The sequence below is a fragment of the Miniopterus natalensis genome, chromosome 5 (genome assembly GCF_054644295.1).
Source record: "Miniopterus natalensis isolate mMinNat1 chromosome 5, mMinNat1.hap1, whole genome shotgun sequence".
Classification (NCBI taxonomy): Eukaryota; Metazoa; Chordata; class Mammalia; order Chiroptera; family Miniopteridae; genus Miniopterus; species Miniopterus natalensis.
Window position 1 is genome coordinate 40,263,532 of NC_142085.1, and position 72,089 is coordinate 40,335,620.

Genomic DNA, 72,089 nt, shown 5'->3' on the forward strand with positions numbered 1-72,089 from the left:
TCTGATCTTATAATTCTCCTGATCAAAATTTTTCACTATCTGTTTATCATCAATATCAGTAATTCTTAACCGGTATCACCGTTAATCTTCCCAAAAACACAGATGCCCAGGTTCCGCACATAAATTCCAACGCAGTGGATGCTAGGGCCAGGGAAACTGTATTCTTAAAGCTCATAGGTGAGTCATCCAGGTGCTAGCCCACTGACTTGCCAGTTTAGTTCTAAGTTCCTTAGCATGGAAAATATGGGCCTTTAAGATCTGGAGCCTACTTCATACAGACTCATCTCCTGCTACTCATTTTCTCCCCATATTTTACAAGTTATTACTATGTACAGCTTCTGAACTAGCCATGACTCTTTGTACACGTTCTTCCAACTTTCAGGGACTGTCTAGGTCCACTTAGGAAACCCCCATTCCTGTCTAAGAGTTAACTCAAAGCTCATGTGTTTTAGGCACCCCTTCTGTATACCTACCTCAACTGTAGCAATTACATCATCACACTGTAATAACTGAATAGTTCTGGGCCAAACTTTTAACCTCACAACAACCCTGTGAAGTCCCATTATTATTCCCATTTTACAGGTGAGGAAACTGAAGCATGGAAAGTTTGTCATTGCCCAGGATCAACTATATAATTAATGGCAAATCCACAAGCAAATTGAACTAGTCAGACTCCGCAGTCTGACTCCAGATTATCATGAAAGACTACCTCCCTCCTGCCCAGGCGGTTCTCACGGAGAAATATGCGCTACGCTTGAAAAGATTCTTGGAGAAGAAAGTAAGATCTCATCACTAATGCTGTAGCACAGATTGAATTTAAAATTCACAGTGTTTTATCATGCCAGCATTTGCATACCAAAGTTAAGACAGAGGCATTTACATCTAGTTGACTTTGTTAACCTCCTTGGAGTCTTGGAGGTCACAACTTGAGAGAAAGGTCTTCAGAAAAAGATTGCCCCAGAGGGAAGGAGTCTGGTTGGGACCAGGAGGCAAGCATATAAATCCTTATACAGAAGGGCTCACTGCAACCAATGAAAGCCTGATGGTAAAGCAGAATCACCATTATTATTTATCAACGCCAGTTAGACCTGCATAATCATTGGCTATCAAGTTTAAGTAGAGAATACTAAACTTACTAAATGTTTTCTTGTGCTTCCCAAAGTCAGTTGAACAGATAAAGCTCTTTAGGTGTAGCCTCCATTGTGACTAGTGTTCCAAGGGACACATTTGGAAAATTCTGCTCAGTGGAATACAGCACGTTTTGGCCAATGGACCAAAAAAAAAAAAAAAAAAAAAAAAGAACTGGAGCAATAAAGAGGTCTTAGCTCCCTATGCTGCTCATCCAGGGGGCCCTGCTGCTCCAGACAGCTGGAGCTCATGAGAGAAGGCAGTTCCTCACTGGCCATCACTCATACCACAGGCAGAACAGAAATGCCTCCTTCGAGATGTAAAATCATCACTACTTTTAATTTAGCATTTATTACAGATACGACACTATGATAAGCACTTTACATACCTTAAATTTTTAAAAGTATGAGCATCTGTATCATGTGTAGATGTGTGAAAGAAAATTTTGAGAAATACAACACTTGCTGGTAACTAATACAGCTTCAAGAAGACCCTTTAAGTTGAATTAGTTGATTAGAACTTGGAGGGAGGGAATAAGGGATTCATATGTTCTTCTTAATAGAATTGTTGCAAACATGCTGCCCAAGAAAGGAACTTGCTATCTTCATTTTTATCTTTCTTCTTTTAGTAATTTCAGATTTCAAATCAAAGATAATCATTTTGCCGCTGAATTCTCTATGGCCCTCTTTCGAGACGGAAATCTTGATTAGTAAAGCTCAGATAGTTATGGTCCTTGGGGGAAACAGGTGACTAAAAACAGGGAAAATGAAAGATGGTACCTTTAAGAAATGAACAAAGAAGGAAGCTAGGTTCCCAACCACAAGAAGCAAACCGAAGGAAATAACTGCTTCAGAATATTAATACCATCACTGCAAACTGGTTTTAATATAAGCAATTAATCAACTTTTGTCATTTTTTGTGATACATTCTGAACATTCTATGTGAGGCCCGTCCTTCACCAAACTACTTCAAGTTTAAAAGCCTGAGGCTTTTAAAACTTGCCTGATGACATTGGCAAGGCCCTTTTTATAGACTAATTAACATGCCAAGAATTTCAAACCAACAAAAGATACTGTGGCACCATTTTTCAGTTTTCAAGAACTTTTTCACCCACGCTTCAAGCACCTGTTACACTTTGACCCTCTCTGCTCAAATAACGTTCCACACATTGGAGTGACCGGCTTTAAATTTCACCCTGAATGCCATCCCTCCTAGGACCAGCAATGAGTGGGAACAAAGACAGCATATTATGTAAGCTTCCTTATGTGTAACCTCTCCTTCTAAAGCCTTTTTGGTGGGATTATCAGAAGATAAATCTAACTGAGATTAAATTAAATCTAAGCCAGGGGTGGGAAACGCCCAGCCCGAGGGCTGTAGGAGGCCTGAGAAATCATTTGGTCTGGCCCTGCCAAACAGAACTATAAGCTTAAAAATTAGCCTGCTATATTTAGTCAAACATTTAATTGAATTTACTGAAATTCAAGTCCTGCCTGCGGTTGCCTTGGCAGGGCCAGACCAAATGATTTTCTGGGCAGAAAAAGGTTCCCCACCCCTGCAGTAAGCAAAGGGCCACCACACTGGATCAGAAGAAATGTAATAGATCTTAGTATGGTTTCCTTTGACACTCCAAGTCCCCAACAAGAACATATGCTGCTAGTCACACTGTCCACACAAGGTTTTGAGGGATCCAGAACTCTTAGTTCTGACTTTAAAATGTCACTGCTACTAAAATGCTGCCTTTTCTATTATAGTTTAAATCACCAATATACCAATACAGAAGAACCTGTACTCGCAAGCTGTAACTTCGGTTCAAAGCGAGGCTTACAAACAACAGACTTATTTATTGAACCTAACTTAGCAGCAGGACAGATTTTCACCCAGGGGGAGAAATTTTTAATTCAATTTATTAGTGAATTTTGACCCAATATATTTACTAACTCCGCCAGGGAAAAGAGGCTGTCTCCCCTGTCCTCTGAGAGCTGGCCGAGAGCCAACACCTCATCCCAGCGACGGGGAAACAGGATCAGGGCCTCGCTGGCTGCCCACTTTCGATTTCCTCGCAGTCAAGCAGGGCAGACAGAAGGGGTGAAGATTATCGAATTAATCTCAGAGAAAGTGAAGCTAACTACCAGCTCTTTCTCCCTTGCTTCTCAAAGAATTCCATTACCCCTTCTTTGCCCAGAGACAGTCTTCCTTTCCTCGCCCACGGTGCCCCACGTTCTCCGTGGAGCCCTCCTGTGCTCCCTGAAGGGCATACCCAGGGCCTCACCTCCTTCACACAAACTACTAAATTAGCATTCCCACTGCCCCTGCGGTGTCCCCAGGCAGATCTCCCAAGGCAACTTGTGTCAAACGGGAAATTCGGGGTCCTCTGTACAAATGAATTCTAAAATCCTTCCTTCCTTCACAGTAACCTCAGAGAGATTTAGCTTTTCATAAAGAGGAAAACATCAACCTTTCTGCTATCACTGATGTGCTCTAAGTGTGACTACCTTTACTGTATATCTCATCTGTAAACTCTGAATGAAAGGCAAAATTTCAGTCTTAACACAGGCTTTCACATGAAATGGATTGAGTTTTCTCCAAGAGACTAACTTAAAAATGAACAGTGTGAACATGAACAAATATTTGAAATGAGAAAACTAAATGATGAATAAATATGGGAAAATAGGTTCAACTTCATTAATAATCAAAGGCATGAGAACAAAGCATAAATATTTTTGCTTATCTAACTAGAAAACATTTTTTTAAACTGTATGTTCAGTGACAGCGTTGACTAGAATGTGGGGAAAATTGCTCATCCTACGTACACTACTGGTGGGAATAGATTGATAAAAGCAATTTTCCAGATACAAATTTGGGGATATGTATTACCAGTGGGAACTACACATACTTTCTGATTCAGAGGCCTCCTCCCCCAGGTCCCGAGCCCCCTGAACTTGGCCTTGTCTGGAGTGTGGTATTGCTGTCATTAACCATTCTCTGCAGCCACCACTGCAGCCCAAGGTAGAGAGAAAAATTTATCTGAGATTCACATGCCTCTGAATATGCATGACCACAATTCCTACCCACATGTGTACACAGGATGTGAAGAAAATATAACAACAGCAGCAAATCTGCATCAATACAGTTTGGTGAGTGGATTGTTGTATCCACCTCACAGAAGCAGAAGGGTCCCTGCTGAAAATTTTATTGGGATGTTGAGCCTGATGATGCCACACACAGACCAAGAGGATTTCCAGGAAATGTGGAAGAAGGAATACAACTGCCCACATATTTAATTAACTTGCATTGTCCTTGGCTTGGTAATCTGTGGAGGGCAAAACTGAACAGAATTAAAGAACCCTTTGTCCAAACAAAAGAATTCCAGAGTCTTAGATTGTTAGACTTAGATTGTTAACCAGATGCTCAAATCTAGATGTGAGATGAACAGACATGATCAACATGGACATCAAAACATGTAAAGAGAAAAAAAAAGAGAAAAAGTTAGTTTTGTTCATTAAGGCAAGAATACTTCACCAAAATCACCAAAAATGCTGATGAATTTGCCTGAAAATGTGTAAGAAAATCAGCTTACCATGCTCTATGAAAAAAAACCTGTTGAGATTTTGATTGGAACTGCATGGAAGCTACAGATCACTTGGAGAATTGATATCTCTACAATACTGAATCTTCTTACCCATGAACAGTTTATCTCTTCATTCAGGCTTTCACTTAACGTCCCACTTATAGTTTTCATTATATACTTAGTATATATGTCATTTTACAGTTTTTCTTAGAGATCTTGCATATCTTTTATTTAATTTATTCCTGAATACTGGACATTTCTGATACTTTCCAAGTATTTGTTGCTGGTATAAAGAAATGCAGTTGAGTTTTGTACATCTCCACCTGCCTAGCTCAACTCCTCTACTATTTCTAATAAATTATCTGCAGAGTCTTTTTGATTTTCTACAAAAATGATCACATCATCAGCTAATAAAGATAGTTTTCTTTTTTAATACAATGTAACCACAAAAAAAGCATATAATCTCTCAAAAAAGGTACAAGCAACTGGTAACACTGGTTGCTAACCTAGGGCATTAAACAACCTTCTATGCTTCGTGTTCCTTTTGAACTTTGAACCATTTTATAAATCAACTATTGCAAATAACTAAAATAATTTTTTTCAAAAACAATACAACTTTTAAGGTGGCTAAAATATGACAATAGCTGGGCACGTCACAGGCCCTCTGGACCTGAGTTTCCATGTGCAAATGCCTTTGACTGGATTAGATCTGAGGCTGTGACCCAGTTAAATCAGCCTGCAGACAGGTATGTTTGACCCTTACGAGGGGTTTTAGTTTTTGTTTATCTAGTTGCCAACATTTAAAAACATATTTCAGTCACAAGTTTAGGTTTCCAACTTTCTTATAAAATCTGGCAATCCCAGAGTTAAATATTGGCATCTTCCTCACAGGCAAAGTGTGGCTCTCCAGTTTGCCAGGGTCCCACTCAATGGGATTCAGTCACTTCCATTCTCACCTGTCTGGGTTGCTGTGGCATCTGGCTTTGCAACTCCTTAAGGAGTTGTCCCTGATCCTTTCCTGTTATGGCATATTACTATATGTACTCTGAGAAACCACAGACTTAAAATGTGTGTGTGTGTTTTAGTTAGCTGGTAAGGTAGATACCATTTTATTTAAGGGAACAACAGCTATTTGGTAAATGACTGTTTTTCAAAAAAGAAGAAAATTATGAAGATTTTATTAATAAAGTATGTAGTAAGATGGAAAATTTACTTACAATTCAGATTTATAAAAAAGTACCTAGGCCTATTATTTTATCTATAACTAATCTGATTTTGTTCGTGAGTGCCATCCACTGAGTTGCAGGGAGGGGACAAATTGTCTGGTCCCATTCAATAATTTCTAACAACTTAAAATGTGTCCATAAGGAACTCACCCTTGACAGATAATTCAGGAAAATGAAGGGTCTTTCAGAGTTCTTTCTTTCTCCATTTCAAAATGATGTCTGGGTATATGGGCAAGGGAGTGTGCCTCAGATAATCTTGTGGCCTTTGTCAGGAAGGGAGAACTGGCCCCTGCCTACATACTTGAACTGTGAATTCCTTATAGAGGCTGCTATGGTGTGACTGGTCTGTTTTCTGTTGCTCATGTCAAGGACTAGCCTATTCATCTTCTCTTGGCTCTCAGCTAAGCCAAAGCTCTATGAATCTCCCCTGCTGAATCAGCCCTATCTTGGCTCTCACCAGCATGTCATTTCTCAAGTCTGGCCATGATTTACATTAGTCCCTTGTCCAAGGGTCACTCCACAACCTTTACAAATTCAATTCACCTTGATATGGGAGCTGCCTCTGGATGACTCTTCAGTCAGACTCTTGGCTACTCTGAGATCCCAACCCTACACAGGGGAACCAGGAAACAATAAACCTGAACGCCAAGGTCTCCCTCTACTGGGATGACAAGTTTTGCTCTGGTCTGCATGCTTAGTGTGCTGCTGAGCAGGTGGTTGTTAACAGAGATGAAGAAAACATATGCATTTTTAAAGAGGGACTATATCATCGGGGAAGGGGGGAAGGTACAAGGTAGAGGGGTCAATGGGGAAAAATAAAAGATGACATCTATAATACTTTCAACAATAAAGATAAATTTTTTTAAAAAGAGACTATATCATGATTGTATACTGGTCTCTCCAATTCAATTCCAATCTGTACATTTGTACTTAATCTCACTAGTCTGATAATTGTCTCTCTTTCTCCCATGCCAAAATTCTCACTTCTCAATAACACCATACTATATGCAAAAAATAAGCACATCAGACTCAAAATAAAAATACAAAATCACTACCAACAATATGCTTATTGAAAACAGTTTTTACATTTTAAGTTCTTCTTGTCCTTAGGTTATAGTCTTCTATGATGTATAATCAAATTACTGAGTTTTATAGTTACTTGAATTAGTTTCTATTATGCCACCAACTCTATAAACAGGTTCATTTGCTTTCAATTTTTGAGAATGCTTTTCTAATATTTTCTTTTAGAATTATGTAAAATATTGACATGATTCCAAATCCAAATTTACAAACTAAAGTTTAATCAGAGAAGTCTAGTTTTTCCCCCTTTACCTCCACTCTGTTTCTTGCCAACTTGTCTCCTTTTTTAGTTTTTTGTCTTCCCATTTTTAATATATGCACATCCTAAAGACATTCTTAAATAAAAGGGAGCATACTATTTTGTGTGTACTTTAGACTGAACATTTTAAATACACTTGTACTTGGAATTTTAGGTCAGGAAGTCACTTTACAGATTATATAGTTAAACCTCTAAACCTAAAAAGGAAACTGATGATTTAAAAAGATTAAATCTGCTTAGCCCATCTGGCTTAGTGGTTAAAGTGCCGGCCCTCGGACTGATGGGTCCCGGGTTCAATTCCAGCCCAGGGCATGTACCTCGGTTGCAGGCTCAATCCCTGGCCCTAGTCAATGGGCGAGCAGGAGGCAACCAGGAGGCAACCAGTCAATGTGTCTCTCTCACATTGATGTCTCTCTCTCTCTCCCTCGCTGTCCCTCCCTCCCTCTCCCCCTTCCACTCTCTGAAAAGCAATGGAAAAAATATCCTCTGGAGAGATTAAAAAAAGAAAAACACATAAAAAGGTTAAATCATTTGCCAAAGACATACAGCTAATTGTTAGAGCTGTCTCTTGACTCTCTTCCTTGTGCAGTTTATTCTCAATGGATGGTTACAATTATTGGAAAAAAATTTCTTAAACAAATAAACACCTGGATTCAACCAAATGATTCATTTTTTTCTCTTGTTTTGTATTTGGCTCAGCTCAAATTCTAGCCCTTTAGTCAATATAAGAGGACCAATTCACTCCATTTTTTTTTCTTCTTAGAATCACCAGCACCTTCCAAAAAATGTGGCTGCCAAATGTTTTATGCCTTAACAGCTGTAACAGTTGGCATAGCCCCTACATCCTTTCTTCGGCTTTTTCTGATCAACAATTTATTATCATGATTTTCTCTACTTAGCCTTAGCACTTTCCACCTAATAGCCTAAAGAGGAAACTACATTTCTGTTCTAGATTATTTGGTAGCCTCTGCAAGAAGGGGTTAGGCAGATTGTGGAGCCCTGTGACTAGCTTTATACTCCTAGAAAATACAGTCTCTTGGCCTTTGCTAGCTTAGAGCACAGACTGGTAAACACTGCCACCTGTTTTGTACTGCCTATGAACTATGAATGATTTTTACATTTTTAAATACTTATAAAAATAGAAATGTTTGTTGGAACACAGCCATGCTCATTCATTTCTGTATTGCCCATGGCTGCTTTTGCTCTGGGACAGCAGAACTGAGTAGTTGCAACAGAAACCACATGATCTGCCTCAAATATTTGCAAACACTTTGCCAAGCTCTGCTTTACAGGATTCCTCTTCCTGTCCCTTCTGTTACTTGGCAATCTATATACAATCAATTCTCTTTGCCAACTCACTCTCAGGATCAATCTCTTCTATGTATCAACTTCTTAAAAAACCTGAGACTACAAAATTTTGCAGAACCCAAGTGAAAGTTTTCAAAGCTTTATTCAGTTCAACTGTCATGTGTCCATATTCTTTGTTTTGACCCATTACAACATCGTCCATCACCATATCAGTATACTTTTACTGATTCGACAAATATTAATTGAGCACTTACTATGTGCTCATTGTGTAACTAAGGACTCCAGGTTTCCTTTTTCTGCCCAGGAATTGTCTGCCTCATAATTCTTCTGTTACCACCTATCAGGAGATCATAATTTCAGAGCTGCCTCCCTGCTGCTCTTCCAAATAGATAGGGCCTGAATGGACCGCCCACAGCTAAACTCCCCACCATTGTGTATATAACTGTCATGGCTGATAGCTAGCTGCAAATTCATCTGAAAACTGAAAGAAAATGCTTCTTTTCATTTGTTACACCCAATTCAGTGTTATACCCACACTGAAACTGCCTGGGCTCCAGCATCATAGCTTCCAGTATTAAGGTCCTTAATTATCACCCATTTCCACAAAGACATGTCCGTCCCAGTGACAATGATGATTGAGTCAGATATGTTTCCAGGATCAACCAGTCCTTATGCACCTTTATTCCTAAGGGTGAGTTTTCTCTGTGGGGCTTTGGAGTCCTTTCTGTAATCTGGCTTCAGTGGACCCTTTCTTCAGTCCACCAGATATGTTTTAATAACTTTAAATCTCAAGGGCAAGGGATTAGATTGCTTTATCCTGTGTACATTTAGAGATAATTGTGAGATACTCCTTAATCCTACCCATCAACAGAATGTGAATAAATCTTCAGGCACTTTCCAAGCCACAACATTCCCGAAGAACAGGTGGGGCTTTGCTCAACCAAGATGACTTGTTCAAGGAGCAGAATGAAAGGATGCTATATGCCAAAGTTATATAATTATTACCTTAAAGGCAAAATTCTTACAATCCCTAAGAGGGAGCTCTTCATTAAAAAAATCTTAAAGTCTATTTTCCCTGGATGCCATACTTTATAGTTAAGTGTACACTCACACTTAATATGTAGTTAATAATTAGAAGACTGTTTTAATAGAAAAAACATAAGGCATAAGAAAAAACAAAGATACCTTTTACTTAAGCATAAATGTCTAAATAGGAACACAATTCAATTGAATCTGATAGCAATTTTCAGTTTCTTTTCAATAGGAACCTAGCATAGACCCTTAACCACACATAGATTCTCAAACTTTAACATATAAAGATTTGCCTGGGGAGTTAAAAAATACAAATGTCTGGTCTTGACCACCAGAGATTCCAATTCGCTAGGTTCAGAGTATGACCTGGTAATGAGCTTTTTTAACATACTCCAAAACACAAATATACACATATATATCCACACACACACATACACACACAAATGCACATACACCATCTACACCTGCACCAGCACTACCACCTGACACTCTAGAAGATCCTGACACAGATGGAAGAGGGCCAGTCTTTCAGAACACGATGATACAAGAGGACTGCCTTTTTAGTCTCACCTCTGCCCACCTCCCTCTATGCCTTCAACCTTCTCCGACACCAGAAAGACAAGCTCATACCAAAAGCATCTCCTTTTCTATAAATGGGACTCTGGCCTGGCTCACTGACAGTTTTATAATTAGGAGAAAGCTTACCTATTCAAGCAGAAGTGCTAGAGAGCAATTTTCATTCTCGCAAGTTGACACAAGAACTCAGCAGACTTGCCTTGCAAATGTAGAATAACACTCTGCAGCTCACTTCCAATGTGTCTATACCAATCCCCACTCTCTTGGGTTCCCAAACAAATAGGAAAACAAACAGAGCCAGAATTTTGCCTGGACAGACAGGATTCAGGACCCATGGGCAAATACAGATGGTCTAAGGCAGCCCTATCCAATATTACTTTCTATGATGATGTTCTGTATCTGCGTCATGCAATGTGGTAGTCACTTGCTACATGTAGCTATTGAGTTCTAGAAATGCCGCTAGTACAGACTGAATTTTTAATTTTGCTTAATTCTAATCAATTTAAATTTAAATGTTCACATGTGCTAGTGACTACTTTATTGAACAGCTCATATCTAAGGTCATTCAGTCATGGGTTTCATATATAAATAAAGGTTATAATACAGGTTATAACTATAGATTCACTATTTTTAAATATGTTTCTTTCCTTCTGGAAGCTCCTTCAGAGTCAAAAGTCACTTTTAACTTCCTCAGAGCAACCACAGCTTACAAGTTTCCATCTAGTATATATTCAAAAATTATCTCATCAAATCAATCTATAACTAAGGCATGCACATAGTTTAAGAAGTCAGACAGACCTAAGCCAAAAACACCCTGCACTCAACTACCTTTCTAATACCTTTCCCAGGCAGCCACTTTCACCTCTAGCAGTTTTTTCTATCATTTATCTCCTTATTTCTAAGCAATAATGTATATTATTATCTCTTAATTCAAAATATTATACATACCTATTGGCTTCCTATTAAGGTAGGTGGGGTTTCTAGCTCTTTCATGATGCCCATCTGCTCCTTCATCTCCTTAATAGTTATATCACAATTTTTAGTTAAATTCCTGCTTAATATTTTCACTATTATAACTTCATAATATCTAAGTATATAAATATCATTTACTGCTGAGCCAAGTACTATGATTATATTTCTTCTTTTGTGCTGTTTTGCCCTGAAGTTAACTACTTCCTCTCCTCCTCCTCTTCATTTGCTCGCTTTTATTTGAAACCAGGATAAATTTTCATACACCTTCCAACAGCTCTGTAAATGCTTGGCATGCGATTTTCTTAATGGTCTAACCTGGCAAGGGAACCAGGAGCCGCCTTCCTAGAGCTCTCCATCTTCCAATTTCAATCTAGCCTGTCTGTTCTCCAGGCTGGATGCATAGCTAGAGCCTGGGAAATTACCTTTGCTTCTCTCCTGGATCACATTTCATAAAATCCTTAGTCTGTTCTTTCACTTAGTGGATCATACCCTTCGGGAGTTGGTTGGGGGAAAACACTGCATGAGTCGTGGGAATTTTTGTGTGTGGCTTTGTAGGTCTGAAATAACTTTATTCTATCCTCACATTTAAATGATTAACTGGGTCAAGAATTGGCAGAGTTGGAGGGGAAAAGCAGATATGAATCTGCAAGCATGGAAGGAATAACTTTCCCCCAGAATTCTGAAGATTTTCTTCCTGTTTGCAGTGTGAGAGCTGATACCACTCTGATTCATAATGCTGTATATGTGTCTGTTTTGTTTCGTTTTGTTTTTCTTACTGGAAGCTTTTAAAATTATATCTTTATCCCTGTTATTCTGAAACTTCACAAAGATGTGCTCAATAAGAGTATATTTTTTATTCACTGTGCTTGGTACATGATGGACCCTTTTAGTGTGAAGACCCATGCCCGACAAAATGTCCTTTTATTGTTACTTTGAAAATGCCCTCTGCATCATTTTCTCTTTATGAAATTCCTATTTGTTAGAATACTGAACCTCCTAGATTAAGCCTCTAATCGTCTTAGCTTCTCTCCCTTCCTGTCTGTTTCTTTACCATTGGTTCTTCTTCCTGGGTGTTTTCCTTGACTTTATCTTCCAAATTGTGATGAGCACTTTTACTTTCAAGTATCATTTTAAATTCCAAAGTGCTCTTTGCATTTTATTTCATTAAATATATTAACTAGAATTTATCATTTTTTATTCAATTCCCTGAATTGCTTTTGTTATGAGTTTCTTTTAATTTTTTGGGGGGAGTGTGGGTCATGTTGTAGCCTTTCCTAAATGTCTGGTCATTTCCTCATATATAAGAACAAGGCACTAAAATGCTGACTGGAAGCCCTGCTATATGAGCAGGGCTTGACAACTAGTGAACTTTCACTGTAGGGTAACCAAGTGGGGATCAACTCTTCCATTTAGACACCCTCAAATATATGTATTTGTAGGTCTGAGTGTCCTAGGAGAAGAATCCTTTAATCTCCTCATTGTGATAGGTGTCGGGCTACTGGTATTCCCAAGTTAGACTATGGAAGGGCGCTAGAGGCCTCCTTACTGGATATGCAGAGTTCCTTATATTTGTTTTCCATCAGAACTGAATCACTGCCTTCCTCTGTACTTGTTATCTACAATTCCAAAAACTATTTCTGAAATTTCTCCAAGAAATGGATCTCTCCATTCTCATAGGATACAGGAATGGTAGTCATCTAACTCTCAGAATAAAGGTGAGGGTTGGGGTCTAACTGCTCCTTAAAAAAATGGACTCCTTGTTTTTAGCCGTCAGCTGCTCTTCCATTCTGTGTGGTACCTCATGCTTCCAATTTCTAAGAATTCCTGGAATCTGGCAGGATAAATCACCCAGCTTCTCACGGGTAACCTCCCCTGACTCCACACACACCCTTTAGATTTGACCTACCTTTGATCTGCTAAATGGTTGAACACTCCCCCATCCATTTTCCACCTGCATCTGTTACAGTTTAGAGTTTCAGATATTTCCTAGCCGGATCAAATATAAAGTTGAACACCTGTAATTTTGCTGCTATTGTTGTTGTTCTTGTTTTGTGGACACTCTGAGAGGAGAATTGGTCAGAGACATCATATTTTCATTTCCTATTGTATAATTGAAAGCATCAGTAGTCTTCTTAGTATAGGAAAGATTCTTGTCTATTTTTAAAGTGAGGATAGAAAATTATTCTCTTCTAATTAGAAAAAGCCTGTCATATTTACATATCTCCATATTATCAGCATGAATCCTAAATGATTTATTTCCTTCTTTAGATGCCCAATGCATAGAAAGACAGAAAGCTATGCTAAGTGAAACTTCTATTTCCTTTTTCTTTTGCTCTTTAACAATTTGGGCTTTGTATATTATCCTCATTTAATAAGAGAGAGAGACACTGAAATAGCATAAAAAAGAAAAGTGTTGAAGGGGATTATGCCAAGAGAAGAGCAGGGGCTTTCTACCAAAGTCTGCTTTTGGAACACCAGATGGAAATAATGAGGAAATAAAAATACTGAGGATTTAGTGAAGCTGACACTAACCTTTACCAAGGTATTTATTTCTTCACAATATTTTCTATGTTCCAATCAAGGAACAAAAGCACACAAAGCTTCCCCTGGGTAAGCAGAAGCCTGCGTGACACAAACGGCTCTCACCCGTTCCCACCACCACCTCCTTGTAATCAAGTCCACATCTCTTCTCATTTGATTCACCCTCCATTCATGTGAACACCCTCCCACACTTCCTTTGCCTGAGAAATTTCCCACCTCATGAGTCCAATTGAGAGGCAGAGCTATCTCCACTATCCAGGCTAATATTGTAAGTTCTCAGGTTCCCAGGCCAACCTTGCAGGTAGGGTGCCAGCATCTGATCAGATCAGACGCACCTGCTCCTGCCAGCAACGTACAGGAGCAAGGATCATGGGGGGGCGGGGAAGTCTGCTTCTGCAGTGGGAGCTGTGACAGTGAGATCAGGTTCCAGGAGACAGCCCTATCATCAGCATGCAGAGGTCTGCGCCAGTAGAGTCCACTTAGGCCACCTAAGTGCAGCACCTAACACTCCAGCTGTGGCAGCAAAGTCCTCATGGACACAGAGCCTAAGCCAGATCCTCCAGACTTCTGGTAGTTCTCTTTACAAACCATTATCCTTTTTATAAATTCCCTTCCTGATCCCGTCAGCTGGAACTAAGACTCTGACTGATACATACAGATTGCATATTTTGATGGTTGAAATAACTATGAGAAATAAAAGTGCAAATCTTGGTCTACGAAATGGCAGCAAATACTATAGACAGTGGGTCTATCTATGTATCTATCTATATTAACATTATAAATAAGTAGGTACTTGGGTACCCACAAACTTTTTATTAGTGTAAACAATATAAGCCTGTGCTTGTAGAGTCCTACTCCAAGAAAAAACTGCTAATATTCCTCTAATCTTGCAGACTTTAGGGACCTGACTCAAGGTTCTTGCTGGCCCCACTAGAAGTTGGGACACATGAGACAGAAAATGAAGCCAGCTAGCCTTCCTCCTCAGCATAACTGCCTCAGACACCAGAGTGTTTAAGGCCCTTCTGTAGGTCTGTACACCCACATTCAAAATGCACATTTAGATGAGAAGGGGAGAGAGAGCTTGAGGAGGTAGTTAATAGCTGTGGGAATCATATTTGAGTGCTTTTAATTAAGCAAAGCTAATGAGTGCCAGTGCCCTTTAAAAAAAAGAGCAGTATCCAGGTGGTGGTTTAGGTATCATTACTATAAATAAAGGTAATGTAAGCTTTGGGAAATCAGAGGTAAATTTCTAAGAGAATTTCATGTTCTGTTCAGGATTTAAATAGCAACTTAAAAATAAGAGACATGCAAAGAAAGATTTTTTTTCAATAATAAACAAATAGGTATGTTATAGAAATAAGACTAAATAAAACATTGATAATTAACTCGAGGCAATGCAACAAATACATTCAAAGGCCAATGGATATGGATGATATCACATTAGGAGCTGAGAGAATCTAGAGATAAATAGGGTTTTGTCCCCACCTTACCTCAAGTTGACAATCTGATGAGAGGCAAAAAGTGGAAAAGGTATGTGAAAACAAGAAGCTATATAAGTATTCTGAAAGGCAGAATGTTATAAACTAAAAGAGGTGTAGCAGAAAAAAATATTTTTCATTTGTTTTTCAATGTCCCTACTTTCCATTACCAACCAAACGAGCCAACCTAGGACTCTCCACACAGTGAGGCTGAAGTGCTCATTACTTTCAGGGGGAGGGTGGATCTGCCTAAAATAAACAAGTCACAGCCACATGATTTTTTTTTTTAATTTAGAGGGTTTACAATTTACATGAAAATCTCTAGCTTTCAACTGCAAGAGCTTAAAAGAGAAAGCTTTTTTTTCTCAGAAATCTCAAAGATAGACTTAGAAATAACAATTGTTGGTCAAGCATAAAGGGCTGGATTGTGGAGTTTTAACTGTAAACATAGAGTAGGGAGATACAGGGTAGGAATAGGGCAGGGATTTCAGGAAAACCTATCCTGAGGTTGGGAGAGGATGCTTGGGAACAGGAAGAAAGGGCCAGAGAGTTGAGATGCTGCTGTCTTGGGCCCCATGGGTGGGAGGTAAGATGCGGAACCAGGTAGGGTGAGACTCCCAGAGTGCTGGAGAATTGAGCATCACTTCCTCCCAGAAGTCTTGGAGAAGACCTCTTCCCCCAGTGCACTGAACCACCCTGGGATGGTGGAGCAGAACTGGAGGCAAGTTTGTTTAAGCTGAATGAGCCTGAGATAGACCCCCACTTTCTACTCTAGCACAAAATGAAACCAATGCAGAAAATCTCTGGAGTCCTTTCAGAGGGGCAAGGAAGGCATCTGAGAATGAAGATTCCTCGAGCCGACTTGAGAATGCTGTGTCATGGGGGAAGGGGACCTTCGCAGAGGCTGCAAGGCCAGTGGTCTACAGGTCATCAGTGAGCCTCAGAGAATCCGCAGCACTGGTGGGAGTAGAGCGAGAGAGAAGATAGTGGCAAGACTATGACCATACCAAGAGAATAGATGAAGAGCAACACCAGCCAGAACAGACACAGTGAGACTTCACAGAAGGCCAACCGGGCACACCCACCGGCCTGTGCCATGAGTGTGCGTTCTCGACACTGGAAAGGGAAAGAGAGATCACTCAGGAGGGGACACCGACCCTGGTAGGGGACATGAACCCTAACGGACTGAATTTCATCCTGATTTGACTAGTGACAGTGGCAATATCAAGTGTTCCCTACAGCTGATTGGTGGCTGGTGAGTAAATTAGATTCCTTTGTTGGAAACCATTTATATTTCTACACATGAGGCAGTGTGTACACAGGACCCAAACCACAAAGGTACACACAAATGCCATGAAGAAAGGGAAGGAAGGAGACACTGTATTAAACTGGGAGGGATTCTCAAACCGTGCCCGAGTGAACGTGATGGATTCTGACAAGTCGATGACGAAGTGGAGGCATTCCAGATGGCAGAAAGAGGCTGGTCAAAGTCCAGGAAGTGGGAGGAGGTGGAAAGTGTTCAGGAAACATTGATGTTCTAATTTGGGTGGAACCTGAGGTCCTCCTTTAAAACACCTCGCATGTTCCGCCAGAGCCCTGTGCTTTGTACCTCAGTGTCAGGAAGAGTTTTGTAAATACTACTGCATAAAATATATTATCTGAGTGAGGCCTGGAAACTTACACCCATTCCTTAGAAGCCCTGATGTCTCTGTCTGCTTCCTGTCCCTTCCTGCAAATACAGTAGACAGACTTGCCACCAAATTACGCCTCTAGTGAGGACACTGTTGCTGTGTTAAGCCTCAGCCCACAGGGAATGAAACTTCCATCAATATGTTGTCCTTTCATCAGATGCTAAGAAAGCTTTCCCCATTCTGCTTACCCTATTCCTGGGATGGAGGCACGGCTAATACAAGGAGGATGGTTCAGTGGGGGTGAGGTAGGGTCCAGGCATTTTGATTTTTTTTTTTTTTTTTAATATATCTTTATTGATTTCCGAGAGAGGAAAGGAGAGGGAGAGAGAGAGATAGAAACATCAATGATGAGAGAGTCATTGATCAAGCCCGCAACCTGGGCATGTGCCCTGACCGGGAATTGAACCCTGATCGCCTGGATCCCAGGTCGACGCTCAGCCGCTGAGCCACGCCCGGCAGGGCAAGGCATTTTGATTTTAACAAATCTCCTAAGGTGACCCTGATATACAACCTTGACCTCCTTTTTTCTATTATTTTCCTTGCCTCCATTCCTTCAAATCAATTTAGAACACTATCTGGTACATATTTGGTGTCAATAAATATTTATTGATTGATTGAATAAATGTACTGACAAACAGACCCACCATTTTTCAAACTTTAGCATACAATGGAATCACCTGGAGGGCTTATTAAACTAGAGATTGCTCAGTTCCGCTTGAAGAGTTTCTGACTCAGTAGGTCTGGGGTAGAAGCTGAAAATTTACATTTCTCACAATCCTCCAGGCGAAACCAAAGCTGTTGGTGGGGGAGGAGGGTGTACTTTGAGAACTACTGGTCTAGATCAATATGGAAATCCCCTGAATTCCTCAACTATAACCCAAAACAGATACCTTTGAATGTTTTGCCTACCATTTCTCTGGAAGCTTTTAGAAAAAGATGTTTCCCTATTTTTTTACATAAGTTGTAAGAGAAACCTAATAGCATAAATTATAAGCATTGAAAATTATTCCTGGGAAGATGTGGAATTTTCATACTAATTGCCAGAAATCAGAGACTTCTGAATAAAATGTGAATTGTTTTCCATTCAAGGGTTAATGTTTTAATGATTCAGTAAGATCAAAAAGCCAGAGGACTTCTACTATTTTACCTGAAAGTGACCTCCTTTAATATCATAACAAAGTAAAGATCAGGCCACCCCTTCTGAAATGATTGAAAATTGGATGAAGAGGAGACCATCTGGAAGAGAATCCATCTTGAGGATCTGAAACTGCTGTTGCCTTTTTACCCCTCCAGGGAAAACAAAACAAAGTAACAGTTTCCTCATTATGTCCGGTATCCACAAGAGGCCAGGGTTTTGCAGTTTTCCAGGCATTTAAAATGACCAGAATTGCTTAATGAAGAAAATCTTCTATAAAAAATAGTTGAAGATTTTTTTTGTTTTTTTTTGTTGTTGTTGTTGTTACTTTTAAACACCAGTGTTTAATATTCACATTGGGCCTTAGCTTTCCTTGGAAAGATTCTTCTTGAACTTTCCTCATCTGTATTTCCAATTCTATCGGTTCTCTGGACAGGCAGACACTCAAGGGTGGTGAACATACAATACAATATACAGATGACATATTATAGAATTGTATACCTGAAACCTATGTAATTTTATTAACCAGTCACCCCCAAAAATTCAATTAAAAATAAAAATAAAAAGGAAAGTCATTTTGATATAGCAACAGTGTCTAATAAAAATTTAGAAATCATTGCTTAATAATAAAACATATAATTTTCTAAGTATGGCTAGAAATTCAACTAACCTTGAGGTCATGCATGCTTATTAATTGGTTGATGAACAATAGTTATGACTTACACATTTAAATAGGAATAAGAATCCTGTCAAATGTTAGATAAAAATTAATCTTAAGTCCTATAAAACACCATAGGCTATGTGAGGAGAGTAGTAGCATAATGTTAGCATGAGTATTATTCATTTTGACTCCTGAATTAAATTGTCTCCAGATCCCAAGATTATACGCCAAAGGGACATAGTATCCAAACTTTTCTAAGGTGTAAAATCCTTCTTCTAATAAAAAATCTTCCAATAAAACACAATGAGTAAAAGCCTTCCCTGATTGAAATTGAGATGTGCGCACAGAGCTCTACATTCAGCATTCTCTTGGCCCCTTCGAGCCCTAGCCCACTGACCTGAAACCAGACTTTTACTGACATCTCTCCTTCTTGTAAATTGAATTCTTTCATGTTAGGTTCTTTGGTTTGATAAAGTAAACCTCCACCAAATTCCCTAGGAATCCTAGGGAAGAAACAATTTAGATTTAATCTGGGAATCCTGTTACCCAAGATAATTTTTAAAAACTTAATTAGCCCGGCCGGGGGTAGCTCAGCAGTTGAGCGTCAACCTAGGATCCAGGCAATCAGAGTATGATTCCCAGTCAGGGCACATGCCAGGGCTGTGGGCTTGATCAATGACTCTCTCACATTGATGTTTCTATCTCTCTCTCTCCCTCTCCTTTCCTCTCTCTGAAATCAGTAAAGATATATTTTTTAAAAAATAAAATAAAATAAAATATTAATTATTTGGGGGGAACAAAATTGAGATATTATTTTAAAAGAAAAGTGTTGAACAACAGGCAGTAGAAATTTCAAGTAACTACATAAGAAACACCACCCTGAAATTTGAACATGCTCGATGTAAAATGACTTGTGCAGAAAACAAAGGCGGTAGAAAAGGGAAATAACTAAGTGCCCGACAGTGTGCTGACCTATTACAGTGCACAGAGTTAATCCTCACTGCAAGAGCAGCTATTATCTCCTCAATACAAATGAGGAAGTGGATGCTTAAAGAAGGGTGATGATGCTTAAACTAATACTTGCCCAGGTTCCCACAACTGATAAGTGGAAGAGCTAGAATTTAAATTCGGGAATATCTGACTCCCAAAGTCCATGCCCTTCTCCTCCATCATATCAGCAAACAGAGTGCCTCCTGGGAATCATATTTTGAAATCTATTTTGAACTTAAAACCATGTGGAATTCAAATATGAACAATATTGATTATTTACAATGAAGAAAAAATTTCAAATTATTAAAGAAACACTTCTCACCAATCATTCTGCCTCCTTGGATTTATACGCTAAAAATATTTCATTCAATATTAAAGTAAATAACAAGAGAAAAGCCAGTGGGGATATAAACTTGGATATTTGGTGAAATTATAAAATACCTATCACAAACCCCAAAAGTCACAATGAAGAGATTTAAATTTCACCAACAAAGATATCCCTATAATAACATGTCATCAATCATATTACTTCTACATAAGCACACTTTTGGAGGACTAGTTATAAGATAGCCTTGGATAAGACATCCCTAATAAAGCTGTCCAACAGCATTTCTTGAATGAACCCAGCCTGGCATATAATGGCCAAGAAAAAGCCCTAGCCAGTGATATATCATTAATAGTCTAAGAAATTCAGAGAAGCTCCCAGTATAACCTAAGGACACAGTTTGCAGGAAACAGAAAGGCCCACTATAGAATATAGAAGTTCATTGAGAGATATTAATCTTTGCTCAAAAAGGAGAGTCAAGAGTTTTAGATACCTATTAGATATCCAAGTTGACACACTGAGGAAGTTATTTATATGATTCTGGAGTCAGAGGAGATGTTTCAGTTGGGCCCATACATTTACAAATGGATGAAGGATAGCCTACACACAAATAATGATAGCCTTACGTTCCTGCAACCTTTGTGGGCAGGGAAGAGGAGGAAGATCTAGAAAAGAAGCAGAATGAGTGGTAAGACAGGAAAAAGCCAAGCGAAGAAAATGTTTCAAGAAAGGAGTAATGATGTACTTTAAATGCTACCAAGAGCTCCATTAAGATGCCTCTTTCCTATACCTCCAAACTTGATCCTTCTCAAGCATTTATTGGCTTAGTAAATGGCATAAACTTTTACTCAAATAGACCAAAACACCTGGAGTTATTCTTGACTTCGCTCACCCTTCACTTCCAATCCACAGCAAATATTATTGACTTTAACTTCACAGTACATGCAAAATTTGATCACTTTCATAAATTCCACTCTACATCCTAGTTCAAGCCATAGCCATCTCTCCCCTGGACTACTGCAGTAGCCTTTAAGACAGGCATGCTACTTTGCCTCCCATTCATTTACTGCTTACATTCATCACCTGGTAGTCAGAATGACCATTTTAAGACACAAAGTAAGGTTGTAGCCTATAGAATGGAGGAGCTGTTACTAAAGGAAACGAAGGAATAAAATGTTTACTACTTCTTAAAGTTCCTGATGGTACTAAGGACAAGACAAGAAATGGGCCTAGTCTATTGGTACATAGGGCCCAAGGTGGGACATAGGCCAGGGGCCTCCTAATAGTGGTAACAAATTGCTAAATAAAAAACCTGAAGATGTATCCTGAAAGAGGTGATAAGGTTAAAGTGGGTTAACAAAGCAAAATATGAGATACCGGTTGAGGGGCAAGAAACCAAAGTGTAGAACAAGGTATGAAAAGGAACAGTGGGAGTGGGCCATGTGATTGGTGGACCAGACATGTCCTGCTCCATGCAAAGCACCTTCTCTAGTGGTTATTCCCAGTCTTGGCCCCTGATAAAGGGCCACCCCTAGGCAGACATGCTTATTCCATGTGATTCTCCCATGCAAGATGATTGTTCCAGAGACCACCATGGTGTGGTGGGAGGCAGACATATTCTTCTTTTAGAAATTTGCAATGGGATGCTGAGAGACTCAGATTGTTGCAAGACAAAGAGAAAGAAAAGCTATGGAGTGGTGAGGTACTAGACAGTCCATGACTGATTGCTGAGCTGGCCCAGAACCAGCTCTTCCTAAGGATTAGTTGTTCATCATTTTCAGGACTTCCAGGAGACTTCCTTGTAGCCTTAATAGTTGCACTTTCTAAAATTGAGATAGTTTTATGAGGTGTCACATAGCAGTCCATTTGGGCTGCTATAATAAAATCCCACAAACTGGGTGGTTTATACACAACAGAAATTTACTTCTCACAGTTTTGGGAGGTTGAGAGTCCGAGATCAGGGTGGCAGAATGGTTGGGTGAGGGCTCTCTTCCAGTTCGCAGTCTTCTCCCTGTGTTCTTGCATAGTGGAAGGGGCTAAGGAGCTCTGTGGGGTCTCCTTTGTAAGAGTACCAGTCCTATACATGAAGGCTCTACAATCATGACCTAATCATTTTTCAAAGGCCCCACTTCCCAATACCATCACAGTGGGCATTAAGATTTCAACATATGAATTTGGGGGAGAAGAACACAAATGTTCAGACCATAACAGAGGGGTTCTGCTCTTTGCAAATAGCTGTGATAGAGGAAGATGGGCTGGGTGCATTATAGAGATGGAGCTCTAAGGCCTTAGAATGTTTTCTACATTCCTAGCATTCACTGGCCTGGAAAACTGGATTAGGACAAACAATTCCTCAGTCCTCTTTTACATCAAGAGAGGCAACACGGCGTTGCACTAATCCACCGCTTTGGAATTTCCCTCACCTTTGGGCTTGGCAAGGCAAGAGTGAGGCCTTTTGGTTGACTCTACTCTGTCTTTGGATGAAAGAGGCTAAAGGAGAAGCCTTTAGATATTTAAGTCATCCAGTCTTCCTGAAGCGAGAGACCTAGGAGGAATTTATAGAAGACATTTGCCTAAAGGAATCCCTACCATGATGAGTTATTTCCACATCAAATCACACAAAATGTGTTCACATGAGAGAGGTACACCTTGTTTTAATATTTAAGGCCAAGAGCATCTGAACATAAGGAGTAAGAATAAAGACCCAGCAAATTGAGGTCATTCAAAATATATTTTAAAAATAATAAGCACAATAAGTTAAAGCACACATTCTCAAGGAAAAGATTAGAATATCTTACTATCCATTAAAAATCTTGAAACAGCCTAGTGATGAAGGGCAGAGAGCTGCCATCCCCAAAAGAGAGCATATACCCAGGAAGGGGCAAAAAAAAAAACACAAGGTCAGCCTGCATAAGCCAAGGGAAGACTATAGGCAGTCAGAGAAATTAAAGAGTGCCCAGTTTTTATTTTGATCTGGTTTCAGTACTGCAAGATATAAACAATTCCTTGCTGGAGAATAACTAGGGATTTTGAGGATGAAATCTAGATTTTTTTATAAATTTGACATTGAAATGTCAGGGTTTTTGTTTATGTGGATATAAAGTTGAGCAAGTGTAGTTTTTCTACTGCTGCAATTTGCCACAAATTTAGTTGCTTACAACCACATACGTTTATTATCTTACAATTCTATAGGTCAGAAGTTCAGTACAGGTCTTATCAAGGGCAATAAGGTGTCAGCAGGGCTGTCTTCCTTTCTGAAGGCTCTAGGGAAGGATCTTTTGTTGCCTCTTCCAGCTTCTAGAGGATGTGAGCATTCCTTTGCTCACGGCCCCTTCCTCCATCTTCAAAGCCAGCAACATTCCATCTTTCTGACCCTTCTTCTGTGATCCCATCTCTGGGAAAGGGTCTCTGATTCTACCGACTCAAGTGATTACACTGGGCCCACTCAGATAATCTAAAATAACCTCTCATCTCTAGGTCCTTAACCTTAAGCACATCTGTAAAAGTCCATTTTGCCTTGCAAGGTAATATATCCACAGGTTCCAGGCATTGGGCATGGGCATCTTCGAGGGGCTATTATTCTGCCTACCGCTATAAAGATAACTGGATCTTCAGAATGAATTAAGCCCACATCTGTCTATAATCTTCCAGATGTCATCGATGCCCAAGGCTTCTCCCCAAACTGATGAGGCATCTTCCTTTCCCTAGGTGGTTCATAGATTCTGATGTCCTTCATGCTGTGCTCTTTAATTTACTATAGAAAATTGTGCCTTCTCCCTTCCACTGAATAAAAATTCACTCAGTGTTAGAACTAAGAACTTGAGTTTTGTCCTTTGATTATCTATACATACAACTGCCACATTAGACACTCTCCCCGAGGCAAGTACTGTATATTTAACTCTCTTCGGATGATTTCCACACAGCGTCATGAAGATAAAGGGTTTTACTGATGCCTTTATCATTTAACAAGAGCAGAACAAAACAAGTATACACAGGGTGGGGCAAAAGCAGGTTTACAGTTGTGAGTACACAAAACAGTTTATCCTTGTATTATTCTTTATTAATTATTGTATTATTTTCCATACAAATAACTATAAACCTACTTTTGCCCCACACTGCATTTTATAGACAGAAAGTCACAGATAAGTGATTGTTAGGCTATCAAAACACATCAGATTAGGTGAGGCTAGAAAAAAGAAATTTACAATGCCAAGTCACTAAAAATTTCCTTCAGAAACCTTTTTGGCATGCTTAAAAATACAGTTTTCCGGCACACGTGCTTTTTCAGAAACTCACTTGCTAGTTTAAATGAGGTGCCCCATTGATGATCTCCCTTACTGCCCTTCCGAAGACAGTCAGATCATAGGTGCCATAGAAATGAGAGCTGGACGGAAACTTCAAAACCTAGTTTCTCCATTTAATAGATGAGAAAACTGTCAGCCAGGTGAAAAGAATGAAAGCATGAGAAACACATTGGTTTTATGGGTGAAAAGACAGGCTGGGCTCGCCAGTGAACATTATTCAGCATTAGGACCCAAAATGAAAGATCCTCACACTCCTGGGCTTCCAAATGACAACACTCTTGTTCATAGCGTAACCTTGAGAATGGATTGTCATTGCCACAAGCCAGTGGAGCGAAAGGCCAGAGGAGAAAATGGTGTCACTCAACGCTGACGGAGTGAGTGTACTGACAATAATGGGAACCTGCCTGCGGTCCCTCGAGCAACGATAGTTCAGCATGGTTTCCCCCAAAGAGTCTACATTTTAGTTAAACATTTGCAGCCACAGTTTGCTTGATTTTTAATAAATAGGCAAGTTGATAATCTTTCTTCGGAGAATTTTATCTCTGGTACAAAGATGAATTAAACAAGCACACTGTATAATTGAACATTTTCACCAGAATATAAAAACATGCAGCAGTAAATAGCTAACCTCCTCCCACAGCCTTTACCCAACTCTCACCTCTTGCTCGCCTCTCTTGTCACACACGTGTGAAAGCGCGAGGCAGTGTTTTCAGTCAGGACTTGTTTATGCCACACACCTTCAGTCTCTGAAATTTCTGTTCCCACACATTCTCCCACCTCAGATCTCTTACAGCTGAAGACAATGGGAAAATGAGGGAAAATACAAGGGCTCATTAGACAAACATAACACCCCATCACATTCAGTGATGAAAGTTCAATTAAATTTTAATTACAGGGGCCTCCAAGCAAAAATTTCACACAGAATTTGTTTCTATGTCATCTCTCTCCCACTGCCACAATCATAGGAAAGGTCTCTAGAAAGTTTTGGGGTTTTTTTTTCAGCTTTATTGAGCTATAACTGACAAATATAACTGTAAGATATTTAAAATGTACAACGTGATGATTTGATTTACACAGACATTATGAAAGGATTCCTCCCATCAAGCTAATAAACATCCATCGCCTCAAATATTTACCTTTCGTATGTGTGTGCAAACATTTAAATACTACTCTCTTAGCAAACTTCAATTATATAAGACAGTGTCATCAACTGCATTCATCATGTTATACATTAGACCCTCAGGCCATATTCATCTTATAACTGAAAGTTTATACTCCTTTAGCAACCTATTTCCCTTCCCCCACCAGCCCCTGTCAATTACTTCCTACTCTGTTTCAATGAGCTTTACTTTTTAAATTTTTTTTTTTTTAGATTCTACATAAATGTGATTCCATGCAGTATCTCTTTCTCTGTGAAAAATTTTTCTGTGAAAAATGCCATTGGAATTTTTATAGGGATTGCAATACATTTGTAGATTGCTTTGGGCAATATGGACAATTTAACAATATTAGTTCTTCCAATCCATGAGCACGAAATAACTTTCTGTTTATTTGTGTCTTCACTCTCTTTCATCAATGTCTTATTGATGCTTTCAGTGCACAGATCTTTCACCTCCCTGGTTAAATTTATTCCTAAGCATTTTATTCTTTTTGATGCAATTGTAAATGGAATTGTGTTCTTAATTTCTCTTTTTATAGTTCACTGTTAGTATACAGAAATGCAACTTATTTTTGTATATTGATTTTTGTATCTTGCAAATTTACCGAACTCATTTATTAGTTTTAACAGTTTTTTGGTGGTGCCTTTAAGGTTTTCTATATAGAAGATCCTGTCCTTCGCTTATCAGGAAGAAGCTAAGAGTTGGGAGTTTCTTCCTGATTGTATGTCTCTGTGCTGGGGTGGGTTTTATGACAAGAGTGGGTCTCAGCCTTTCCTACTCACCTTGATGTGGGTATTTTCTCATTTTTCTACTGTACAGGAGTTGCTCAGTTAGCTTCTGGATTTCTTTCAGAGGTAACCACTCTACGTGTAGTTGTCAATTCAGCGTATCTGTGGGAGGAGAGGGTTCAGGAGCCTCCTATGTCACCACGTGGGTCAACCTCCCTCTCCTCCAGAAAGGTTTTGTTTTGTTTTGTTTTGTTTTGTTTTCAGTTCCATAGAAATCTCTTTATTTCCTGAGTCCTTCTCACAAAGGCTTTATTGCTTGTTTGTTTTTTGGAGAGAGAGAGAAGTTGAGAGAGAGATCAATTTGCTGTTCTACTTATTTATGCATTCACTGATTGACTCTTGTATGTAACCTGACTGGGGGTCAAACCCACCACCTTGGTGTATCTGGATGACACTAATCAGCTGAGCTACCCACAAAGGCTTTAGAAAGTCTGAAAGGACTAACAGTAAAAATGGTAGAAGGGGCAAAGGATATCCATACAAAGAGCATACTAATATTACAAAGTTATAATAATCTAATCTAATCTAATCTAATCTAATCTAATCTAATCTAATCTAAATCTCCTGGTGAAAATAAATGACTATCATAGATACAGAGAGAAAAATGGTAGTTGCTAAATGGGAGCGGGGATGAGGGGCTCGGTGAAAATGGTAAAGGGATTAAGAACTACAAATTGGTCATTACAAAATTGTCGCAGGGATGTAAAGTACAGCATAGGAAATATAGTCAATAATATTGTAATAACTATGGATGGTGCCAGGTGGGTACTTGAATAATCAGTTGGATCATTTTTTAAATGATATAATTGTCTAATTGCCGTGCACCTGAAACTAATATACAATAATACTGAATATCAACTATAATTGAAATATTATATATATATATTCCCCAGAAAATGAAGAAAATAAGTGGTCTAGATTTGAGTTAAGACAAATGTTACCACCTAATGTGAAACAGAATTTTCTCTGTTTGGACATACATTTGTAGGATTAGAATGTCTTCCAGTTTTCTGCCTCCTCTATACAGGGGCTGAAGATGTCTTTATAATCTGAATAATTTCCTGAACTGAAGGCAAGACCAGAAGTATAGCAGGTATTCAATAAATTCTTGATGCATAAAGAAAACGAAGCAACAGCTTCTGCTCACGGATTTATTTTTTTGTATTTCATCCAGCAGGTTTCAGGAGCACTTCAACATAATAAACTCAACACAGGATTAGAAAGGAAAAATAAAGACGTGTCAAAGGAACAGTGCTGGAAAGGGCATATTGATGATCTGAGCCCTAGAACATTGATTAAATAGATTGAATAAGATGGTAACAAGCCAAAATGAGAAACAGAAGGTCTGTGGCCCCATTCCCTGGTGTCTGACTGCTTACTAAGGCCACTAGATATAACTTTCTAACTGCCAAGATTCTAGACCACTCTTCCAGGCCCTTGGGGTCTTCTTGATATTCTGGAATCAATTTACTGCTCACTGAATGCATCCAGTCCAACACTGTATTTTGATTTTGCCCAGTTCATTCCTCAGGCCCAGACATTTTTGCCAGACCTCTCTTTGCTGGTATGAACCTCCCTTCACATGGAAAGGACATTGAAATCATAAAAAGAAATAGGAGAGCCCGGCTGGGCGTGGCTCAGCGGTTGAGCGTCAACCTAGGATCCAGGTGATCGGGGTTCAATTCCCGGTCAGGGCACATGCCTGGGTTTCGGGCTCAATCAATGACTCTCTCATCATTGATGTTTCTATCTCTCTCCTTTCCTCTCTCTGAAATCAATAAATATATATTTAAAAAAAAAAAAAGAAAGAAAGAAAAGAAAAAAGAAAAGAAAAGAAAAGAAAAGAAAAGAAAAGAAAAGAAAAGAAAAGAAAAGAAAAGAAAAGAAAAGAAAAGAAAAGAAAAGAAATAGGAGAGAGAAAAGGAGCCAAGAAAAAAGAAACCTAGGAATAGTCCTAAAGGTATGAGAAGTAATACAATGTACTATCATGCAAAGGATGTGTTATGGGGGGGATAGGGCAGCAAATTTACAACTAAGGTGAAAGTGTTTAAAAGTAAGAGCTTTGGAGACTGACTTCCAGATTTTAATCCAGTTCTGCTGTTTACCAACTGGGTTTACTAGGGGAAATTACCTAATCTCTCTGGGTCCTAGCTTTAACAGATGAACAGTAATACCACTTACCCCACCGTAGTTTGTGGAGACTAAATAAGTTAATACCTGGCACACAGTATGCACTCAGTTAAAGTTGATTAATACCATGATAATAATGTCACTTGGATCTTTGACCCTTTTATTAGTGTCTTGAACATATGTAAAAGGTCTTAAAGTTTGTACCTACAAGTGCCAAGTTAGTGACATGATTCTCACCAAGACACAAAAGAAAATACTGTATCTGAAAAAAAGTGTGGAAAAGCAGCCTGTTTCACTGTCTTCACTCATAGTAACACATGTTTCTTCTTGGAGAGAAAGAGTTTGACAGATTATGACATATAGTTGCTGTCAGGAGTAAAAAAATCAACCTTGTAGTAAACCAGTTTTTAATTTGTGTTTCTGAAAAACTGGGACTATGCTTTAAAGTTCTCTGAAATTATTCACCAGCAAGGATGTGATTAGATGGGCAAAATGCTTTCCATTGCCTCTGCGGCAGCAACTCCCCAAACAGAGCAAGCAGAATCATTCTTTATGTTGTAGGTGAGGGACTGTGGAGCCTCACCCTCCAACCTATAAACTGTGAAGGGTTCCCTTCAGTGCAGTCATTTCGTTACATTAAAAGAATCATAACTGGGCCCTGGCCGGGTAGCTCAGCTGGTTAGAGCATCATCTTAATATGCAAAGGTTGTGAGTACAATCCCCAGTCAGAGTACACACAAGAATCAACCAATAAATGCATAAATAAGAGGAACAACAAATTGATGTTTCTCTCTCCCTTCCTCTCTCTAAATTTTTTAAATCAATAATTTTTTTAAAAAAATCATAACTGTAGCTCCTCTAGCAGGAGCCTGTGCTAAATATGTCCAGGCTGCTTCTTTTACCCTCACATTTTCTCCTCTACTCAGTTCATGTTCCTGGATGTTAACAATGAAAATAAAATGGTAATTGAAAAGAATTTGGTGTAATGGATGGAGATTAATCAAACATAGTTGAATTTTCGATTTTTCAAAGTTAATGCCAAAGTCAGTAACTAGAAAAGACCAGATGATGAGGTGACTCACGGGAAGAGTATAGGAATCTCAAATAGCAGCCTGGAAGCCTCAGATAGTGACAGTGCCAAGGAGAGGATTGATTAATGAAAGAATATACAAAATCCTGTTCAGAAAAGTCAAGCTTCCAAAAGCACAAAGACAGACTGAGTGACAAAGAAAGAGAGCAGAGTCTCTAAGGCTAGTACAGGCTGTGTGCCCAGAAAGTCTGCTTTAGGGAAATGCTATTGGTAGACATAAAAGACCTCTGGGACCAGGTGGCTGAACAGTTTTAACCTGAAACCAAAGAGAAGGGAGCTTACTTGTTAGGTAAGCAGAAGAGCTAAGAGAGGGTAATGCATGAACTCTGGGTAGACCGACTGCTGGTTATTTACCCCGCATCCATTCCTTCCTTCTTCCTTCCTAACAAAAATCTCCATTTCTGTCCATGAACTTTCTCTTCCCCTATGCAACCTCAGAGAAAGCTGACCTCATCCCCAGTTCCCAAGGAGGGTCTTAGTTGTCTAAAAGGAATCCCATCTTCCTTTCCAAAGACTGGTAATTTCACCCATTGAGGCCAGAGATAGGCTTCCTGAGGCTTCTACAAAAGTTCTTCCCCACCTTCTGAAGGACATGCTGGACATTCCTCAAAAATTGTTCTTTGTGATTCAAGGCCCAGAACTGCTTCTAACCTAGGAATGAAGTCACTCCACTAAGGACAGAACTAAAGAAATACAAATACAGGGGTGGAGGGCCATGGGATTAGGTTACTCAGATTTGTCCTATCTAGGACTTCCAAGTTCAAAGGCCAATAAAATCTTTATGGTGAAACCAGCTTGACTTGGATGCTTTTGTCATTTATAGCTAGAACATCCTAGAGAAGGAGGAAGAGGAGGGGAAATTAAAAGCTTCAGTTATATATAAGACAGAAAATTATTGCAACTTGCAATAAATCTTTACTGCAGCTCAGGTCTAGCTGACTTTGACAGCCTATTTTTCCCCACTATCATCTCATGTTGCCTCTCTACAGTAAATAGAAAGGAGCACACTTTTAATTTCCTACCTGAATAGAGTATGCCCTGGATCTCCACACCAGCTTATAAAATAGCTTTGTCTTGAGAGACAAATGGCTGTGTATAAGAGGAAGGGAGAGAATACTAATCCCAGAACCCAGTCTTGAAAGGAGAAATCCAGTTTCTATGGAGGTAGCTGGGGGAGGCAGAAACTGCTGGCCTTCCTTCTGTTCCATGCCTTCCCTGGGCCATGTTATCACAGCGCAAATTATAGCAGTAATGGAAAGGAAACTACTAGTAACCCCTACTCTCAAAGGCTTAGTAGAAATAATATGATGGAGAAAATAAAATGCTACCAGTGAGGTCAAATACATAGAGAAGGAAAGCTACACTCCTTAACTTCATTTGTTTTTATTTTCTTAATATTTAAGGAAAGTGAAACAGGCATACATTTTTTCCTTGAAGTCATGGAAATTCGCTGTGAACATGACTTCTTATGCAGTAAGTACTTTTTTTCTTGGAAAATGTTTTATTCCATGTATAAATACTTCAATTATCAAAGAATATTTTGATAATCCAACAGAATACTCTGTTGTCAGAAATTTAGTTACCTAAGATGGAATTAGCATAAGTGATAGTTGCCTAAGATAGCAATAAGTGGAAAGAGGCCTGAGCATCTGTCTATTCTAGAATATAGAGACCCTCCCTGCCCCATCTTAGAAGGGCACCTCCTCCCCCAAGGCAATAGAAGATGAAGATTCTGAGTCCTCCAGCTCCTGATAGGGAAGAGAGGGGTGGGGAGGTGGAAGGAAAAGACAGCACTTTTGCCTCGCCCATGATGGATCTCCCAACACTTCCCAGAAACAGACCCATGATCCTCCATACAAAGGCTGTAACAAGGGGTAGGTGAAGTCACATAACAAACATTATCATAAACCACAATCCCCTAGCCTCTCTTCCATGGTACTCATCCGGAAATCCCCATCCCTGGTTATACTCATTTATTCTTCTATTCTGCTTTTGTGCTCAAGAAGTTGTCTGGTCTCACTTTAAACGTGTGATCACAAACTTCACTGGGCCCTCACCTGCCAGGCAGTCCTGCTGTATTTCCCTATGCAACTCATTTTCTCACTCTCCCAGACAAGTACTCCCCTTTCTCTCCTTAGGCCTCCAACACTCCCTTCCTCTTCATTCCCAACCAAGGGCGTTGCTTCTTATTTCAATGAGAAAATAGATGCAAGCAGAAGAGAATTCCATATCCTTCCATTATCAAACTTACCAATTTTTTGTATGTATCAACTGTCTCGTTCTTATCTAGCCAACCCTTCCCCTTGTACATAGGATCTCACGCCCTCTCATCTGCTCTTAATTATGAAAGAGCTGCAAGGTGAGACTCCTGAAAATACATGCAAATCTCCTGTGTATTTTCTGAACAAACATCCACAGTTTTCATAAAAATCTCAACAGGAACCAAAACATTTAGCCCCATTCTTCTAAAGTTAGTAATAATAGCCCCTTTTTGTTGAGCCTTTAATATGGGCCTAGTAGTAACTTGAATGAGTTAAATTAATTCTCAATTCAATATTGAATGTATTATTGAGATACCTTTGCACACAGGTGGGCAAAGTGATGCTCAAATGCTCAAAGAGTTTAGATAGTCTTCTCAAGTTTGTACAGATCAAGTTGCAGAACTGGGATTTAAGCCAAGACAGATGCTCAAGACCATTACGCTGATACTGTCTCTATGTTACCTAGGAGACCTGTCCACCAAGGGATACAGAACTTAGGATAATTCGGTCCTTCCCTTCATTTTATGTTTGGAAAACTAATAAAAAAATATATATACAAATTCTCCTAAGGGAAATGCTAGTTTACAATTAAAATTATTCTAGTAAAACACAAGGCTGGGGGAGGTGAATAGCTTTACTTCATAAACAGTTTAAATGATACATTGCTTTCTACATTGTGCATCATTTTAAATGAACTATTATGAGATATTATGCAAATTAAAAGTTATCAGCCTTCTGTAAATAACGAAAAGCATTTCAATTACTTAATGAGTGATATATAACTGCTCAAGTGATCAAAGAAGGTAATTTAGCCTGTTCCTTGAGCTCTGTATATTTGGACAACTAAAATATTGCTTGGTTTGTATTCTAAAATGCCAAAATGTGAGTCACTATGATATATTCTCCCTTCTTACACCTTGGCTGCTATTTCACTCTCACTTCTTTATGCCTGTGGATCAAGAGACAAGCTCTCACTGTACTCAGATACCTTGAAGCAAGTGACCAGGAATAGATGCTTTTCAGTCTCTAGGCACCACTTATACTGCCAACATCTGGAAAATGCCAAATCTACCCCCCAATTCCTCAACCTCCCAATAAATTCCCTTACCTCTTAGTCTCCATGCTCCAGCTCTGCTGAGCTATGCCATTCCACAAAACCATTCTCTTTGACCCTAGACTAGTTGCTGCCTCTGCCTGTCTCCTCTATCTCCTTTCTTTGGCCCATTCTCCATCCTTCAAATCTCACCTCGGACATGCTTTCTTTGAGCGCCCCTACCCCAGCTCTGGGATAGGTGGCATTCTATGGCTCCCTCATTGCCCTGTTTACTCTTATCTTAGAAACAAACTATTGTCATGGCTTATTATCTGTCTCTCTTGCTAGACTCTAGCATCCTTGGGACAAAGAACTCTATCTGCCTTGTTAAAAGTTGCGGCTTTTATCATAGCCCAGTGTCTCCATTAGAATAGATGAGAAATCAAAATTACTTATTGAAGGAATGAATGACTGTCCCCATTTATCATATCTTCTGTTTAGGGCTACATGCCTATAGATGAATGTAGGAAAGAGATGTAGAGATATGAGTGATACAGAGACACAGAAAAAAATTAGAAAAAAGCTTTACCTCCCCTCTGTATGAAAAAACATATTCATCACATAAAGAATGTCCTCCAAGGGTGATCACATCCCTCTTCATCATTACCTCCATTCCTCCTCCCACACTGCTACCTCTCTGTTCCTTACAATATGCCCTCCTCCATCCTCGTGACTCTGTGTCTGCCATATCCTCTAATACCAACCCCACTTGTTTTCACAACTTGCCTTTCTCTTTACTGTCTTCTAATGACCACTTTCATCTAATTCAAATAGTTGTCTATTTCTATTTGGATGTCAAAACAGCATGGAAATAATGTTGTAAATAAATGCAGTGTACAAAACATGTCACACATTGACTTATGATACATACTACATGTATATATTTAGTATATAAGGTATGTTTTCTAGGTATGAGCAGTGTATCTCAACATACCATTATATGTCAAAAGATCAATAACAGACTCCTTCTGGCTAAGATGGAGGAAATGGATTTATGATGGAACCTGAAACGACACTAAAAATAATCTGCAAAAAATATATGAAACAAGTTTTCAAGACACTCAACTTCAGACACTGAAGGCCACCAATCCCTGACAGATAACAAGCAAAGGAGGTGAGCACCATGATTTCGCAGCCTACAGCCTTGAGAGAACTTCCAAGCTAAAGCACAGGGAAAAGTACTCTGAGTGGAGCCTAGCAGACCCCTTGAGTTTAAGAGACAGAGCTGGGAGTCCAGGGGGATAAAGAAGATGAGAGTTTGGACAATAAGAACACCAGAGAGAAGAAAGCTTCACAGAGAAGTCTAAAAGCTCAAAGCCTGAGCATGGCACAACTCCTATATGTGAAAACTACCAGAAAAGAACCTCTTGAAAAAATTAGATGGAATGGTATCCAGCACTCATGCAGGACTAGGAATAGTGCCTATTCCCACCAATCAAACTGCTAAACCTCATAACTCACAAGGAACTGGTAAAGTACTTAGAAGGGTACTGCCTCTGAGTCGAGAATGATTAGCACTAGACGAAACAGAATTCTGGTGCTGCCTAACAAACACTAAAGGCAAGACTAACGGATCAAATGGTTACCAAGTAACTTAACTGCAGCCCAGAACAAAGCTCAAGGATATGGGTAGGAAAACAAAAATATCCAGCATCCAGTAAGGTAAAATTCATTATGACTGACATCTAAACAAAATTTTCATGTCCTGAAAAAGAAACAGAAAAACACAATCCACAATGAGTACTAGATAAATCAAGCAAATGAAACTGACCCAGAACTGACATAGGTATTAGAAATAATAGACAAGAATCTTAAACGGTTTTATAATAGCATTTTTTATTTTTAAAAACTTTAGTAGAGACATGGAAAATATAAAAGACGACCCCAATTAAACTTCTAGAGATAAAAATTATAAAGTGTGATATGCTGGTTTTCTGTTGCAAGTGAACAAACTATCAAAAATTTGATAGCTTAAGAAAGAACACTCATTTATTAGTGCACAGTTCTATTGGTCAAAAGTCTAGGAAGGTTTGGCTGGGGTATATGATTAGGGTCGCAAATGGCTGAAATTATGGTATTGGCTGGTGTGGACTCTTATCTGAAGACTCTGAGAAAAAATTTATTTCCAAGCTCACTCAGGTTATTGACAGAATTCTGTTACTTATGGATATAGGGCTGAGCCCTCCATTTTCTTGCTATCACTCTGGGAACCTAGAGGCAACTCAAGATTGTTTTTATATGTCCCCTTCTATCTTCAAGTCAGCAACAGGCACTGAATCTTTTGTTTGTTTGTTTTAAATATATCTTTATTGATTTCAGAGAGAGGAAGGGAGAGGGAGAGAGAGAGAGAAACATCAATGATGAGACAGAGTCACTGATCGGCTGCCTCCTGCACACCCCACACTGGGGATTGAGCCTGCAACCCGGGCATGTGCCCTGACCGGGAATCGAACAGCGATCTCCTGGATCCTAGGTCGATGCTCAGCCGCTGAGGCACGCAGGCTGGCCATGCACTCAGTCTTTCATGTGCTTCAAATCTCTCTGGTTTCCTCTTCTGACAGCATCCTGAGGAAACTCACTTGTTTTAAAGGCTTGTATAATTACATAGACCCACCCAGATAGTCTCCCTTTCAATTAACTCAAAGTCAACTGACGAGTAACTTTGACTACATCTGAAAATTTCCTTTTTCCATGTAACATTACATAATTGGGAGTATGATATTTCATTATCCTTTATAGGATGAAAAATACACTAGATAGGACTAAAGGAATATTAGAAAGTTTAGAAGGAAGCATCAAAAATAAAGAGAAAATATATAAAAGTAAAAAACAGAACAAAGCATCAGTGAGCTCTGGGAACAACATCAAGGGAGGGAGGGAATATTTGAAGGAGTAATGGCTCAAGTTTTTCCAAAATTGACAAAAGCTATAAAATCACAGCAGCAAGAAGATCAATGCAGCTCAAGCACGAGAAACTTGAAGAAAACTGCACCGGGGCACATCATAATCAAATCGTTCAAAACAAATAATAAAAAGAAACCTTAAAAGCAGACAGAGAAAAAAGACGTCATTTACAGAGATAGATAAAGAGGAGAGCAACGTTCTCATTGGAAACATGCAAATGAAGAGACAATGGAGCAACATCTTTAAAACGTGGGAGGTGGCTAAGAGTAGGAGAGGCTACCTGGAATGCTATACCCAGGAAAAGTTACTTTAAATATTCATTAAATTAAACTGCAGTTGCTGAGTGGGTTCAAGATGGCAGCTTAGGAGGATCCTGGACTCACCTTTTCCCATGGACACACCAAATCTACAGCTACAAGTGGAAAATTTCCCAGAAACTAGACAAGTAACTCCTACATACTGAGCAAATGAAAAAAAGAAAAAATCCACATCGAAATGAGTACAAGAGGATAAGACACAATCTCACCATAAACCCACCCCTGGCAAGGCAACCCATAATCGGGAGGGAACCCACAAGTCCTAGCTTCTCCCTGAGGAATGAAGGGTTTGAACCCCACATCTGTCACACCAATTGTCACAGCAGCGGAGTAACAAGCCCCAAAACATCTAGCTTTGAAAATCAATGGGCTTGTGTCCACGAGACCCACAAGGCTATAGTTAACTGAGAAGCAGTTCTTAATGGTTCAGGAGAACTCACCGTGGCTATACCCCAGGGTTTGGCACCGAGGCAGCTGATTGAAATGCCCTAGTCTTTCGGTGACAGAGACCTATTTACTTACCTTAAGTATCAGTCTGAGGAAGCAGGCATCTAACTTAACACACAGCTAGGACCTTACTGAAATACTCTACAAAGACCGCATAGGCCAGCGGGCACCATCTTTGCACTCTTCCTCTGCCTTGCTCCAGGTCACCAGTATCTCCCAGAAAGAAGATTGTGCACACAGCTGGTACCCCAATTTCTGTGGCTGCCATGCAGGGGACGCCCCTTGATCTTCTGGTTCTGGTGGTCAGCAGAGCTTATATTCACAGATCCCCTAGGACTGTGACAAATGGAGAATCAATTCTTCACCAGCTCTTCCAAGAGCACAGCATAGAGAGAGCAGACTGAAATGCTCCCCCAATCTTTCTGTGAAAGAGGCCTATTTGCTTATTTTAAACTTCAGCCTGAGGAACAGGCTGCTAATTTAACACTGAGAGAGGCCTACTAAAATACTCTATGAAGACTTCAGAGGCCAGCAGGCCCTATCTCTGTACACTCCTTCTGCCTCCAGGTTTCCAGGATCTCCAGGAAAGGAGTCTGTGCACATTTCTAAAACCCTGTTTTTTGCAGCTGCCTTAGGACACACCATGTGACTGCCTGGCCTTGTTTGAGGAGAGGGGGCATATTAGGTTAACAGGGGGTGTATTAGGTTAACAGGTCCCACAGGACTGTAACAGAGAAAGAGTTCTTAACCAGCTCTCCCACCCCACCCCCACAGTGGAGAGGTAGCCAAATGAGACGCCCAGTCTTTCTGTGAAAGAAGACTATTCGCTTACCTTCATAGCTGTGGCCTGTGGGACAGGCTTCTAGTTAAACACACATCTAGGGGCAGACTCTTGCATGACTGGGGGTGGAGGTGGGGGTGGCAGGGAACTAAGGCAACCACGGCTTGCCCACTGGCCCTTGAACCCGCCCAGCCTGGGCTGACTTCCAGGCAAGCTGGAACCAGACCCACTCCCCCCAACCCCCCAGGAGCCTGAGATTATTGGGATTTTTCTGCGATGCCTCAGGCACCCCAACCGCTTGCGGGGCAGGGGTGCAGAATACATTACAGGCACCTGCAGGGGGAGGGGGTCTTCACAGTCAAGTACAAGCAGGAAAATTCCATAAAAGTAAAAAAAATAAAATAAAATAGGAAACAAAACCTAATCCCCAACATACTGCTTCCAGTTGATTTGGGGTGGTACCCAAGCAGCAGTAATTTTTCAATACTCCCCAGGTGATTCTAAAGTACAAACATGTTTGAGAACCACTCATGTGAGGCCTTGTATCTAATGTGATGGGAAGGTGTGGTAGGTTTGCAGGGGAATGAACTAATCTGATTTCCATTTTAAGAGGATCACTCTGGCTGCTGCATGGCACAAGAAAGCCAGCGGGCAAGAACAGAGAGAGGAAATACCAATTGGGAGGCTACGGCAGATGTCCTGGTGAAAAAAGATTATGGCAACTCGGGTGGTGGAGGTGGACATGGTGAGAAATGGCCAGATTTGTTATGTAATTTGCAATGTGATTGCAACAGGATTTGCTTGGATGTGGGATGTGAAAGAAAAAAGACTCAGTGGTGACTCAAAAAGTTCGGGGCCTGAGGAACTAAATATATGGTGTTAGTGAGCCAGGATCCATCAGTATGGGGGATGGGAAGAGAGGAGTTGGTTTGGGGGAGAAATCAGGAGCTGAGGTGAAAATAATTATTTAAATGGTGTTATCAATACTTCTTTACGTTTTTCCCTTCTTGCTTTTTACTTAACTTTCATTTGGCCATATCCCAACTCTCTCCCTATCTAAACTACAAATTGCGTCTCATCTCTTTTTTGGAATCCAAAGTTCAAAATGTTTCCCTGCACTGATATTATATCACTATAAAATAATGTACAATTGCATGTATTCTAAAGATCTGAGGAAAGACACATGGCTATGCCTACAACTCTTGGAAAAGACATTACAAGCATATTCACAAGGAAAGTGTTAGCTTTTGAAACTATACTCCTAGATGCAAGCTGGCAGTTAAAATTTGGTTCAGCCAAATTCCTGAGGAGTGGGTCCTGAAGCTTTGAAGGTCAGGTCAACTGAATTCCAAGAAGTAGTCACTCTTGCCATTCGCATTTTTGCAAAAATAAAAAGAGACTGGGTATCAGATTTTGCAAAAATTAGATGCATTTCTTTATTTACCAATTATAAGCAAGGCTCATTAGATGGTCTTTAATTATTTTTTTAAAAATTAAATATTCCTACTAATTGGAGAAGAATTTTAAATATCCTCATTTTTTTAAGAGAAGAGTTGAACTTCTGACATCTCTGCTCATTTTATCATAATGTTTTATCATATTTGTAAAAGGCATTGTTGACTATTTAAGTTTTTTAATGGCTGATTTCCATTCTGGAATTAATTTGGCATGTCTATTTGAAAATATTCTTCAGTTTGAAACCACGTTAGAACAGCTTTCCTTCCCTTAACTTCAAGATGGCATTGCAATGCTTTGCCATTACTCATTTCTTTTAAAAAGAGTTATATTGTTTAAATTTAGAGAAAAAAGTTATCTTTATCAGATTTTTTTTAATCAAAACAAACAAAATAATTCAAAGCTAAAAAATATAAGAAAGACTTTAAAGGGAATCTTTAAAATAATAAAATGTAAAGACTAAATATTGAAATTATTTTACAAATATATAATAAAAGAACAGCTAGTTGTAAACATCACTTTTCATGTACTAAAGATGATGCCAACCAAACCTTCCTAGTTAAATAATAAAAGTTAAAGATATCACAACCAATTATGAGACTAAATTATTTCAGAATAAAGGTAGAGACTCATTATTCTCTACCTTGGTTCTTTGTTTGTTTGTTTGCTTAATTTAGTTTAGTTTCAAATATGCATGAGCTTTATTGCTCTTTAAATGGGAGTTAATTGCTGTTGTTGTTTTAACTTTTATTAAGAATCCACTATCTAGTAGGTGCAGTGCTAGGTGCTTCCATAAGCATTAACTTCCTTTAAATGAAATATTTTAGGACAGGTTTCTGATGGTGAATCTTTTTTGTTGTTGTATTGAATTTATTGGGGTGACATTGGTTTGCAAAGCTATACAGGTTTTAAGTATACAACTCAATAAAACACCATCTGCACACTGCATCGCATGCCCATCATCCAGAGCAAAGTCTCTTTGGTAGAATCTGGGGGGAAAATAAACAAAGTGTCATAACAATGCTACTGATAAGAGTTTGCTTGTATATATCAAAATGGTGATGAAATGAAAGAGGCTCTTCATACATTGAAAAGGGATTGCATGTGTATAGAAATGGGGGGGGAAGTCAACCTTAGAAAAACCAGATGTGAGGAAACTGGGGCTACAAATAAGCTTCAAGAGAAGAGACTGTCAAAGAGGAACATATAAGCACCTCTTGACTCAGGGAAGGAAAAGATCAAAAATATATTTTTCCTTTTATGATAATGAACTTCTAAAGAGTCTTTTGTTTGCTAGAAAAATTGAAGAAAAAGAAAAAAACATTTCAAAGTGGTAAAAATTCCTAAGAATATTATAGATTAGATGCATCTCATATATAGCATTATTTTCTTGAAGATGAGACTTCATCTCATGCTAATACATTTACCACTTTATTTTCCTGCTAAATTCCTTTGCCTTTAGTTGTTTCAAATACTTTTGAAGCACTGCTCAATTATATAAGTTGTAAAACAATTGTTAATGTGAAAAATTAATATTAATGATGTTTATAAAATTATGTTGATATACACTGAGATAAGCTGAATTTTTTGTAAAAATTTAACAGGTTAGTACACTTTTCTTAAAAATACATTTATTTAAAACATATTAAAGCCCAATTTATCTTTTTTAATGTTTTTTTAATTTTTCAATTATAGTTGACATTCAATATTATATTTGTTTCAAGTGCACAACATAGTGGTTAGACATTTATATAACTTATGAAGTGATCCTCTCAATAAGTCTAGTGCCCACCTGACACCTATACATAGTTATTATAATATTATTGACTATATTCCTTATGCTGTACTTTAATGGTATTAAGGTAATATTAACTTGATCATCTATGTAGGCAGTAGAATTTTTTCTATTTCAATCTTTTTATTAAAAAAAGTTCCCACTTTTATTGAGATATAATTGACATATAACATTGTATTACTTTAAGGTGTACAACATAATAATTTGATATGTGTGTATGTTGTGAAATGATTACCACAATAAGTTTAGGTAATACCCATCACCTCACATAGTTACAAATCCCCTCACAAAACAGAGTAATATACACAAAAATGAGTGGGGGAGAAGTGGGGAGAACAAGAGAGGAGGTGAGAAGAGAGAAAAGATCTATGCAAAGGAATCCTCCAAAAACAAGTGGGGTTGGGTGCAAGTCTTTCTTTCCTCTCGTCCTCCCCTTCCCCAGCAGTCTGGCCCTGTAGGGTAAGTGGTTAGTGTCAGGAAAGCAGCAAGGGCAAAGGAGGTCTGACAGCAGTGAGTAGTGGAACCCCAAAGTGGCCCACCAGAGATCACACCCAGAGGCAGGAATCACACTCTGGTGGGCTTCAGGAGCATCACATTCAACTGTAGGGCTCTGAGGGCTCTCATGGCGGAGTGTGGGCAGAAAGGCTCCAGGAACCCAAGAGGGGCAGTGGGAAGAAGGCAGGTGGTGGGGGGGGGATGTGAACCATCTTGATCCAAGCTCTCAGAATCCTCAACTAAAGCCCTCCCAGAGGAACAAAACTGCACTCTGAGATAAGCCCCTAGGAACAGAATCCAAGAGCAGAACAGCTGTGCTGGGGATGAAGGAGACAGAAGGTTAACTACTCATGAAGGAAGAACTCAGAGGTGGTTCTAGAAAGAGGCCATCTTTTTTAAAGCCTGGCAACAGCCATGAGGCTGGGAAAACGTTTCTGGCCCACTCCCACCCTCTACAAAGGAACTCCTAAAAGCACAGGAAAACTCATCCCCTTTCGTCATGAGTAACAGAAGAAGATCATGATGGAGCTCCATGCAAATATGTGAAAAAAAGGAAAATGGTCCAAGTCATATACCAGAAAATAATAATATATGGTCACAAAACAACTGACGACTATAATCTAATATTTCAAAATGAGATCAAAGAAATCAAGCAAATGAGAGAAGCTATAAAGGAACAGCATAACTAAAATATAGAACACTCACAAACAGTACAATCAGAACGGTACAAAAACAGAACTGAGAGAGCTCATAGCTACCAAACAGAAGGGAGAGGGCATAGAAATGGCAGATAGGCACCCGAGACAAATGCCATAGACATTTCCGTTTATAACCTGGTTCTCACATAGAGAAGGATAGGGCTGAGTTCTCCAGCTAATTAAACCTCTGTGGCTCTATATTGGATTTGCCCCTACCTGCCTTTGCTTATCGCCCCCTCTGGCACTGAGTACCTCTTCTGCATCATTCCTTAGTTTCCTTCTTAGTCTTATCTACTCTCCCTGACACTCCCTGAGCCATTCTTTATGCCCGTGTCTAATGTTATTACTTTTACTTACAGGGCCCATGGTGTCCAAACTCTACAAAGAATGAAAAGTCTTAACCTTGATATTCTGTTTCCCTTGAAACCCTGCACCCAACCCCAAACAATAAGTCATTCAGACTTTGACTACAGAAGGGACACTTGGCAATTGGTGGTAGTTTCTCTTAGCAAACAATCCAAGGATAAATACAGTAAATGAGAGCTGGATGGTGTCAACTTCCTAGCAGATGTGGCTTTTAAAAATGAAGGTCAGAAAAATTCTCTTTCATGTATGTTGAGTTGACCTTAACTAAACAATAATTGGAATAATTGAAGTGCAAATATTGTGTATAACATTTAGCTATTTGTACTGTTTGTCAATGACACAGAGAGAGTAGTGACATTATGAAGTATGCCAGTAATTCCAGAGGAAAGCATTCACTTCCTGAGATCTCCTCTTTCTGTCCATTGTATAGCTTCCCAACAGTCTGGCTCTAACAGTAAGAATATTCTATTGTCAAAATGCACTACGGAGCTAAAAAGGCTAAAAGAAGTCACTGGGGAAAAAACACACAAAACATATTCCAGTCCTGGCTGGTGTGGCTCAGTTGGCTGGGCATTGTCCCATGCACTAAAAGGTTGCTGGCTCTATTCCCTGTCAGGGCACATGCCTAGGTGGCAGGTTGAATCTTGGTAGGGGGCGTGCAGGAGGTTAACTGAACTCACATGGATGTTTTTATTTCTCTCTCCGTCTCCCTTCCTCTCCACCCCCCCAAATCAATAAAAAACATATTCAAGCAAACAAGGAACAATGCCATTATTCTTTTAAACTAATAAACACCTTTGATTTTATAAATCAGATTGTACAAATTTTAATTCCCCTATGCTTTTCTACTCTATTCTTATTTCTAAAGTTTTATTCTGAAATATTCCCTTAGTTAGGGATATTAAAACTCCCCTGGTGCTTGGAAAGCTGTGGTGATTTAATAAGCACATAAATCTAAGCTTAATATCTAAACCAAGAGTGTCTAAAGTCTTACAGATTTTATTCTAAGATGACAGCATGTCCTCCCAATCACCTCCCTGCCACCAAGTGAATCAGAGCCTGACCTGTGAGGGTTAAAGCTGGTGATGATGAGCTTCCAACTTTGCTCATAAAAATCTAAGTAAAGTTCAGGTAACGTGATGCAACACTGATAAACAAGCTGGCATTTCTGATCACATTGCAGAAGCTGAGCAAGACATGCAAGACACCCTGTATGCAGGCTGCAACGGTACACGATGCAGATGTAACGTATAAGCAAGGAGAAACCTACCGACTTTAATTTAGTGGAATAAATAATTGTGAAAATGGCACCAAAATCCAAACCGAACAATGGCTCAGTTAGTTGGAGGAAGGGGACAAGTGCAATCAGGATGAATTTATATAGTTCATTTTTTTATATAGTTCATTTTTTTATATAAACAAATTATGATGTGTGAGAATGTCAGTGCTGACAGGCTGTTTCTATAGTAATATCCTAATAGCTTGGAGACCTCCTGGGGAAATTATTTCTCTCTCGACTCTATCTGGTGGTATGTGAAACTAATCACATCCAAAATAAAACACTGAGAACAGCACAAAATGTAAGCACAGAGAGAAGAAATGTGTTCTGTGGCTACCCACTGAACCTAGGAAAGGACCAGAAAATTGAGGCTGTCTTTCTGCAGCAACTTTTGTCCACTGGTTTCAGCAGATGTGGAAAACAAAACAAAACAAACAAAACAAACCCTTCCTCTCTTCCTTCTTCTGTTGTTAGTGAATTTGAGGAAAGGACAAATCCTCCCACCAAGAGCAGAGAAGAGAAAGCTGTTGTAATAGGTAAATAATTACCAGTCTCTTTTTCCCTCTCTTAGCCTCCCCTCCTAGGTTAGAGTTTGAGGTGTCTGTGTTTGTTCAGAGCTCTTTTTGTAAAGCTCGATAATTATTTTAAGGAGAGTAGCTTCTAAATCCAATATAAATTAATAGAAACATTATTAATATATATAATATTCCCCATTGTCGCTTAAATTAACTGAATTCCATCTAGAGTCCCTCAGTCTAATTAAATCAGAACACTGCCAGCAACAAAAGCTTTTCCTGAATTAAGTACTGTGGGGGCGCTTACCCTGCGCCACTCCCATTGTTGCAGGTGAAAATCAAGGGGATGCCCTCTCCCAAAAGACTGTTTGTGTTCAAGTTTAATTAAAGCCAATTCCTGTTTCCAATTGCCCTGAAACACCCAGAATTTCCAGAATAATCTGACTGTTTCGAGCTCAAAAAGGAGCCTAGAGATAGGGCAAAGCTGGGGGTGAAGTTGGGACATTGCTTTCTTTTCAATCAAAATTAGGAATTTCTTCCTGCTTTTCCAATAATTTGGTGAATGAGACATCGTCTAGTACAGGTTGCCTAGAGGTAAGGTTATAGCAGGGGCATGCAAGTCTTTGACAGAAATAATGTAGTCAATCCTAGGTATAAGCATAAGCTGTGCATCTGATGGGGTGACGATAAACTGCAAGCAGTATAGAAAAATTGCCCGAAAAAATCCATTGCTAATTACTTTGAAAATGCAAACACAGTCATTATCAATAGGAAGAAAGACTTTGTTCTGTCTGGGAGAGAGGGAGGAGGAGGAATGAAGGGACCACTTTAGCCAACAAACTGCACATTTTTATTTTTGGTCCTAAACAGAATACACATGAATATATTAACAGCATGGGAGCCAGCTAACAATGTCATTATCCACAGGAGTGCAGAAAGTGTGTGAAAACTGTTCAAGTCACCGAGGAAATTCAGGTTAGTACAAGATTACAAATCCCTCTTGCCTCCCCAGCACCCAGAGGGTAGCATCTTTGCACTAATTATCAAGGCATAGAAATACAGCCCTGATATAAACTGCTACCTATAAATATGGACTCGGAATACTATTCTCAGGAGACAGTTTGTGGCAACACAGTTCAGCCTGTCACCAGGTAGAAAACCCAGCTAGTACCTCCTTGCATGTAAACCATGAGACAAGAAAATCAAACTAAATGGATTTTATAAAATCCCCAAATAAAAACTTATATTCCTTTCTTTGGGAAAGGCAAAGAAATAAACCATTGACCTTTTTTATCCCTAACTTAGCCACATCCAAAATGCAGTATAATGCAGGATATTTCTCCTACCGCCCGTTGCTCAAATACAGATTTCCATAAAATCAATTAATCTTAGGGTGGAAGGGGCCTTGGAGGTCATGAAGCCCAGCCTCCCACAGCCAGGAGATTATCCAGCGTGTGTTCAAACACCTCCACTGGGGGAGCTTACCACTGTTTAAGGCAGCTCCTTCCACTGATCAAGAGCCACAGTTATTAGAACGTTGTAATATTAGGCTGAGATCTGCCTCCTGATAATTTCCACCCACTGGTCCTACTTTTGTCCTCAGAAGCATTTCAGAGCCTAACCCCTCCTCATCACCATGACAACTCTTCAAATATTTAAAGGCAATGAGGGCCTTCTGCACCGAGGCTGTACAATCCCAGTTTCCATACCTCTTCATTTAGACATAGACCCTTCATTCCCCTAGGACACTTAACTATCTCCCACTTGGCCAATGTCCATGTTAAAATATACTGACCAGAATATGATACAGTGTTACATTTTGGCAGGGGTACAAAGGCTTCTCCCTTTTTCTAAGAACACATGTTTTCCTACATGAGAATAAAAATTTTGTTCACTCTCCCTAGCAATGTCTGCTATCAGAAATGTAGGTGGTTGCACTCAACCCTGACATCCCAAGAATAGACGTTTTTCACAGCAAATAATACATTATAAGGTGGACTTCAGTTTAGCTCAATAGTTTCAAGCACTTATGATAATAAAAGGCTTGAAGCTAAGGGATACGGAAAATGCAAGATGTTTAAAACATCTACTAGGAAAAATTAGGCAAATGCACAAATGAACTATAAAATAGTATAGAAAGAGATGAGTATCCTAAAACACATATAAAAGTTTATTAGACATGGAGGAAGAGGAAATCACTTCCTAGGAGAGCCCTGGGAAGGCTACATGGAGGAAGTTGGATGTGAGGGCATCTTGAAGGGAAGGGAAGATTCTTATAAGCTGAGAAACATGTTGGGAGAGTGAGGAACTCCAAGATAGAACAAGCAACTGAAAAAAAGAACTGAAGAAAGAAAAGAGTATGAAGCCTCCAGGAAAATAACAGCCCAATTAGACTGAAGCACATGAGGCAAGAAGGGAAGAAATGGAATGATACAAAGCTCCAAAATCCATCTGAAGAAGTTGAATATTTTTAAACAAATGTTTACCAATTATGCTAATTACATAAATTTAATAAATGACCTAGTCATGGCTGATGGCTGATGACTTTTATTTCCATACTCTTGATGTAGTCAAATAGAATTTGGCCGCACAAAGTCTAGAGGTATGGTATATATGAATATTTTCACAAACAGCTAACGTATTTTACTGTATTTAGTACAATTCCTATACCAGGCACTGTACTAAGTACTTTACATGAATGAATATATTTAATTACTTTATTGTCCATATGAAGTAGGAACTATTATTTTTCTCCTCATAAAAGAAACTGAGGCACAGAGAGATTAAAAAACTTGCCCAAGATCACACAGTGAGTAAGTGGTAGAGTTAAGATATGAAGCTAGTCTCTGGTTCTATTTGCTATTCCATGTGGCCTCACATTAAATATGTAGCTACTTATTCTAACAACTGGTTTACAACCTTACTAATTCAGACTTTTTAAAAGTTGTTTTTAGCCTACAGGATGAGCTAACACACTTTTTTGGTTTATATCTATCTGTTCATCTCCCAGAACTCTTACACTGTTCTGGATCCTGATTAAGGAGCTCATTTAGCGTGCTGAATCCCAAGAACTCTGAATCATCATAGAAAACAAGTCATCCTCTATGGCTAAGAGAAGGAAAACTTGCCTGTGGTAAAAATATATCTATAGATCATACACAACTCCCCTCATACCTCCTTTAAAGCAGCTTTCTTAATTAAGGGTAGACTAATCTCTCCTAGCTGTCACCCCCTCCTGCGTCCAGGAGGGCTCTCAGCTGAATAGCTCTAGATAGATAAAAATGTAACCTGCTGTTAAAATCCCTAAGAAAGAGCATTCCACAGCCACCCTCAAGGTAACAAATCCCCCTGCCTGACCACTTAAAGCCATGCCTATTCATCAAGTAAGAAAGTTTATTTACATACTTCCAATGAAACTGCTTTGTCCTGATTTCCTCAGGGGACCTCAGGCCCAAGAAAACCTGCTTTGTTCTGTGGCAGCTGGCACCAGTTCAAACTCTAGTATCACTTAATTGGAACGTGACTTGTTTTCTGGTCCTGACTCCTCTACCACCAAGGAAACTTGCTGGTTAGCAGACTAAGCAGCAAGCAGCAGAGACTTAGGGAAGTCAGTCCCCGCAGAGGGAACTGTTCTTATCACTGAGCAAGAAGCTGGGCCAATGTACGGATCCAACATGCTCCAACCAGGGAGGCTGGCTCTCTCTTGGTAAATCCCACACCTTCCTTCCCATGGCAGTGGAGCCCTTGGCTTTGTCTGACCCATCTTCAGGGCAGGGCACTCATTACTCTTCTAGTCCTCAGAAACTTACAGCACTAGGCTACTAGTCCTGGGTAAGAGAGCCCCAAAGCCTGACTTTTTAAGAAGCTTCAACATTGTAGTGAACACCCTTACACAGATCCTTCAGGCAATAGCTAGACCTTCCATCCCCTCCCAGTCAGCAAGGATAGGAACATAGAACATAGTCACCCCTCCCTTCATTTTATATGTTCTCCTACAAATTCCCCTTGTATTGCTAGATCTAGGAGGCAATTAGCCCAACATTAATGACTCTACCCAGAACATTAGAGTCTCAAATCACCAGCCCCCTTCCTGGCTCCAGCCAGCCCTTGACTGTCTGTCAGTTCATGAACTAGAAGGATGCTTTCACTCCTCTACTCATCATTCATTTATTCAACAAATATTTACCAAACATCTACCAAAGGTGCCCCAGGGCGCAAAGAGGAGTAAGTCACTGCCCATATCTCCTAGGAAGGTGTTCACAGTCTAGTGGGACAGACTGATTATGAACCAAGTTACTGAGAGTGTTGTAAGTCCTATACCTGCAGTGGCGTGTTCATATGCTCTAGTAACACACAGCAAGAAGCAAATAACTGCCTGGAGAAGTTGGAGGATGTGGAATTTAAGCTGAACCTTAAGAATGAATGAGTATGCCTGGAAGAGAAGAGGAAAGGTATAGTCTTCTCAAAGAAAGCACCTTGAACAGGACACTGATACATAAAAATATGTATTTGCCATATTCAGAGAAGAAAGAGTGGGTGTACCATGGGGGCCAGGATTGAGGAAAGGAGAGGAGGAGAGGGCCAGAGAAAGTAACTTGAAAGGTAGCTTGTGACTAAATTTGAAGGCCTTGCTGAGGAATTTGGTTTCTTTCAGTGGGCCAGAGGGATCCAGAAGAGCCACGTTTTCCTCTGTGTTAGGAAAATCCCTGCAGTATGGAGAAGGGTATGAAAGACATAAGTACTGAAGGTAGAATAGTTACTTAGAAGACCACTGTAATAATCCAGATGCCTTTCCCCTGCCCTCCCTCTCTGCAAATGGGGCAGAGATTGTGGGAGAACATGACAGCTGCTGCCCAAGGCCGGAAGGCGTGTCTCTAAAAGTCTCTGTGGGTAGGACAGGGCTCTGGAGGGAGTGAGAGAAGGGTGGGTAAGGTTTGTCACTTTGGATGGGTAAGGTCTGTCACTTTGGATGAAAAATGCTCACTAATGGTGCCAAGCTATAGAACTGGAAGGGTAGATATTCTATCTCATGTTCCCCTTAAGTTCATTTAGAATCACATATCATGCTAAAGACGTACAAAAGGATGCTCACTATGATCCTACTACTGTGTGTGAGAAATTCATTATATTTTTAAATTTTTTGGTTAAGGAACGACATGACGATTTGTGGCTAATATAAAATACTGCTGAATGTTATCAGTGTACTTTGTAGGTAAGAAGGAGCCAGCAAAGCAAATATTTACTAAACTCCTTTTATATGCCAGAGCCAAAGCCATAGCAAAGATCAGCTTTTATTTCGAAGGCTCTATTTCTAGCTCCCCAGAATAGCTACCATTATCCATCACCTGCCTGGTGCCAGACTTGATCCTGGCTGCTTTATTATATAATCTTAATCCACACAAACACCACACGAACTAGGTATTAACCCTATTATATAGATATTGAAATGGAAGTACAGAGGATAAATAACTTATCTGAAGTCACAGTGCTGGAGAGTGACAGGGATGAGATTGAATCCCAAAGCCATCTGCCTCCCAAGCCCCACAACTGGCCCTGCTGCTGCCACCTTGGGGCAGGCGGGCGAGCTCTGAGCATGTGCTGACCCAGAACACTGAAGTGGGTGGTGGAGGAGGCAAAGTCCACAGATGCAGGGTGCGGCTCTGGGCAGCAATATTTTTAAATTCACTTTTTTTTAAGTGAAGCTGCTTTCGTGTCAGTATTTTTCCAGCTATCTTTTAAGCTTTTAAGAGGAATGGGTCACACACACCCCAGGAGGTCACAGTGACTCACCTCCCATCTCTGCCTCCGGAGCCACCTTCCCTGGGGGAATCACCCAGGTCCCATCCCTTAAAGTGTGTTTGGGGAAACATGAGGCTCCTGAGAAGTAACTTTTTTAAAAAGTAAAAACCTCATTTAGTTTTGTGTAATTCAGTAGTTCAAAACTCACTTGACCACAGTCTTTTTTTTGTCATACAGCTCCTAGCACCCTGCAGAACTGACCATTCACAGAAAATTTGGTGACTCAGAGTAAGGACCCTCCCACCCCTCACCTCCCCCAAGACAATCCCAGCGCCATGGTATGGATTAGCCTCTCCAGTAATGACTCAACCAGAGGCATCCGCAGGCGGCCTAGATGCAAAGAGATAGAAAGATGCCACGTACTGACTGGGGTGAGTCATTAACTCCTCTGAGCTTCAGTTTCCTCACCTATAAAGTGGGGGAAACATAAGGTTGACTTGGGGATTAATAAAGTAAGGCATCGAATGGGTTTAATATAACTGCCTGACACATAATAAGACTCAAGGAAAGTTAGCTGTTACTTTTTAAAATCATATTAAATGCTGGAGGTGAAATGACATAAGACTTATGAAAATACTATATAAACTCAGTAATACGACATAAATGACAAATATTAATTGTTGTGGTTACTATCAGACACTTCCTAATCTCTGCAAAATGCTGCAATTCAGTGACATCCTCTGTGTCCACAGAAAATGCCCAGTTGAAGATTGATTACTCAGCTTGCTGACGCTCCTTACTTATGTGGTCCTGACCTACAGTGGAAAGAAACAAAACCCCTCCTTGCCATCCCCTCTATGAGTGGAAATTACTTTTCAAGAGGCTATTTTTTTTCAGAGGGAGAAGTGAGGCAGAGAAAGCACTTGGGTAGGGGTCTTGGCAATCCATGAAGTATAACAATGGAGAACACTTAAACTGATTACAAGAAAGTTTAAATATAGTAATCCGGAGGATCTTTTAGGATTTTTTGTTCAGATGGTCAATTTCTAGCTAACTGATCATACACTAGAATTTCAAATATCATGGGAAAAGCAGAGGGACTGGGAAATAGTCCAGTGGGACTGTTCTGTAGGTGCCAGGCACACTGCCTCTGGAGGCAGCTGTAGCCCTTGTTTCCTTCTGCATCAGCCTCTGGGGAGCAGATTTCCTATGGGAGCAGGAGCTCTGAGAACATTTCCTTTTCCACACATCCTATTTATTCATGTGGTCTGAGGATGTGGATTGACACCCATACAAGAAGGTTGGGGCCCAGCAAGGTGGGATCCAGACACCTGGAAGACTTTAGGATCCTTCCTAAAGAAGCTAACTGCCTACTGAGGTGCCCAGAATGTGCTGGAAGAAACTGTCCTAACACACATGTGGACTGTGGGCACATGTTATGTGGGCCTCCCTCCGCACCCAGGCACTCCCTCCCTGGTCCTCTCTCAGAAACAAGAGCCCCTGCTCTAATCCTGTGCCTAGCTCTCCTCTCCCTTCTCCTGTCCTCTCCTCCACCGGCCTCACTCTCTTTCTCCTTTCCCCAGAAGAAAAGGGCTCACCTATGATAAGACTTTCCATTACAAGGCTGTTTCACTGTTGCTCCGGACACAGGAGCTTGGGAGCTCAGGAACTCAGGCATTCACTATGTGCCCTTGGGCAAGGTTGGCTAACTTCTCTGAGAACTGCAAATTTCAGGTAAGTGATAGGGGGGGAAATGTGGGTATAGAGAGAAAGGGGAAAAAAGAATACCTACCTCAAATAATTGTTGGGCAGATTACATGATCTAATGTCTGAGAGCATTTCCCACTGCCACTGGCATGGAGAAAGTACTCATTAAGTAGCAGCTATTAGTATTGGCCTCTCTGAGTTAAGAGTCTTTTACATAAGAGGAAACTAAAAAATAACGGGAGGATGGGATTGCCCAAGGCCATTCGATTAATGCGAATCAGAGCTAGACTTAGAACCCAAGGCACCTGACTCCCTGGACACTTTTCACCACACTGCCCTCGGCCCTTTTGTCTGATTTTCTGACTTGTCCTCTACATAACCCAAGAAACGAATGTCTTAGTAACACAGTGATTCTGCTTTGAGATTTGCTTTATTTTCTGGCTCTGGTGGCATAGACCTGACATGATTCCCACCATTCTACAATGGCCAGGAAATTATGGTCTGACTTGGTCAATTCATAGCTTAAACTCCCTAAGAATATGTGTACTTATGTATGCAGACACATATGTATGTGTATATGTGTATGTTAAACTATAACCTTCTTGTTTTAAGAAAATTGTAGTTAGGTTAAGAAAGGAAAAACTTCAGTGGCATTCAGGGAACATTTAAGAACAAAGCAGAGGCCATTAAATGATGTGAGAGGAGAGCAAATTCAGCCTCTGTGTGATTCCAACTTTGCTGTGACACTGCTGATTCGGTGTTTTCATTTCTTCAAAGACATATTTGCAGTAGCTCTTCATATATTTAACAAGCCAGCCTGTGCCTGGTGTTTTATAAATCAAAGTGAGAATACAAATTTTTTAAAAAGCAAGAACACAGAATAATATTGAATACTGCTGAGAAAGCATCATAATTTGGTACAATATATGTGATGTATAAGAAAAGAACTTTTCTGGGTACAGTCTGCATAGTTATCTTAGAACTTGAGAAAATACACATAAACTATGAAGACATTATCAAATATAATCATGCTGAGAAATCAGAAAACTTCACCAGAACCTAAATAAACACTCATAAATAAAATCTAGCTTTTATTACAACTTGCATTACAAAACTAGATGGGAAATTTATTTCAGGTTAAAGTCAATAGCCTTTCAAAATGCATTTTATTAATATTAGGCCCATTTGGGAAGCCTCAAAATGCAGAAGTTTAGGGGAAGGATTGCAAGTAGTTTCTTTATGGCCCCATGAGTTCTCCAACCTGAGTGTCCTTAAACTCTGACTTCTCAAAGCTGCCCAGGCCTAGTGGCTTGTGTTTTTTGTTTGTTTGTTTTTTAAAATATCTCTACTGATTTCAGAGAGAGGAAGGGAAAAGGAGAGAGAGAGAGAAAGAAACATCAATGATGAGAGAGTCATTGATTGGCTGCCTCCTGCATGCTCCCTACTAGGATCAACCCCACAACCCGGGCATGTGCTCTGACCAGGAATTGAACCGAGATCTTCTGGATCATAGGTCAATGCTCAACCGCTGAGCCACGCCTGCTGGGCAGTGGCTTGTTTTTTATTGTAAAGATAGGAAGGTCTGGGAAGGAAAGGCATCTCTATGGAATTATTGTATAAATGAGTAATTTCACCCAAAATAGAATTTTATTTTCTATAATAATATACTTAAAAAAAGACTTTATTTTTTAGAGCAGTTTTAGGTTCACCATTAAAGTGAAGGAAAAGTATAAACATTTGCCCTCTGTGCTCACACAAGCATAGCCTCTGGCCAATTGGTACAATTGTTACAATTAATGAACCCACATTGACAGATCATATACATTATGCTTCACTCTTGGTGTTGTATATTCTATGATTTTAGACAAATGTAAAACGACGGGTATTCATCATTATGGTATCATATAGAGTTTACTGCCTTAAAAATATTCTATTGAGTCCTCCCCCTCACTCCCTGCCGCATTGTAACCCTTGGCAAACACTGATCTTTTTACTGTCTCCGTATTTTGCCTTTTCCAGAAGGCTATATAGTTGGAGTCACACAGTATGAAGACTTTCAGATTGGTTTCTTTCACTAAGGAATATGCATTTAAGTTCACAAGTTGATATTTTCATGAATTGATAGCTCATTTCTTTTTAGCACCAAATAATGTTCCACTATCTGGAGGTGCCATATTATTTGTTTATCCACCTACTGAAAGATGGTAATATAGTTTTAATCACAAACAGGGCAAATAATATGGAAATGGATGTCATGTGTAAACTCTCAGAGTTTTAGGCTCTAAGACCTAAATCATGTCATAGTCGTAAGCTGTGAGATGGGTTTAAATGTTGTCTCTACCAGTTACCAGCTGTGTGTTTTTGCACAAAAATTTACCTTTCATGAGCCTTTGTTTCTTCAACTAATAACATGGGAAGAATAATACATACTTCGAATGTGCTGTGAGGAATGGGAAAGATGATGCATAAAAACTCACATCAGGGGGCTGTACACACAGTAGGAGTTCTGTAAATGCTGGTTGAATCTGAATTGAACCTGAAGCTAGACATGTCCAGTCCTTGAAGGCAAATATATGTGACTTCCAATTCCCTTGCTGCCCTCACCTTACCCCAACCAAACCCCTGGAGTAGTATTCAGAGAATAGTGGGTTTTCAGTCCATCTGAGTGATCTTTGTTTGAGAAGGTCTCAAAATTCTCCTTAGATATAACATCATTCCCAGACAGTAAAGAATCACATATTGCTTTTGAAAGCATCAGTTTCCAAACATAAGGGGATTTTATTTGTTTATTTTATTTTGTTTTAAGGAAGATAATATTTATTAAACTGAAGTTATATGTGGAAGCACAGTCTTTATACAATCAGTAAAATCTGTGTGTATATGATGGTGAAGGTAGGTGGGTTTGGAACTTGAGAGGGCCTCCAGCGAACTTGTCCTCTCTCTAGTGGCTGACCTCCTCCACATCCCCCAAAGACCCACACAACTCCCAGAAATCCTAGAATAATTTTAAAACTTCTATGCTAAATAAGCCTTCTCATGCCAGAATAGGAAAGCTGCATTCATGACTGTGATCCTGTTCTTTCACCAGCCAAATGAAAGCAGATATAATCCTGGGAAAATCAGGATGTCAAATATCAGTCAGATCACTGTCTATGGAGAGGTCCCCTTATTTCATTTCAAATTCTTGTGATCTTTAAAACTATTCGGGGCCAGTTAATTAAGAAAGGCTCAAGGTGGGATTTATTTCAATCTAACTTGTTAGCACATTCTTAGTGTTAGTTTGACGAGTGAAAAACCTGGAAGTCACATAGGTTATTTCTGATCTGGGGCACAAGAGAACAAAACTGCAAGATTCAATATTCTGCAGGTTTAAATTTATCTAATGGTTTGCACCTGGTTGCAGACATCCTTAAAAAAAAAACACAAAAAAACTATAAAGAGAGACACAATCCATTTGAGTCTAAATTGAGCAAAGGAGTCGTAGTGAGATGAGGGTGTCATAGATAAGGCCTTGCTCTGGTGTCAAATTTACTTCCATCTCCCAAGGGGAAGGAATAAAGAAAGTACTGCACTTTAATTTGGGGGCTATTTATACACGGTAGTAATTACAGATGTGAAAGCAATGTCTTTTGTAAGAAAGTTCTGGCTAAAACCATAGTTTTAAGGATCTAGATAATAGCTTTCCAGTAACTATTTGTATTTCTCTTCAGATTGACTATCAACAATATCTTAATTTACAGAAATATGCCCCACTAGTTAAGATGTTATGCTTAGGGAAGGAGAAATACCTTCTTTATTTGCTTGGAAGCAGAGAGAAGAATGTCTGTACTAATCCTTTGTAGCCCCAAACATCTTCCCTAGCACCACACCAAGTTAAACCACTGAAACTATTGAAAGTGACTACACAGCACTTTGAAAGTTAAGCGCTTATTTAAACAATACATATTACTACTTTCACTGGTAAATTCATAACCATGCAAACCCTATTTATAAAAGGCAAGTGTTAAGAATACACAAGCTGCACAATTTCCTGCATGGAATGTGATCCATTAATATAGCTTGTTTCATTCTCTTGAAAAATGGGTATTTTCAAATCAGTGAGTGACTTCTAATTTAATAAATTCTGATCAACCTTGACTTATTACACTCTGCTCTTTCTTGCCCTTTTCCATTTTAAAGCTTGCACTAAAGAGGTTTATTTAGTCCTAGACTTTGTGTTTGCTCTTGGAGAGATGCAAGGAAAATTTCCTGAAAGAATCATGTTTTCCTAGATGTAAACTGTAGAGAAACAGAATGTGTGGGGTTGTGAGACACTGAGAAGAGCAACTTGGAAACAAAGCCTGCTGCTCAGGCTTATGGTTGAAAGATCTGAAAGTGCCAATATTCTGGTCTGAAAGGGTGGCTGAATTTCACAAATATTCATGCTGTCGTGTGATTAGCCTCAGAAAGGAAAAACTGTGAGTCACTGAAATGCAAGCAAATTAACACAAATTAATGAAAACCCCAAAAATACAAAACTGTGATTTAGTGTGGTATGCAGGGATAAAATGAGATTTCATTGCCAGTAGCCACAGATTACATGTCAAGGCTAAGCCGAAAGTTTAGGAATTCACCACAGGACTCAGATTCAAGATGAAGAACCAAGCACATGCATCAGCCTAGCCTTTCTCCTCTTGTGTCCTATCAAAATGGTGGAAAAGGTACTAGTGTTTTAGATGAACCTGTAACAATGCTGGCAAGAAAGGAATCAGGCAGAACGGAAAATCAGAAGGAACCAGGAATATTCTGCTACAGGTCTGGTGACCTAAGAGAAAGCAAATGTGATCAAATGAACAAAGAAAACAGAGTAGGGAAAATAGCATTTCAAAACTGTAGTGTGTAATAAAATTTCAAGATCTAGTTCAACTAACACAAAAAGCAGGAATAGGACCTGGAGCATTTATCAATAAGGAACTGAATGCAAAATAGCTGAGCAGAATTTCTGGAGTTATAATGGTGAACATTTACTGAGGACTTACAAAAAGCCAGGTACGCACTGAATCTTCATAAGAACTCTCTGAAGTAGATATAATTATTATTTGTTAAATAAAGAAACTGAGGCACAGAAAGTTTAAGCAACTTATTTGTGGTCACATAGCTAGTAAGTGATAGAACAAGAATTCAAACCCAGGAATGGATTGGCTCTAGAAAACATGTTTCTAATAGCCAAGCTATACAATACTGCCATAGAGGGCCAGCTAAAATTGCTCCTTTATGAAATCGGGGCATCAGATTCAGGATGGCAGACTGAGCACAAGCTACAGCCTTACCATTCTATAGCATCCTCAGAAATAACAGCAACAAAAAATTTTAGTATAGCCCAGACAGAGTTGCTCAGTGGTTGAGCATGGACCTATAAACCAGGAGGTCACAGTTCGATTCCTGGTCAGGGCACATGCCTGGGTTGAGGGCTTGATCCCCAGTGGGGGGGAAGGAGGCAGCCAATTACTCTCATCATTGATGTTTCTCTCTCCCTTTCCCTTCCTCTCTCTCTGAAATCAATAAAAGCATATCTTTTTTAAAAATTTAGTATACATTCTATAGTGAAAAGCAAGGAATGCCTTGATAGGATTGGAAATTTTGAAGACTGCTGAAAGACCAAAGTCAAACTGGATAAAAGAAGGAAAACACAAACCAAAGCACATGCAATAAAGGGCTACTTAAAAAAAAAAAAAAAAGGTAAGGCCAAAAGTGCCAGAAGGCCAGATGTGGCAGTTACTGGGGAGAGGAGTGAGCCTTGGGGCAGCTAAGAGACAAGTGTCCCACCCTGCCCTTGGCCTATGCTGGTGAGCTTCAGAAATGGTGGCCCCAGTGAGAGCTAGGAATATGGACACAGAGCAAAGCCCTGAGTAAAAGGAGGAGAAACTGGTATCCATTATACCCAGAAAACTGCTTACATTCTCTAGACATAAGCACTTCTGCCTCTCCTCCAGTCACTGGAGAGCATATCTCATTAAACAGCAATGCTGACTCTCCCACCAGCAGCCCTCACAGACAGGCTGACAGGGAAGCTTGAATCTGAAGAAGGCCCGAAGACCATGAGTCATCAGTATGTGATGTAGAAAGGCACCAAACGTAATGAATGAAAACACTCGCATCCTATGGAAACAGAGCAAACAGACTAAACTTTTAGAAGAGGTATAAATAATACCCTCCAAAGACATAAAAGTGGATATAACATCCATAAAGTAAATCAAGTGTAGATCATGAAACTAAGAACTTGATCGTTTAAATTAAAAAACTCAATAGCTAAATAGCAGAATGGACAAGGGAGAGCCAATTGCCAGATGATCAGACTGAGGATTTCTTCCACAACACAACTCAAAAGGACAGAGATTAAATATAAAAAAAAAAAGTTAAGAGACACAGAGGTAAGACCCAGAGTTACAATATCTACCTATTATCCCAAAAGGGAGATTATATAATGTTGAAGGGAAGAAATATTCAAGGAAATAATGGAAGAAAAATTTCCACAACTGAAGAAAGCATCAAGGTGGAAGGACCCACTAAGTGCCAAAGAGGATGAAGGAAAACGACATCTTGTGTTGTATATTCAGAATTCCAAAGATAGAGAAAAATCCCAATTGCTTCATAGAGGAAAAGTTCCCGATTCCAAATAAAGGAAGAAGGTTTAGACTCACATAGGCCTCTTCATCACCAACAGTAAATGCAAGAATGTCTTCTTGAGGCCATCTCTTAAAAATTCAGGTAGATCACCAGTTTACTCCACACACAAGAATAAATTCAAAATGGATAAAAGACTTATATGTAAGTTATAAAACCATAAAAATCCTGGAAGAAAACATAGGCAGTAAAGTCACAGACATCCCACGTAGTGGAGTTTTCACTGATACATCTCCTAGGGCAAGAGAAACAAAGAAAAAATAAACAAATGGGGCTACATCAAATTAAAAAGCTTCTGCACAGCAAAAAAAATCAGCCTCAAAATAAAAGGAACCCCATGGTCTGGGAAAACATATTTGCCAAGGATGTATCTGATAAAAGGCTAATTTCCAAAGCGTACAAAGAACTCATACAACTCAACAAGAGGAAGTCAAACAATCCAATTAAAAAATGAGCAAAGGACCTGAATAGACACTTCTCCAAAGAGGACATACAGATGGTCAAGAGACATATGAAAAAATGCTCAATGTCGCTAATCATCAGAGAGATGCAAGTTAAAACCACAATGAGGTTTCACTTCACACCTGTCAGAATGGCTGCCATCAACAAATCAACAAATGACATGTGCTGGCGAGGATGTGGAGAAAGGGGAGCCCTGGTACACTACTGGTGGGAATGCAGACTGGTGCAGCCACTATGGAAAACAGTATGGAAGTTCCTCAAAAAATTAGAAATGGTGCTGCCTTTTGACCCAGTGATCCCACTTCTAGGAATATATCCTAAGAATCCTGAAACACCAATCAGAAAGAACTTATGCACCCCTATGTTCATAGCAGCACAGTTTATAATAGCTAAGATCTGGAAACAGCCCAAGTGCCCATCAGTAGATGAGTGGATAAAAAAGCTGTGGGACATTTACACCGTGGAATACTATGTAGCTGTAAAGAAGAAGAATCTCATACCCTTTGGGACAGTATGGGTAAACCTGGAGAAAATTATGCTAAGTGAAATAAGCCAGGCGGAGAAGACAAACATCACATGATCTCACTTACATATGGAATCTAAAGAACTTAATAAACTGATGAACAAAATAGGTTCAGTGACATGGAAGCTTGGATCAAATAGAGGAATCTCAGAGAGAAAGTGGAAGAGGGGAGAGATTAACTAAAGAATTTATATGCATAACCCAAGGACACAGACAATAGTGTGGTGAGGGACTGGGGAAGGGGATGGGTGTGGGGTGGAAGGGGTCAATGGGAAAAAAAGGGGACACTGTAATATTTTGAACAATAAAAAAAAAATCATATGGGAAAATTATTTTGACCCTAGAATTCCATGCCCATCAAACTATCATTCAAGAATAAATCAAAATAAAGACATTTTTAAACATATGACAAATCAGAACTTTTTTAAACCTATGAACCTTATATCAATGAACTGCTAAGTTGCACTTTAGCCCAAAACACAAGCAAACAGAAAATGAATGAAAGAGTTTTATCCAAAAAAGCAATGATAAGCAAAAAGAATAATATAATACTACATACTATAAAATTATGTGTCATAGTATATATAATAAATATAATTATAATATATAAATATTACATAACACCTATTATATATGTAGACAACAAAAGGCCACATACTAAACCTGACGAGCTCAGGGGAGACCTGCATGACAGGCCTTACAAACTCAGAGACCTAAAGTGACCACAGAGGGATAGGAAACAAGATGACAGCGTAGGTAGCAGCTGCACCCGCCGCCTCCCCCAGCCACATCAAAATTACAACTAAAATCCAGAACCACCATCACGCAGAGCCTCCTGAGATCCGGCTGAACAGAAGCTCCACAACCAGGGAACTGAAGGAGCACCGAGACCGGGAGGAGGGGCGGAGACAGGGGCGGATCGGGGCTGAATCGCAGAGACAGGGCCGCGGGCCCACACCCAGTGCCGCGGTTGAAACCCGGGAGGGAATCTCTGTGGCGGAGGTTTCCCGGAGGAGCGAGGGGTACCAGCCTCACAGCAGGCGCCCAGCCCAGGGCTCCAGGGCCAGGAAGAGACGTCCCCACAGCTTCGGGCTGTGAAACCAGCGGGGACTGTCCTGGGAGTCGCGGAGGCTGCGGGAGCCCCAGCAGCTCCTCTAAAGGGCCCGGCACGGACTCACTCGGACGCTCCCTCTGAGCCCAGCGCCGGGCAGCAGCCGGAAAGGACCCGGGACACTCGGGGAGGAACTAACCTTCCAGAAATTGGGGTGAGAGCTGGAGGGGGGCTTCCTCCCAGGCAGAAGGGCTGGCGGAGGCCATGGCCCCTGTGGCGAGTCCTCCCGGCACACAGCCGGCAGGCAGGCGCCATGTTTGAATCGCCAGCACCTGACTCACACCTTTGGCCCCGCCCCGTGATTCCCGGAGGCCCCGCCCCTCCCCACCTGCCGCTCATCCAGGCCATTCCCAGTGGATTTTCTATACAAGTGGCTTCTCGAGCCTCAGACTTAGGACTTTCCTAAAATCTGTCAAGCAAGCAGGAGCGGGCCCCATACGGCTTGATAAGTGGCCCCAGGCCTGGCACTAGCGGCAGCCACATTGGCTCATAGCTTGGCCTCTCCTGGACACCTCCAAGCCCAGCACAAGTAGCAGCCAACTACGGTTTGCTGTGTAGCTCATGCTGGGTGGCCCTGGGCAAGGCACTGGCAGAGGCTGACTTTGCACCTCCCAGGAGGCCCCAGAGACAGTGCACCTGGTGGTCAGACTCGACCACACTGGATTACAGCCCTACCACATTCACGAGTGACACACTCAAGGGGTGCACTTGGTGAACACCAAAGCCCCACTGAAGTAAATCCTGCTCCATAGGGGTGTCTCCAGCACAGCAGCTCTTTGGCTGTACTTGCAGCTGGTCCTCACAGCCGATTGGCCTGGGGGTCAATTCCTCCCAGTGACGCCAACAACAACCAAGGCTCAACTACAACAGGACAGTGCACACAGCGCACACAGGGGAGCACCTAGAAGGCCCAGCTCAGGTGACTGGGGAGGCTGAGCCCAGTCAGGACACCTACTGCACAAAGCCACTCTACCAATTCCAGGAGACATAGCAGCTCTACCTAATACATAGAAACAAACACCTGGAAGCAGCCAAAATGCAGAGGCAAAGAAACATGTCACAAAGGAAAGAACAAAAGAAATCTCTAGAAGAGGAACTAAGTGAAATAGACCTAAGCAAGCTAGGAGATATAGAGTTCAGAATAATGGTTATAAGGATGCTCAAGGATATTAGTAAGAGTATGACAAAAATAACTGAGAAAATCGATGACATAATAAAGTACCAATTTGAAATGAAGGCTACATGAACTGAAATGAAGATAATTTACAAGGAATCAACAGTAGAGGATGCTGAGAATCAAATCAGCAGTTTGGAGCATGAGGAAACAAAAAACACCCAACCAGAAAAGCAAAAAGAAAAAAAAATCCCGAAATATGAAGATACTATAAGGAGCCTCTGGGACAACTTCAAGAGGCCCAACATTAGTATTATTGTGGTGCCAGAAGAGGAAAAAAGAGACCAAGAAATTGAAAACCTATTTGAAAAAATAATTACAGAAAACTTCCCCTACCTGGGGAAAGAAATAGACTTACAAGTCCAGGAAGCACAGAGGGTCCCAAACAAGAGGAACCCAAAGAAGCCCACACCAAGACACATCATAATTAAAATGCCAAAGGTTAAAGACAAAGAGAGAATCTTAAAAGCAGCAAGAGAAAAGCAATTAGATACCTACAAGGGAGCACCCATATGACTGTCATCTGATTTCTCAACAGAAACTTTGCAGGCCAGAAGGGAGTGGCAAGAAATATTTAAAATGATGAAAACATGGAACTACAACCAAGATTACTCTACCCAGCAAAGCTATCGTTTAGAATTGAAGGTCAGATAAAGAGCTTCTCAGACAAGGAAAAGCTAAAGGAGTTCATCACCATCAAACCAGCACTACAGGAAATGTTGAAGGGTCTTCTTTAACAAGAAGCTAATGAACAAAAGAATCTGACAAACTAAATAGATCCAGAGACATTGACGCATTCAACAGACAGACAATCATATTTCAGAGGGAAGAGGGAAGAAGGGTGGAGGGTGGGAAGAGATTAACCAAAGAAGTTACATGTTTATATGCATAACCCGTGGACACAGACAATAATGGGGTGAAGGCCTGGGGAGGGGGTGGGAGCGAGGTGGAGAGGGTCAATTGGGGGAAAAATGGGACACCTATAATACTTTCAACAATAAAGATAAATTTAAAAAATAAAATAAAATAAAATAAAAAATAAAGTAACCACATAGGATGGTCTGAAATGAAAACTTCCTAACTAAAGGTGAGTCATGGCAAGTAGTCTTGTCCTAGGCCAGCATCTTTCTTGACAAAGGTTAATCTTTACTGAACTGAGCCTGTCTACTGTCTTTTTGCATCTAGGATAGCACACTTTTGGAATGTCAGAGTAATCCCTTTTCCAGACCCCTTGGGCACAATCTCCCACCAGAACACAAGACTACAGAACTCCTGGTTGTTAGCTTTTCCTCCTGTGTACCATCTCCATGTGCCATAAATGTTCATTGTTAACTAACCTATACTCACCAATGTAAAAGAAGTGCCTATCCATTTTACTTTTTATTCAATCTCAGAGACCCCCCCCCACTTTGCTCTCTCCTGCCCCCTTTAACACCAATGGATTTCATGTAACCCCCTTACATCTTCTCCTTTGATTCTGATTTATAAAATGAGTAGTAATACTGCCATTTTCCAGAGCATTTTCTCAATCCATTGAGATTTTTCATCCTGGCAATTGTTGTCATTTTGGCTCAAATAAATGCATAAAAATTCTCTACAGGTTTGGATGTTTGTTACATCAACATTTACATAGATAATATATAATGTATAGTATATACTATGTAATATATGTAAAAATAATAACATAAATAAAATAATATATCAAGTATACTATAAATATTTCTAACAACCTGGAACTAAAATCTCAGAAAATCTCAAAATGGGAATTAGCTGGGGAAAGATGAAGAAAGAAATATAAGCATTCTAAGGTTCTTATCTTTTTTTGGAGGAATTATATAGATATTAAGTTAATGACAATGATAGAAAAATGTTTGTTGCTATATAATTTTTAAGACTAGCCACCAGAAGATTAGAAACATAATGCAATGACTGTAAAATTTCCAAGCTTTAGAATGGGTGTGGAAATTAAACAAGAAAGTGATCTACCCAAGTAAGAGCAAAGAGAATTTTTAAAAAGTCTTTAAAAGTATGGCAACTAGAGAACAAAATAGGATGGCAGATGGGTGGAATAAATTCAAACATATCGTTAATCACACTAAGTATGAATGGGTTTTAAAAGCTTTAAAATAAAAGATATTAATCTAATAAGGATAGGAAGAATAGGTAGAGATTATAACAACAAAATTCTGGATGCTGGAAACAGAAAGATAAATGGTTACTGACTTAGCATACCTGAGACTAAAATAGTCTTGACTGGGGAAAACAGGATATGGCTGAGGAATGGGTTACCATACAAAAATCAGAGAAGTTAAAGTCTAGGTAAATATAGAATCTTGAGACCCATTACCCTGGTCCCAGCTGGATCCCAGAATGTTTTTAGTGATGCTTTTACCATCCAGACAGAACACTAAGAAATTCTTCTCTGGCAAATAAGAACAGCCCCAAAGAACAGACCTAAGAATAGTGACATCCGGGTTTCCCCAATTAAACTGCCGGGTCGATTTTCCTGCTGGGAGGCCATCAGTAAACAAGCCTGACCCATGATTGCAAAGCTTTCTATCAGCTCTTTAGTGCCCCACCTTAAATGAGCACAGAACCAAGAATCAATATATAGCTGAGGAAAGCCTAACAGGAAAGATCAAAGCCTCACCCAGAATGGAGAGAGTTGGAGGAAACAGTCTGTTTTAAAGAAAATTTTGAAAAACACTATCATTGATATTCTCAGAGAAATGAAATAAAATAAAATTAGAATGCTTTTAATAAGGAGTATTCAGAGCAAAAATATCACTTACAGTTAGATATATTATGGATAAATATTAGAACACTTGGAACAAAAACTTTCAGAGGGTAAAAACAGGTTGCATACCAAACAAAAAGAAGAATTAAAATTGCATCAGACTTCTTAATGACAAAACTGGTAACTTGAAGAGAATGGAGCAATGCTTTCAAACATTTTAAGAGAAATGGATTCCAATGCAGGATTAATTTCAAATCCAGTTAATTATCAATTAAGCATGAGAATAGAATAAAGGTGTTTTCAGAAATGTTAGGTGTCAAAACTTATATAACATACACTCTTAGGAAGCTACTGGAGGAGGTATTCTACCAAAATGAGTAAATGAAATAAATAATATATGAGATTTTAGAACATGAAGTCCAACCCAAGAGAGGTGAGGAGATTCCACAGACAACAAGAGGACACCCTAGGAGGATAACCATGCAACAAGCCTACGGGGAAACAGGTTCAAATGAAAGAAGTTCAGAAATTTCCAGTACAGAATTCTCCAAAAGGACAAAATTGATGGCATACCGCATGTGCTCAAATACACATAGCAAAAGGATATTGAAACAATTAGCCGAAAGTTTGGGTATAAAAGATGCAAATATTTTAAAAACTAAAATTAAAAAGGAAATAACTCCAGGGAAAGCAAAAAGATGTTCAAGAGAGCTTTGAATAAAGTTTACATGGTCATAATTATAAAAATATAATATAGATGTAACCAAAATTATGTATAAATAGGAGGAAAAGACTGTAAATGTTATCAACTATGACCATGAAAAATAAGAATAAAACCTTTTTTAAAAGCAGAAAACTGAAGGGATTGTGGTTGTGATACTACATATACTAAATTCCTCATCTTTCATAGTTAAGAACTAAAAGGTGCTCCCTAAATTGTGAATTATGAATTATGAATCATAAATATTTTATTTAAGTTATAAAGGAAAGCACTAAAAGATATAAAATGGAAGTTGTTAAAAGTAGTATTAGTACTCTCTTTGAGAAATGGGATTAGGGGTGGGGAGAGATGACAATTATTATTTTATACTCTTTATTTACTTCCTTTATGGTTCGAATACTTTTACGATGCTGCTATAGCTTGAATGTCCCCAAAATTCATTATGTGGAAATCCTAATCCCTAAAGGTAATGGCATTAGTAGGTGGGGTTTTGGGAAGGTGACTAGGTCATGAGGGTGAGATTCTCATGAATGGGATTATGCTCTTATAAACGACGTCCCCCGGAGCTCCCCAGCCCCTCGCGCCATGTGGGAAGCACTGGGAAGTGTGCCGCCTGAAGAAGGCCCTCCAGGGCCACAGCGGTACCCTGAGCTCAGACTTCCAGCCTCCAGAACTGTGAAAAGAAATTTCTGTTGTTTATAAGTTACCCAGTCTGTGGTATTTTGTTATAGTAGACTCAACAAACTAAGACTATGCCTAGATAAGACTGAACAAACTAAAACTATGCCTAGCTAAAACTTTAATTTTTATGAAGAACTGGCTTAAAATGAAAAACTGAAATGAGTGTGGGCCCTCATCAAGAAGGAACTGGTAATACATCTTCCAACAGATGATGATATATCCATGCAATGGAACTGGGGCACATGCTGGGAAGGCCGAAGGGAGCTCAGGGCCCTCAGGGAAGGATGTCCACAATGTGATGCCGGTAAAAATATTTTTCATTCATTTTTTCAACCAATATTAATCAAGGGACTATTATGAACCTAGTAATGTGTTAAGTACTGGTTGCACATTGGAGAATACTAGACCTCATGGAGCTTACAGCCTGGTGGCGAAGATGAACAATAAAATAAACAGAAATAATGTATAGTTATATTAAAATTTATGCACAGAAACTGAGTCCTAAGAAAAGGCCTCTCAGTTGCAGAAAAAAAATATGTAATAGGATCAGTCTGAGTTAAAATATTATATAAATATAAAAGTATGCATTATAGATATAGGTTTATGCATACATACAAAGAGGACTGGAAAGGCTCACCAAAAGGTCAGGATCAAGAGCAGTAGATTAAGTTTCATATTTTACTTTCTACTTTTCGTTCGGGGAAGTATTAATTTTGCAATTTTTATAATTTAAAAATGAAAAATAACACAAAGTTCATAGTAAAAATAAGTAGAGCTGGTTAAGAAAGTAGATAATTGAGCAATACATTATTCATACCTTCTGGAAGAAAAAAATTAAAACATTTTCCCCTTGGATAGACAGAGTTGTTTATATTACATTCCTATAAAAAAAAGAAAGAATGCTATTATTTATTATACTTTACTAATTATATTTATTATTAATGAACATAGCCAAAGCACTTAGCCAGAGGGGGTTTCTAGAGTATTAATTTATACTTCATTAAAAATATTGAATTGCCTGGGCATCAGTTCTTATTTCTGTATCATAGGCCTCTTGTGCTTTAATTAATTTTTTTAATGAGACAACTCAGTATTTTGCAAACCTTTAAACTCTAATAATTCAATTCACTTAGATCCCACAAACTTTTGACAAGTCTGTGCAATAGGGCCTTTGCTAGGACCTGAGGGACAGGAAGATGAATACGGCAGGCATGCAGCTCACAAGACATTCGCAGGGAGTTTCAGTGTCTAAATAAGGATCTCCCCATCTCTTGAGAGTCATGAGAATCTTTTTTGTTCTAATCCAATCTAAAGTTTACTCTGCTTTTTCAATCCCCTCCTCCCATTAGTCAGCCATCAGAGCCAGTACACTTTTTCCCTCTTTCCCCTGCTTTGTCCTTCTGCCACAGTCCATCCTGTCCTTCTGCAAACACATCCTGCTCAGTGCAGACTGAAGATCCTGTCACTGAGTGACCCATAAGCCTGGTCTGTGGGCTTTAATGAGGCGGCAGCAAGGGCTCCGGATCCAGGGCATGGTTTCCTCTAGGTGCACTCCTGGATCATGGGACCTCCAGGAGCTGAAGCTGTGAGTACCAGTCAAGGGGACTCTGAAGACTTGATTGGGAAATGTCTCTAACATCACCTTCTGTACAGCTCAGTGGTACCAAGTGTGGCTATTCTGGTGCATGGAGTAATTCCCTTCTTCTGAGATAATCGGGGGAAGCCTCCTCAGCACCAGTTCCTTCTCGTATGAAATGAGAGCAGACTTCTAGTCATGGGAATCTTTTACAGTTAACCTGTGTTTGTCATCTTCTCGTTTCTGTATTGTTATTAGGTTATTTTTAAAGGTAGCCAGGAGTCATGTGGCTCTTTTAGCTAAGGAAGATTTGAAATGTGGTCCTGGAGGCATAAAACATAATTTTGATATTCGACACTGTGTTCTTTTCTGCTGAGCAGTATCAATGGCTGAAATTAGAGTTATGCCGTACCCAGAACCTGGATGTAACCCCATTTGTGTGTACCAGTGTCACACCTTTTGCATTCATGTTCCCAGGTGGCTTTGAAGAGAGATGCACTGTGAGGATGGAATATTGGCTCTACCTCCTCTAAGCTTCATTTTGCATTGATATGAATTCAGCTGCAAATCTCTATTAAGTAAGGAGCTGTAATTGCTCTTCCATGATTTACTGTCACTGAGAGACCAAAACTATCCAGCACCCTAGTGTTTGTATGTTTCTTGTGACACTTAAGGTATCATGTATTAATTTATATGCTTACATGTCTATCTTCCTCCTCTAGAATGTGACGACAGTGCAAAATGTCTGGAAACAAATTTTTCATTAATGAGTGTTTCATAAATAAAAAATAAGATTACTAGGTGGATAGTCTATACTGTGCAGATATGATATACAGTATTTTTTTTTATTTTTTTTTATTTTCTTGAGAGAAAGCAAAACATTGATTTGTTGTTCCACTTATTTATGCATTCATTGGTTGATTCTTGTACATGCCCTAACCAGAGATTGAACCCACAACCTTGGTGTACCAGAGCAACACTCTAACCAACTGAGCTCCCCAGCTAGGGCTGAAATATTTCTTGTTTTCACCACATTTCCTCAAGGTACTGAATTTTTAACTCAGTATTTGAAGCGCATCTATGACAATCTGGCCTTGATAACAGTAGCAACATGTATTGATTCCTTTTTATGTTACAGAGCATGTGCTAAGTGAGTATGTATGTGTATATTTATTTACACATTGTGCTATTTTTATCTTCACAACAACCCATTAGTCAGATACCATTTATCACCACTGCACACATGAAGAATCGAGGTCTAGAAGTAATGTGTCCCATGTCAAGACACGTCTAATAAAGGGTAGGCACAGGATTTGAACCCACGCTCTTCTGTCTTTGAAGCCTAAGCATTTAACCACTGTATGATGAGCTCCACTGTGGAGCTCCCAGGACTGCAAGAGAAAATAGTAAAGAAAGGTATTAATCTCATGCAGTGGTAGGGAAAGGCAGGGCAGCTTAGAAAGGCATGGCTGTGACTGGAATGCTAATCTCTGAGTTAGACAGAAGTTGATTCCAGTAACATGGAGCTCCTTTGCTTCAGTAAGAATAATGTACTTGCAAACTCATTCTATTATGTTTCTCAGGCAGCATTTAGCCACTTATCATTTATTTACATCAAGGAAATAAATACAACTCATTTTGTAATTTGTACAAATATGCATAATGAACTATTTACAATACTTAGAACCATGATTATGCCATGTAATTAAAGCATAATGTGTTCTTTAACAGGGGTTGATGAAACTAATCTTTCATTTGTTTTTCCCTACCTTTTTAAAAGTTCCAATGTTTAGCTAGTTATTAGTATTTTCTTCTCTTTTTTGTTTTGTTTAATATTTTAGTAAAACTCCCTCCCTTTCTCATTTTAAAGCTTTGGCATCAGAAAAACCTGAGCTTACATCTTGGTTCTACTTCTCTCTAGCTGTGGAACATTGGACATGTTACTTAACTTCCCTAAACATAAAATGTACACATATAAAGAGGAAAAAATAAAATGCATGAGGCCCCTAGCACACGGTCTGGAACTTAGTAGTAATGGTGATGATGATGATATTAACAACCTTTATTGAGTGTTACTATTTACCTCTGAGTGCTCTATATGAATGTACTATTTTATTTAATGAAAAGAAGTCAGCAGTAGTCACTGTAGTGCTCAGTTTGAGGACAGAATGCCCTTGCCACCATTTTCCTATCAGAAATACAGTGGCAGAAGATTTTTAAAAGTCATTGTAGCTCTTTGATATTTATCCTAATGAACTGAAAACTTACGTTGACACAAAAACCTGGACGGGAATATTTAAAGCAGCTTTGTTTGCAATTGCCCGAACTTGGAAGCAACCAAGTTGTTATTTTATTGGTGAGTAGATAAATAAACTTTGGCACATTTATACAATGAATTATTTTTAAGCAACAAAAAGGATTATCAAGCTGCAATACACATGGAGGAACCTGAAATGCATACTGCTAAGTGAAAGAAGCCAATCTGAAAAGGCTACATACTGCATGATTCCAACTACATGGCATTCTAGAAAAGGCAAAACTTTAGAGATGGTAAAAAGACCAGTGGCTGCCAAAGGTTCAGGAGGAGGGGGAGAGGAGGGGTGAACAGGCGGGGCATAAGGGGTTTTTAAGGCAGTGAAACTATTCTGTATGATACTGTAATGGTGGGTACATATCAAACATTTATTAAAACCCACAGGATGTACAAAGAGTGAGCTCTAATATAAACAATGGACTTTAATTAAAAATAATATACCAATATTAATACTCATCAATTGTAACAAATGTACTACACTAATGTGAGACATTAGTAAGGGAAACTCTGTGTTTGGATGAGGGGTGAGGAGAGTTGAATATGTGCACTCTATACTTTCTGTTCAATTTTTCTATAAACCTAAAAACTGCTTTACAAAATAGTGTTGTTTCTTTATAAAAATTTTTCTATATCTTTTCTCCATCACCATTTATCTTCCCTATCCCCTCTTCTACCTCTACTCCCCATCCCCCCTGAATCACCACACTGTTGTCCATGACCGTGAGCTGTCTTTTTTTCTTTTTTGCTCAATTCCTCCACCTCCACCCCCACCACCTCACCCCACTAGAGCTGTCAGTCTGCTTCCATCTATGAGTCTGTCTCTATTTTGCTTGGCAGTTCAGTTTGTTCATTAAATTCCACATATGAGTGAAATCTATGGTACTTGTCTTTCACTGACTGGCTTATCTCACCTAGCATAGTGTTCTCTGGTTCCATCCATATTGTCACAATGGGTAGAATTTTCTTCCCTTTTATGGCTGAGTAGTATTCCATTGTGTGAATGTACCATAGCTGTTTTATCCACTCACCTACTGATGGGCACTTGGGTTGCTTCCAAATCTTGGCTATTGTAAATAACACTGCAATGAACATAGGGTGCATATATTCTTTTGAATTAGAGTTTTGGATTTCTTCAGATAAATTCCCAGAAGTGGAATTGCTGAGTCATAAGGCAGTTTCATTTCTAATTTTTTAAGGTAACTCCATACTGCTTTCCATAGTGGCTGCACCAATCTGCATTCCCAACAACAGTGCTCAAGGGTTCCCAAAATAGTGTTATTTTTTAAACTTATCAGATTTACACTTTAAAACTATATTTAAAGTTCTTTCAGTTAATAAAAATTTCATTTTTCCTAAAGAAAAGTCATTGTAAAAAACCAGAAGTTAGGAATTGTCTTAAATAAAATTAGCTGTAATTGGGTTCATTACTATATTATTACTCCTTTTTTTCCCCCCACACACAAACAAAATAAAAGAAAGAAAATATTATTCAGAAACTAAGTAAAGGGAACTGACATTGAGTGCTCACCTTAGTTTCGCTGAACAATTTCAGACATAGAGTAATCAGCAAGTTGATGTGGTTTCTAAATTGTGGTTCTTACAGCAGCAGCGGCTGCTTTACCTGGGACTTGCTAGAAATGCAAATTCTCAGGTAGGACCAAACCTGTTGGATCAGGGGTGCAGCTCCACAATCTGTGTTTTGACCAGCCCTCCAGGTGAGACTGATGCATTTAGGGGAGGTAGCAGTGAAGGGCTGGGACCACTGAGGCCAGCTCCATCCCTCTCTCCTGACTGCCACACATACCCTGTGTCACACCATGCTTATTCATAATCACTGACTCCACATTTCCTGTTTAGACACCTCCCTTCACTACCCCAATTTAAAAAAAAAGATACTGCCTTGGCCAGGTAGCTCATTTGGTTGGAGTGTCCTCCCATACACCAAAATGTTGTCGGTTTGATTCCTGTCAGGGCACATAACTAGGTTTCAAGTTCAATCCCCAGTTGAGGCACATATGGGAGGCAAGTAATTGATGTTTCTCTCTCTCTTTCTCTCTCTCTCTCTTTCTAAACATATCCTCGGGTAAGAATTTTTTAAAAAGATAGTAATTGAGTGGGAAATGTTAGCATTTCTAAAATAAATGTAAAAATTACTGAAGAAAAAAATTACTCTCAAGAAACTTAACATTTCTGAGGGATAACTGAGTTTGCACACAAACAGACAGTAGAGAACCCACAAAATAATATCTCTACATGCAAGCTACACTAGTGCTGAGCATTGCAATTCTGAGGACTCACCACAGAGAAGAGGGCACTGAGCTAGATGGAGTACATTTGATAAGCTCATAAAAGTGCTCTGTGAACTGCACTTCCCTACAGGAATGCTCACTGTGGTTATTACTATCTTCCTGGGAGATACTAGCTTCAGCCGAGTTTGGGAGGAAGTGAAATCTATAGATTTGGCAGAGGGCATTAGAGAAGAAACAAAATCTATAGCTGGAAGAAGGAACGAGAAAACGGGTGTGTGGGAAATGAGAAATATTTGCTTAGCTCCTACAGGAATAAAGAAAACGGAGGCAAACAGGTAAAGTAGGTGCCAGCGAAGAAGGGCAAGGTGGGAAAAGGGTGCAGGGAGAGTCTTAGCTTATGACTTAGAGCATCACTCAGCCTCAGCCTTACCTAGATTCTGGAAGCTGAGAAACTGGAAGTCCTGATTCAAGTTAGAAGCAGCAAACAAAAGAAACAAATGGCATTAAAACTGAATTAAATGGTTACTTTAAAAATTTCAAGGGAAGGAACGTGTTGTAGACTTTGGTGCAATTCATACTTGTTC